Source organism: Pieris brassicae, chromosome 10 (genome assembly GCF_905147105.1).
Source record: "Pieris brassicae chromosome 10, ilPieBrab1.1, whole genome shotgun sequence".
In the NCBI taxonomy this organism is placed as follows: Eukaryota; Metazoa; Arthropoda; class Insecta; order Lepidoptera; family Pieridae; genus Pieris; species Pieris brassicae.
The window spans coordinates 6176365-6237312 of record NC_059674.1 but is presented as its reverse complement, the minus strand read 5'-3'; the positions used below and the strand labels follow the sequence as shown (position 1 = coordinate 6237312).

At 38.5% G+C, this 60948-nt stretch overlaps 3 protein-coding genes and 2 long non-coding RNA genes across 8 annotated transcripts; 4 read left to right on the top strand and 1 right to left on the bottom strand.

Annotated features, from left to right (window-relative positions):
- The first annotated feature begins 1567 nt into the window (after positions 1 to 1567).
- On the top strand, positions 1568 to 39329 carry LOC123715806 (cell wall protein IFF6-like). Of its 4 annotated transcripts, none has more exons than XM_045671122.1 (4): positions 1568 to 1711; positions 4458 to 4491; positions 5517 to 6035; positions 31775 to 32565. In XM_045671122.1, exons 1-4 carry the CDS (start codon positions 1679 to 1681, stop codon positions 32266 to 32268), a joined length of 1080 nt encoding a protein of 359 aa, XP_045527078.1. In that variant the 5' UTR covers positions 1568 to 1678; the 3' UTR covers positions 32269 to 32565. The 4 variants fall into 4 exon arrangements, with proteins under 4 accessions (XP_045527078.1, XP_045527080.1, XP_045527081.1 ...); XM_045671123.1 differs by lacking the exons at positions 1568 to 1711; positions 4458 to 4491; positions 5517 to 6035; positions 31775 to 32565 and adding exons at positions 14636 to 14750; positions 15697 to 15730; positions 16943 to 17885; positions 39069 to 39329; XM_045671124.1 differs by lacking the exons at positions 4458 to 4491; positions 5517 to 6035; positions 31775 to 32565 and adding exons at positions 15697 to 15730; positions 16943 to 18144 and having other exon boundaries at positions 1575 to 1711.
- On the bottom strand, positions 16533 to 28029 carry LOC123715810. The gene is made up of 3 exons (XR_006754481.1): positions 27846 to 28029; positions 27254 to 27370; positions 16533 to 16883 (listed from the first exon to the last, which is right to left on the bottom strand). It is a non-coding gene; the product is annotated as an uncharacterized LOC123715810 (long non-coding RNA).
- LOC123715809 lies at positions 28445 to 31768 on the top strand. The gene is made up of 3 exons (XR_006754480.1): positions 28445 to 28535; positions 30681 to 30714; positions 31622 to 31768. It is a non-coding gene; the product is annotated as an uncharacterized LOC123715809 (long non-coding RNA).
- On the top strand, positions 33091 to 39779 carry LOC123715075 (hyphally-regulated protein-like). Its single transcript, XM_045669893.1, is given in 4 exon segments — positions 33091 to 33163; positions 37092 to 37125; positions 38076 to 39082; positions 39768 to 39779. Coding segments are annotated over 4 exon segments (1086 nt in total). The 5' UTR covers positions 33091 to 33130.
- Positions 39780 to 52904: 13125 nt separating this feature from the next.
- Positions 52905 to 56582, top strand: LOC123715182 (cell wall protein IFF6-like). Its single transcript, XM_045670079.1, has 3 exons — positions 52905 to 52962; positions 54146 to 54179; positions 55162 to 56582. Exons 1-3 carry the CDS (start codon positions 52930 to 52932, stop codon positions 56238 to 56240), a joined length of 1146 nt encoding a protein of 381 aa, XP_045526035.1. The 5' UTR covers positions 52905 to 52929; the 3' UTR covers positions 56241 to 56582.
- Positions 56583 to 60948: the final 4366 nt, after the last annotated feature.

The following is a 60948-nucleotide window of genomic DNA, read 5'->3' as shown; positions in this document are numbered from 1 at the left end:
TTTAGCAACCCTTGTTACGTGCTGAATATCATCTTGAGTGAGGGTACAGTCCACCGTCTTGGCTATACGAAGGACAGTTTCAAATAAATTTTCTGACCTATTCTCAGGGATCCCATTAATCAATATGTTAAAGCCTCAGATAACATTGGAATATTGGGCGTTGACATATCGAATGACGTTCAGTTTCGCGGTCATTTGGAAGGGAAGGCTAAATTAGCCTCCAAAAACCTTGGTGTGCTCAGCAAGGCGAGACGGTACTTCACTCCGGGCCACCGCTTGCAACTCTATAAAGCGCAAATTTGACTCCACATGGAATACTGTTCTCACGTCTGGGCGGGAGCTCATGTGAGTGTCTATGGGCGGCGGTATAGCTTAACATCGGGTGAGCCTCTTGCCCGTTTGCCTCCTATTATATAAAAAAAATGTTATTCTCCCGGACGTGAAGTGCAACAGAAGTTAGCCGGTTCGTTAGGTCAGTCACATTAGACTTTAACCTCTCGTTATCTTTTTTTAAATTTACTATTGCGATATCGTTCTCCTCAAGAGAAGACTTTATATCCTCAAATTGTCGATTCAGGAAGCAGATTGTGTCCTGGAACCTTTTCAGTGAGATTATTAAGTTCCGATGTCACCAATCGCTTAATTGTCACAGTGAGGATTGAAGATAACTCCTTTTGCAAAATATCTCGCAATTTATCTTCAGTGACATTTGGTTCTAGTTCTGGTAGTTGCGAAGGGAATTTGCTAAATTTCTATAGAAATGTAATGGATAAAAGAATAATACCTGAATTAAAAATGTTTTATTTAACGATGTAACCCTTACATCTAATTATATTATAGATATTGGTGTTAATGTAGGTTAGGTATATTTATTGTTGTTTGTTTTTTTTGTAGATTAGGTTGGAAGTTAGGTATAGTTTATTTTTTATTTTTCACTTAGAGCCATACATTAGGCTAGTGAAAGTAGATAACTATTACGATGCATTCGTACTGAGTCAGTAATTAGATAAGGAGTGGAAATTTGGTGAAGTTCATAAGTAGCAGATAAGGTGGTGATGAGTAATAAGCTAGGGTTTTATGAAGGCTATCTCTGCTAAACTGTTAGAGATGTCGCTTCGGTAGTGAGTTCTATCGACTGCGCACGGCATGTTTAGTCGGGAAAGAGTCCAAACTTTTTTTTCAGGTTCGGCCAGCCATGTGTCGCCCACACATCGGGAACTTTGAAGTGAGCCAGAACCCGGAAATCCCTACTACTGTCGACTAAGCTTTTTACCTTTTTTTAAATTATTAGTTTATCTATATACTTTTTATTTTATGTCAAAATGGTTCTTTTGGAGCCTCAATACTGGACGTATTGAGGCTCCAAAAGGCTTTTTATCCAATTTTTCTTAACAAGTCTCTTACAAAATATGCAGACCATTTTTTTGTTGTTTAACTAGATGACCCGGTGAACTTCGTATCAGCTACATATATTTGTGTGGATACTTAATTCAACATTTTTAAATAAGAAAAAAGTGATCGGACCTGATACTTCAGCTATCAAGCAATTGATAGCTTATCGCATATTAAAATTTTATTTGTTTGTTCTGTCTCAAAATCCGTATAAAAGCTCGACATAATTGCGATCAAATCAGTTTCGGTTACGGTCTCTAACGAATACTAAGGTCCTAAGACCAAAATGATTCCTACTTTCGTGCTCTTCGTTTTAAGCGTAAGTTATTTTATATTTATTAATTCATCTCGTAATATTTAAATTACGACACGTGAAACGATATTTTTATAATATACTAGCTGACCCAGCAAACGTTGTTTTGCCATGTAAATAATTTCTAGAGAATTTTAGTGTAGAAAAAAATAGCTAACTTATTGGAAGTGTGCAAGGATGTGGTATTGAATTGATTGAAAGGTGTGGAGGGCCGTGAACGATGAGGAAATATAAAAAAAAACAAAACACCATTTCTTTTTTATTTATCATAAGGAATAATTATTCATATTATTAATTCATTATCTAATGGTAATAAACTTGATGATTTACCCACTCGAGAGCACGCAACGTCCGTGTGAAAAACATGGTGTTTTCAACAATTTTCAAAGGAGAACTAACCCACAAACAGACATTGTTTGGCCTTGGGATTTATTAATAGTCAATGGCAAATGCTAATCTAATCAGAAATTGAATTCGCACATCTGTGGGTATAATATGTCTGTTAATATATTTTCACCTTAAAACTTTCCATTTAAAATGGTGGCATCTTTTTCTTTATAATATACGTATAAAAATAATTTATACTTACAACTCAATAGCCGTTGTTTGCGGGAACTCGTAACGCGTGTTGAGTATTTTAGAGGTTATGTAAATCACTTAATTAACTGATCGTGGGAATTACACTCACAATGAATAATTTTATTAGCTATCAATAATTAATTATATTAGTTATTAAAAAAAATAAAGTTACTTGAGAATATATTTGATATGAGAGTTATACTGAGATAACGCTCGTGCTGCTCATGTTTTGTTTTGTTTTGTATCTTATTTTTTATCAGTGAAACTTTTTGTGGATATATCTAATGTGTTAATTTCATGTTTTATTTTTTATTTTTTTATCTGTTTTGTTTCCCAAATTAATAAATAGAAAGTACAACTTTTCCACTACTACGCTTGACGCATAAACACTTAAAATAGCCGAAAACTGTCGAGAGAGTGAAAGAAGGCTTATTGTTTGAGAGAAATAGGAGACCATCTCCGTTGTCCCTACTCCGTGCTATCTACTGGGTGAGAAGTGACACCGGTGACCAGTGATAACTTACCAAGTGATAATAATAATTTTATTATCGAGCGGGATACAAAAATTTAAAATTATTAAAATGACTATTAAAAAGCAGGAGTTGGTGATAGAAGAGTGAACATTGGATTGTTTATATTTTTGTATGATGTATCATTAAAATAAAATTTGGGGTGGACACCCCTTATCACTTAGGGGTTTAAAATATACTCAGACTTACTGAATATGCATAAGAATCAGTCAAGGCGTTTCGTAGGAGTATGGGAACCAACATTGCGACACGAGAATTTTATATATTACCGGTCATGTCCATTACGAACTGTCAATTCCAAGAAGGTCAAGGTTTCAACGTGCGACTCTCATTCCTGAGGTTATAGGTTCGATACCGGATGTGCACCAAGGGACTTTATATCTATGTGTGTATTTAACACACACTCGTACGGTGAAAGAAAAACTTGTGAGGAAACCGACATGCCTTAGAACTAAAAAGCGACGGTGTGTGTCAAGCACAGAAGCTTGATCATCTAAATGCCTATTAGAAATGATCACGGAACATATGCAGTAATCTAAGACCCATTGCCATTATATTATAAGTTTCGTTAAATAAAAATAGAATTCTAGCGAATTTATGCGTAAAATTACACTTATTGAGTTAAAACAATTGTATATTATCGTATATTTATGACCTCATTTCTCATTTTAGTCAATAAGTATGTTCGATGTCATATATTTTTATTTATTATTTATTTATATATAAACTAAAAGTAAAGGAAAAACCAAAAACTACACCTTCCTGCCTGCAGGTCTACGCCACAGTACAAACAAGCAGAGACAAAAAAAGTGCGTGCGTAGAAAGTACACATGTCAGAAGTGAAACTTCTTTGTAAATTAATGATAACTAAGGTAAAAGCCCCAATGGATGATCATGTACAGTATATGATCACTTGTATGTATATCTATATTCACAATGTTTACACTCTGTATACGTGCTTATCATAATATAAATAAATAAAAATCTGCGTATACTGCACAAGACGTTATGCGACAGAATTGCCCAAGTTCTAATACTTCTATCTTAAATGTATGGCAATCATGTCCCAAGTTGGCAAAAAAATACCTTTAAAGGATTTGTTTTGCAATTTTCGGGTGTTATTTTAGAATTATATAAAATAGATACGTTTAATTCTAGCGATGTATGTAGCTACAAAAGAAATAAAAAGGCTTACTTTCAATTAATTTAATTTGATTCAAAGTATACGGGATGATGCATTTATCTGTTTCCCTGTTTTATCTAGTCTGTGCTTTCCAAATCAATACTTATTGTTTTCCTGGTAATCGAATAAGATGTTTTGTGGATAATCAAAACGCATGCTTTACCTCTAAGCAATACCGGTACCATAAAATGTTCTTTCACCGGCCCCATGGGGATAATGATGATATTTGGTTACTGGATATTGACCATTGCATAATCGCGTTGGCAATATTTTTGTTCAAAGTCTTCTAGAAGATAATTGAAATATAGGAATTCTTTGTTAATATGACAAGCTGATTAACCTTTTTGTCTTTACTGTGAAAAAGATATAGTTTTTCTAGGAATCAAACCTAGCAATGTTGTTCTTCGATGCATAGTATTATGGTGAAATTTTTTACGATTCTTATTGTTATTTATTTCAGATAGCAGAGATGCATGCTCATGCTGCTCCTCAAGGTAATTAAAATTTAATATTGTTTTTAAATAATTTTTACCAGTTAGGAAACAAATTGACAATTTAATTATTTAAATTAAATAATTCAATGATTTCAATGTACCAGGTATGTCAATTGTCAATTATCCACCTCAACGATCACCGATTGGTGTCTAACACCAGTGATATTTTAAATATTTTAATTTATTTGAAGTACTTACTTCTTACTTGAAGTACTTATATACTTGAAGTATCAGACATTAACCCATAAGTAATGTCATAGGCAACTTAAATAATTTTTACAATGACAATTTGTTAATATTCAAGTAAAAATCACATTCACAAATATATAGAGCTTTTGGACAATCAATAGTTTTAAAATTATAAATAATTCTAAATATGTAATATAAAATGCTTGGACAACAATCGTCTATCGTTGAGTGCTTTCTACAATATTCATTAGGCCTTAGTAAAAGTCGAGACTTAGCGTGAACTTCGAATCCCGTATGTAAGAGAATACGCAATAGTTTAACTAATCCAGGGAATCATCCTCAAACAAATATACACTACCGTTTAGCAGACCCTTGATGAGGGAGATGCGCATCAGATATTAATTTCATCATCACGATGAGACGTGTCAGAGGTGTAGTCCGTACGAATATAATAATAATAATTAAGCCTGCTTTATTCTTTGAAACATGCTTCCATATTTACAAAAGATACACTAAATTTTAGAGTATAGGCGTCCTCCAACTGGCTCCATCTTTCTCTATCTTGAGCATTTTTCTCCCAATCTCAACCAACTTCTTTAAGCTCGTCAGCCCAAGAAGGCGTCCTCTCTTTCTTTTCCGTTTCTTATTATCCTGTTTGGGCCAGCCTTTCCACTTAATTTTTTAATGTAATAATAATAAATAGCTATTTGCCAGAACATTGATAGTCCTCGTGTTAGTATACATTCTCCGATTTTAAACGTTAACAGGAGTTTTAAACCTGTAAAAAAATATTGTTTATCGTATTAGCGAATTCAGTTACGTGTTTCTTTTTGCAGATGAACTAATTCCTCAGAATTATTATAATCCACCACCGGACGTACCTCCAACTTCACACCCTCCTTCAGCAGCAACAGCTGACGCACCATTTGCGTACCAAGGGTATCCACCCAACTTCTACCCCGGGAATACACCTCGAAGTCCCCCGTTCTACTCTAGCTTCAAAAATCTCAACTACCCCGTTCATCCGATTCCTAACAATCCCGCCCCAAAAGCCCCATTATCTCAACCAGTACAACCTGTTCCAGTTCAAGTACCTATAACACAAAGTGTTCCAATAGCAACCCCACTTCCACTCTTACCTCAGCCCACTGTACCAAATGTTCTAATACCAATAAATACAGCTCAGGCAACAACCTACAGTAGCAATGCGTCCAGACGAATTTTTAGACGCAGAGCGCCTAAAAGTGGGTCTAACAGTTATAGTTACATTTACATATCTGGCTATGGCTCCGCTTCAGCTAGTGGAAACAAGTTAGCAACTAGCTCTGGTGGAAACACAGCTGGATGGACTTCAGGATCTGGCCCAGGATTAGGATCTGGCACAAACACTGGAGGAAACACAGGAGGAACTAGCTCTGGCTCTGGTTCAGGATCACGCTCAGGCTCAGGAGCATGCTTAGGCGCAGGATCATGTTCGGGCAAAGACTCAGGCAAAGGGCCAGGTTCATGCTCAGGCCCAGGATCATGCTCAGGCTTAAGATCAGGCTCCGGCTCAAACTCATGCTCAGGTGCGGGATCATGCTCAGGCTCAGAATCAGGCTCAGGCGCAGAATCATGCTCAGGCGCAGCATCATGCTCAGGCTCAAGATCAGGCTCAGGTAAAGGATCATGCTCAGTCGCAGGATCATGCTCAGGACCAGGTTCACTAGCTCTGGTGGAAAAATATTAGGAACTAGCTCTGGCTCTGGCTCAGGCTCAGGCTAAGGCTCATCTCAGAGGAAGCAGTACAAGGGGAACTAGCTCTGGATTAGAAAAAACTAAATTTTGTACGATTTCAATCTATAGATCCGTATAAGGCTTTCAATTCAGTTATCGAACCATACCCGCAATAAAAAGGCAAACTGTGCATTTGCTTCAGTAACTACTTACAGATTCCAGCCAGCAGTCATTCGCAATCAATTTAGATTTTACTAACCCGACATTTATAAGTAAGCAAGCATTTTAAAAATCAATCTATGTATTGAATCAAAAATATTAATAAATCAATAGAGCAATTGTGTTGTTTTTAATTTACTACACTTGGTTTAACCCAATTCACTTATTTGTTGGCATTGCTTTCACACAGATGCACTACGTTTTCCCGTAAATTAAGAGTTACGTTGACAAACTAATTATAGACAATTAAAGTAAATAGACAAATAATTGCTAAGAAAAAGCCGTAACTATCGTGATAATTACAAATTTTGACGATGGATGTCAGAAGCTGTAACAGGTGCATTAACTGAAGAAGCTGCGGAACATCGGAACAAAATTTTAGACGGCGTAGCGAAAATCATTCCAGAAAATTTAACAGACAAGCCTTGAACCAAGATATTTTGAATAATTTATTATTAAGTTCTGATCCCTATCTAACCTCGAATCTACATATAAAGATTTATTGATTTTTTGAAGTATTCAAATGTAAAAAAGACCCAACAATAACCTAGTATATTGCAACCACTAGAATGTCAGCCTTTGAGGAACTAGTGTCCGAGGTAAAATTTATAAGAGAGGAATTCTCAGGCCTTAAATCCACGGTAATTGAAGCCAGCAATACTATTAAGGAGTTTGGATCCCGACTATTAAACATAGAAAATAGGTTACTTGACATAGACAAAGAGGCAATAAAAAACCTAGAGAACAGAGTTGAGTTAATTGAAAAAGACAGTGATCTCGCAGAACAATGGCATCGAAGGAACAATATAGAAGTAAAAGGAATACCACAGACAGCAAATGAGAACCTGCTTGACCTGCTTATAAACATTGGTTCGAAAGTAAATTATCATATGACAAAGCAACAGTTAAACTTTGTAGCCCGAACTCCATCTCGAGACACGAACTTATACTGTACATTACATTGTACTTAACTCGTACAATGATCTTCAAAAAATTACCAAAGGAAATTGACTGCTTAACTTATAAAGATAAATACTTACTATTTGTGTATGCTAATCTAACCATATTTATTTTAATAATCATAAAACCGAATCAGTTAAGGTTGAGAACCATTGTGCGTGTTGGAGCTCTCGTCTGTTCATACTACGACTGGTTTGCAGCATGTAAATACTTTCATACAATTAATAATCACTACTTCACTGCGTTGACCATAAGGTTGCTCTTTCGCTGTACGTGTTCATTAGTTGAATTTGTATTAAATAGCATATTGAGGGTACTTAACATCTATGACCTACTTATATTCTATTCGCATATTCTTACTTTTTTAATGTATACTTCTACAAAATTATTATAGGAATGGAAAGGCATAAACTACAAAAAAAATACCAAAATCATCTTAATAACAAATTACCTATCTTTAAGTGTCCGCTTAACTCAATACTACCTATGCATAATTTCGTCTTGCTATATTTTGTCCACATTGCTCATAAAGAATATATCTTGCTTTGTGGGTATTATATATTTTAGTGAACGTAGTTAATTTGCAATGTATTCACCAAATACTGAAAATTCATTCACAATTGCTAGGATTCCAAGCGCTGCATTTACTTGAAGTAATCCGGCTAATTTCAAGGTTTTCTCGCGAGACCATTCCATTTCAAAAAATTCAAAAAAACATCGGGTTCATCCTGCGATTGATCAAGCAATTTATATTTGATATAAAATAATTTTTGTACATACTGCACAACACAGTTTGACAAATTGATTGTGTGTCTTGCGATTACGGATCCAATTTATTGATTAGTTGCAAGTTTTGTTGTTTGTGAAGTTTGCCTACCACCGATTGTCATTGCACTGCGTACATGATAAAATCTTAAAATCGTTACAACCATCATTTCCAAACGATGTATTAAATAGCGCATACTGTAGTCAGGCACCGGTATACATTTTTTAACGAAGGTAATGGAATATCTAGAGAGCAATATTCAAATGGATAGTGTTTACTAGCTTTTGATTTAACACCGGATTTATCGGATAACTCTAATGTTCTCTAGGAATCTCGTTCGCCATGGTAGTGTAACAACGGAAGTTAGATTCGAGAGCGCATTGACTGAAACAACTAACTATGTAGTTTGCGGAGAGTTTTCAAATATTGTAGAAATAGATAAGAACACAAATGTATGTTTAATTCTGTTGAAATGAATTCATTGGTACAAATATGAATAGATAGTAGGAAATGTAGTCAGTAAAAGAAAAAGGGAGTAAACGCGTAGTATTAAAGTACGAACATACTAGAAGTGCAAATCAGTATCCGTAGAATACATCCAGAGCAACGTATATCCTTCAAATCGATTGCCGATGTATGCTCTGGTGCCAGTACTTATCATATGGCTGGCTATTCATATAAACGTCGGAAGAGTTGGGGAATACTGTGATTCATTTGGACGTAAACCTATTGAAGCAATAGAAGAATTTTTAAGGAGGAATTGTTGCATGTGGAGGTACAATAGCGTTATGGTTCAGGATTATCTATCGGCGGTGTGTGGTGAGTACTACTTGGTATATGTATACTACAAGTTTAAAGGGATAAGATTAGAAGACTTCCTTAGAAATTTTACATGTGACTCAGTGAATAATGATACGCTGCTAGTAAATTTGTATATTTATATTTATGTTTTATATTTATTTATTAAAGCTTACCACATCATACATTGTACTCAATCTACTGCATATTTTACAAAATCTTTCATCTTAAATGTATGACAATTGAAGTAAACATGAGTGTTGTAAAAAAGACTTTAAAAATTAAAAAATACAATTAAAACAAATACATAAAAACTTATATTAAAAAAAATCATCAGCAAAATAGCGAAGTAGGCTCGAGATAAGCACCTAACAATGCTTTCTCTAAAACCGATCAGCCCACTACCGAATATATCCAGCTCCGGATAAGCACTATTCAATCCGTTAAAATCGCGAAGAATTCGAAAGAGAGCTGCTTGGACTCCTAGGTTCGTTTTTGTAGGAGGAATTTGGAAGATATTTTAGACCTAGGGAATGAGTAAGGGACGATAATTTTATTATCATGTAAGAGGTCACTGCTCTGATATGATTATATAGCAGTTTATATAAGAAGGTAACACCGGCTAAAGTTCTCCGATCATACAGTGATATCATATTACATTTTTTAGTCGCTGACGGTACGGGTGTCTATGTGAAAATCCTCTGCTCTAAAAAAGCTAGGTGTCGCGTAAAAGAGCTTTGAATGCTGTCAACGCGTTGCAAATTGATAGCATATAGTGGATTCCATATAATACTGCCATATTCAAGATGATTGCGCACCAGAGCGTTGTACAGAACAGTGTTAAGCCGGTTGCAGACCGAAAACTGAGCTATGCCAAGGCTAAACTAAGCTATGCCAAGCAAGGTAGGCTAAGCTAAGCTAGAAATAAATAGCGTGCACACCAACAGCTAAGCCAAAGCTCAGTCAGTGTTGCGTAGTTCAATTAGACGGACGTTGCTATCTTAGCTTAGCTCGTGCAGCTGCGCATCGGCATACACAACTAACTTAGCTTCGCATATTTTAGTTAGCTCACGTAGCTCAGTTCACATAGGATATGAGGTTCGTTTGAATTGACCGTCCTCTCCTAAAACCATGTTGCTCGTCAATGATACAGCCGTCAACACTTTTAAAGATTATGGGATACAGGACAGACTCAAAGAGCTTGGAAAAAACAAGATAGAATACAAATAGGACGGTAATATCTCCCTTTTTATACACAGGTACAACACGAGACCTTTTCCATTCTGAAGGAAAAACACCATCTTTAACAGATCTATTATAAATAATAGTTAGGGGCAAAGACACGGGACAAGTCTACATAGTTTTACAAAAATAGGGGGAATCGAGTCTGGCCCAGCTCCTTTATTAGTATCAAGTCCTTTTATTTTCATAGATATTTCATTATCACTAATGCTCAAGGACATTAGGACATCAGCATTGCCAATATCATCTGGAGTGGAACTGTCAACAAGTGATTCATCACAAGTATATGCAGACGAAAATTGATATGAAAAAAGATTAGCAATATCAGGTGATGACTGGGCCGTCCATTTTCATGCAAGAGAGAAGCGGTGAGTGACCACCTTTCTTATTTTTTTTAAAAACTCCAAAAACATTTAACATTATTAGGAATGCTTGTCTCAATATTTCGCAATCATATCATAATCATCATAAAGTTCGTGATAACGTTGTCTGATAATGTGATACACTATTTCGTCTCGAGGAGTCGCATAGTCTAACATTCCAGTCGATGGTTTTCAGATCCCCTATACTAGACACATAGTCAGCTTTATAAAAATTTAATTTTGTGTTACCTCTAGTTCGCAAAAAAGATATTTCAGAATATTCAATACTTATCAATAAGCTTGGATGATTCGCGTATATTTTACTTAACGATTCGGAGGGGGCTGATACATTAACATATTACTTAATACTAAACCTAAAAAACGATCATCGCTATTACCTATACTGTTAAATTGCTTTAGGCTATTAATAGACATAAAATCAATCAAGGCAAAGCAAAGTGTATTGTTATAATTATAAGGTGTCATAAAAAATTTACTATTGTTAGCGGTAGTTGATCTAGTTCTTAGGGTAGGAAATTAAACACTTCAATGATGAATTCACTATAATTTACTTCACTGATTTTACGTGAACTGTATAACTTCAAACTTGTACAAAGGAATAGCCCGTGTGCATGTGTCCCAACCTCTTTTATAATCACAACTTCCCTACTCCGACTCGACCACCCCACTTCGGGGTCGAGTCAATTCGTAACAATTCGTAAACAACCGAACGAGTCAAATGAATAACTATTGCACATGCGCACGTGTAGCAAGATTCTTAAGAATATGTTTCATAAAAATGTTTAGAATTTAATTAAATAAATATTAGAAGCTAACACATTTAGCGATCTAAATTAATTAACCCTAGATTGAAATCACCAAGAATAATGACATCATCGCTTAAGTTCAAAGCTCTGTCAATGCTGTCAAAAAAATGTGTCAAAGTCCCAATCTTTACAGGAGGAGTCAGATATACTACACATATATTTATTATTTGAGTAATATTTATATGTAAGGTAACCCATAACTCCTCAACATCCGATTCCCATGCCTCAACTCTGAAAAAAGACATGTCTTTGGAGACTCCCAATATGACACCTCCACCATCCGATTTGATATTGGTGGAACTTGAACGATCTCTACGACAAACAGTGTATCTATTGTCAAAAAAATTCCATGTTTGAAATACCAGATATCAGCCAAGTTTCAGTAAGAGCGATCTTAAAATTAAAGTAAGTAGAACCATATCTCTGCGTTCCGTAAGCGGCTAGGCTGGTTACCGATTCGTCAGAGACGTGATGCTCATGTTCTCCATCTCCTATATTCCATCCTGTTCAACCCTAAAACTCCTTCCTATCTCAAAAATGATTTCAAATTTTTGGGAGCCCATAACTATAGCTTACGCTCTTCCGAAAACTATACCCTTGAAATCCCATCTCATAACTCCTCCTTTCTTGGCGATTCCTTTAAGGTCTCTGCAGTTAGGCTACGGAATTCACTCCCCGTCCCTATTGGCTTAGCTCCTTCTCTATCTTCCTTAAAATTTCTTCTGTACAAACATTACCTGTCCACATCGTATACCGAACTTTCTTACTAACTACTAACTGACGTGAGACTTATCTTAAATTATCGTGATTTATGTGTCTGTGTTTTACGTTCTATTTTTAATGTATCATCTTTTTAGTTTAGTTTGTTTTTTTTATTGCTCCTGTTTAGTTTTGTCTTAATAACTATGTATAACATGTATTTTTGCACTACTTGCCTATGTAATTTAATAAATTTTTATTTATTTTTTTCTTTACTTAGAGTGGTTGCCAGGAAGAGATCGCTTGAAAGGGATAAGGACGCCAGTTGCCCTTCCTTTTGATTTAAATATGTTCAATTTTTTGAATTGAGAAAGTTTAGTCGATTTAGTTTTAAACTCTTGAATGTTTTCATAATAAATATTAAGCATCGTAATATAGCTATATTTATAGTGTCGTTATTCTTTATAAGCAAGGCTTGGCAGTTTTCGTTTATTCTTGTAAGAACGCGTCCATTGCGAACCCATACAAATTTATATTGCTTCTCTTTTGCTTTCAAGCGTGTGGCCGCGTAAAGAGCATTGTTCACTGACGTTAAATGCTCGGATACAAAAATGGGTTCCTTTGTTCCTCCGATAACATGATAATAAGACTTTAGTTTATCTTGTGGATTCCTCTTATTAAATTTGCTCACAGCAGCCAGAACAGAGTCACGTGTACGCGGGCTTCGTAACTTAGCTACTACGAACCGAGGCCTGTTACTGTTATTAGTTATTTTAACAACCCTTGTTACGTGCTGAATAGCATCTTGAGTGAGGGTACAGTCCACAGTCTTGGCTATACGAAGGACAGTTTCAAATAAATTTTCTGACCTATTCTCAGGGATCCCATTAATCAATATGTTAAAGCCTCAGCTAACATTGGAATATTGGGCGTTGACATATCGAATGACGTTCAGTTTCGCGGTCATTTGGAAGGGAAGGCTAAATTAACCTCCAAAAAGCTTGGTGTGCTCAGCAAGGCGAGACGGTACTTCACTCCGGGGCACCGCTTGCAATTCTATAAAGCGCAAATTCGACCCCACATGGAATACTGTTCTCACGTCTGGGCGGGAGCTCATGTGAGTGTCTATGGGCGGCGGTATAGCTTAACATCGGGTGAGCCTCTTGCCCGTTTGCCTCCTATTACATAAAAAAATGTGTTTCTCCCGGACGTGAAGTGCAACAGAAGTTAGCCGGTTCTTTAGGTCAGTCACATTAGACTTTAACCTCTCGTTATCTTTTTTTAAATTTACTATTGCGATATCGTTCTCCTCAAGAGAAGACTTTATATCCTCAAATTGTCGATTCAGGAAGCAGATTGTGTCCTGGAACCTTTTCAGTGAGATTATTAAGTTCCGATGTCACCAATCGCTTAATTGTCACAGTGAGGATTGAAGATAACTCCTTCTGCAAAACATCTCGCAATTTATCTTCAGTGACATTTGGTTCTAGTTCTGATAGTTGCGAAGGGAATTTGCTAAATTTCTATATAAATGTAATGGATAAAAGAATAATACCTGAATTAAAAATGTTTTATTTAACGATGTAACCCTTACATCTAATTATATTATAGATATTGGTGTTAATGTAGGTTAGGTATATTTATTGTTGTTTGTTTTTTTGTAGATTAGGTTGGAAGTTAGGTATAGTTTATTTTTTATTTTTCACTTAGAGCCATACATTAGGCTAGTGAAAGTAGATAACTATTACGATGCATTCGTACTGAGTCAGTAATTAGATAAGGAGTGGAAATTTGGTGAAGTTCATAAGTAGCAGATAAGGTGGTGATGAGTAATAAGCTAGGGTTTTATGAAGGCTATCTCTGCTAAACTGTTAGAGATGTCGCTTCGGTAGTGAGTTCTATCGACTGCGCACGGCATGTTTAGTCGGGAAAGAGTCCAAACTTTTTTTTCAGGTTCGGCCAGCCATGTGTCGCCCACACATCGGGAACTTTGAAGTGAGCCAGAACCCGGAAATCCCTACTACTGTCGACTAAGCTTTTTACCTTTTTTTAAATTATTAGTTTATCTATATACTTTTTATTTTATGTCAAAATGGTTCTTTTGGAGCCTCAATACTGGACGTATTGAGGCTCCAAAAGGCTTTTTATCCAATTTTTCTTAACAACTCTCTTACAAAATATGCAGACCATTTTTTTGTTGTTTAACTAGATGACCCGGTGAACTTCGTATCAGCTACATATATTTGTGTGGATACTTAATTCAACATTTTTAAATAAGAAAAAAGTGATCGGACCTGATACTTCAGCTATCAAGCAATTGATAGCTTATCGCATATTAAAATTTTATTTGTTTGTTCTGTCTCAAAATCCGTATAAAAGCTCGACATAATTGCGATCAAATCAGTTTCGGTTACGGTCTCTAACGAATACTAAGGTCCTAAGGCCAAAATGATGACTAATTTCGTGCTCTTCGTTTTAAGCGTAAGTTATTTTATATTTATTATTTCATCTCGTAATATTTAAATTACGACACGTGAAATGATATTTTTTATAATGTACTAGCTGACAGTGAGCTGCTAGTGTTTTCAACAATTGTCAAAGGAGAACTAACCCACAAATAGACATTGTTTGGCCTTTCGATTTATTAATAGTCAATGGAAATGCCAATCTAATCGGAAATTGAAAACGCTTATATTAAATTCGTAAATCTGTGGGTATAATAAGTATTCGTGGTATTAATATATTTTCACCTCGAAACTTGCCATTTAAAATGGTGGCTTCTCCGGCGCTCTCTCCCTTTTCTTCGATAAAAACGCTGCATATGTTCGTGACGCTAATATTATTATTATTGCGTTTCATCTGTAAAAACTATTTTTAATATTTTATACATAATATTACTTCTATCATAAATGTAATGCAATCACGTCCCAAGTTGGCTAAAAAATACCTTTATTTTGCAATTTTCGAGTGTTATTTTAGAATTATATAAAATAGATAAGTTTAATTCTAGCGATTTATGTAGCTACAAAAGAATTAATAAGAATGAATTAATTTAATCTGTTTCAAAGTATTCGAGCTGATGGATTTATCTGTTTCCCTGTATTATTTGGTCTGTGCCTTCCAAATCAATACTTATGGTTTTCCTGGTAATCGAATAAGATTAGAAGAGAAGTTATATGGATAATCCAAACGCATGCTTTACCTCTAAGCAATACCGGTACCATAAAAATTGTCTATTGATTTTTTATTTTGATTGATTGATATTGATGATATTTGGTTACTGGATATTGACCATTGCATAATCAACCTTTTTGTCTTTACTGTGAAAAAGATATTGTTTTTCTAGGAATCAAACCTAGCAATGTTGTTCTTCGATGTTATAGTAAAGTATGAAATTTTTTACGATTGTTATTGTTATTTATTTCAGATAGCAGAGATGCACGCTCATGCTGCTCCTCAAGGTAATTAATATTTAATCTTGTTTTTAAATAGTTTTTACCAGATTTAGGAAACAAATTAACAATTTAATTATTGATATTAAATAATTTATTTATTTTAATGTAGCAGGCATGTCAATTGTCAATTATCCGCCTCAACGATCAACGGTTGGTGTCTAACACTAGTGATATTTTAAATATTTCAATTTATTTGATTTACATACCGGAGTATCAGACTTCAACCCATCAGTAATGTCATAGACAAATTAAATATTTTTACAATGACACTTAAAAAAATGGACTAAAATTTCAGTTAAAATTTTTTTATATGAGAGATAAATACTTTTTTGTCAATTTTTGTTTATCGTCAAGTAAACAATCATATTGAAATTAACAGAGACTATTAATACTAATAGTAATACTACTTGTAACAAGTTTTTACAGTATTTTTTACTAAATATGTAATATAAAATGCTTGGACAACAATCGTCTATCGCTGAGTGCTTTCTACAATATTCATTAGGCCTTAGTAAAAGTCGAGACTTAGCGCGAACTTCGAATCCCCTATGTAAGAGAATACACAATAGTTTAACTAATCCAGGGAATCATCCTCAAACAAATATACACTACCGTTTAACAGTACCTTGATGAGGGAGTAGCGCATCAGATATTACTTCATCATCACGATAGCTGCGATTTACAGCTTGGCACATGGTTAGAGACCGTACGAACAAAAAAAAAACAAGAATAAATGCCTCTAAGAAACATTAAAATTGTATTCAAAATTATACATGAAAACTGATATACCCCAAAATATATATTTACATTTCATTAGGTGTGGATGAGGAAGTATGTACGAATATAATAATAATAATTAAGGCTCCTTTATTCTTTGAAACATGAATCCATATTTACAAAAGATACGCTCAAATTGTATACCAAAACAATTATAGCTTTTAGAGTATCAAGGACCTCTTTTCGAGTATAGGCCTCCTCAAACTGGCTCCATCTCTCTCTATCTTGAGCATTTTTCTCCCAATCTTCCCCACCAACTTCTTCAAGCTCGTCAGCCCAAGAAGGCGACCGATAATAATAACAAATAGCTATTTGCCAGAACATTGATAGTCGTCGTGTTACTATAATTTTCCGATTTTAAACGTGTTCAGGAGTTTGCAACCTGTAAAAAAATATTGTTTACGTATTGATTCGAATTCAGTTACGTGTTTCTTTTTTCAGGTGCACCAATTCCTCCGAATTATTATAATCCACCACCGAACGTACCTCCAACTTCACACCCTGCTTCAGCAGCACCAGCTAACACACCATTTGCATACCAACGGTATCCACCCAACTTCTACCCCGGGAATACACCTCGAATTCCCCCGTTCTACTCTAGCTTCAAAAATCTCAACTACCCCGTTCATGCTATTCCTAACAATTCCGCCCCAATAGTCCCCTTGTCTCAACCAGTGCAACCTGTTCCAGTTCAAGTACCTATAACACAAAGTGTTCCAATAGCAAGCCCACTTCCACTCTTACCTCAGCCCATTGTACCAAATGTTCTAATACCAAAAAATACAGCTCAGACAACAACCTACACTAGCAATGCATCCAGACGCATTTTTAAACGCAGAGCGCCTATAAGTGGATCTAACAGTTATAGTTACATCTACATATCTGGCTATAGCTCCGCTTCAGCTAGTGGAAACAAGTTAGGAACTATCTCTAGTGAAAACACAGCTGGATGGACTTCAGGATCTGGCCCAGGATTAGGATCTGGCATGAACACTGGAGGAAACACAGGAGAAACTAGCTCTGGCTCTGGTTCAGGATCACGCTCAGGCTCAGGATCTTGCTCAGGCTCAGGATCATGCACAGGCTCAGGAGCATGCTTAGGCGCAGGATCATGCTCAGGAAAAGACTCAGGTAAAGGCCCAGGATCATGCTCAGGCCCAGGATCATGCTCAGGTGCAGGATCAGGCCCCGGCTCAAAATCATGCTCAGGCACAGGATCATGCTCAGGCTCAGAATCAGGCTCAGGTGCAGAATCATGCTCAGGCACAGGATCATGCTCAGGCTCAAGATCAGGCTCAGGTAAAGGATCATGCTCGGTCGCAGGATCATGCTCAGGACCCGGGTCACTATCTCTGGATAGCGGAAGGAACTAGCTCTGGATTAGATAGACTAAATTTTGTACGATTTCTATCTATAGATCCGTATAAGGCTTTCAAATTCCAGTTATTGAACCAGTCATCCCCGGAATCGTACCTTACCAATCAAAGGGCAAACTGTGCATTTGCTTCAGTAACTACTTACAGATGCCAGCAGTCATTCGCAATCAATTTAGATTTTACTAACCCGACGTTTATAAGAAAGCAAGCGTTTTAAAAATCAATCTATGTATTGAACCAAAAATATTAATAAATCAATAGAGCAATTTTGTTGTTTTTATTTTACTGCACTTGGTTGCAACCCAAGTGTTTAAATCACTTATTTGTGACCATTGTTTTCACACAGAAAATCTACGTTTACCCGTAAATTAAGAGTTACTTTGAAAAACTAATTAAAGACAATTTAAGTAAATAAACAAATAATTGCTAAGAAAAAGCCGTAACTATAGATAATTACACATTTTGACGATGGATGTCAGAAGCTGTATCAGAATAAGAAATATTTACAACAATTTGGCTTTATCCCCATAGGTTCATTAACAGAAGAGGCTGCGGAACATCGGAACAAAGATTTTAGACGGCATAGCGAAAATCATTCCGGAAAATTTAACAGACAAGCCTTGAACCAAGATATTTTGAATAATTTATTATTGAGTTCTGATCCTTATCTAACCACGAATCGACATAAATTCGTGCTTAAGCATGAACAGATCCCAGATGACGTAAAACGAATGCTGATTTTCAAGACAAATGAGTACAAAGAAAATTTTGAATTTGTTCATGTTGATTGCCCTGACTACAATGATGATGATTAGATAATTTAATGCCTCTGAAAATATTTACAGATTTAAAAAAAATGTGTGCGTGTACTAGTGTACACACGTATGAAGTGAATGTTCTTTATGACCTTATTTTTCGAAAAGTTATCTACTATATGCAACTTTACAGAAATTGGTTAAATAAAGTTAAATTAGATAGATTTTATCGGCGTCGGGACGTGACGGCCCCATCGCCCACTGGTGAAATAACCTGTGACAGAGGTTATTTCACCATTGCAGTCAGTCAACCCCCTTCCTAGTGGGAGTGCCATGCTGTTGCTTTCGGGCTTCAGCCAAACGGGCAGGCACGACCGGGGCAGTACTGTCACTGTCTCACAGAAAACTGGCGTGAAGTGATGCAATAGGTTCATCTTATTGTACTAGCGTTTCGTGCGGTGAGTGAGACTCCCGGAGCCTATCAATCCCCCCCAGAATATGAAGATGCAGTTTAAACAGAGATTACCCAAGGGGGGTACCACACGTTTCCGCTGTGGAGAATCCCCCTCTGAGCGTCCATCATCGGAACAATCAGTATTCGGTGGTGGATGCACAGGCTGCCCTTCGTATTCTGGGGTGGGCAAAAACTGCGCAAAAAACTTTAACTTTAGGTTTCGATCTCGGGGCAAACGGAAGAATTTACCGAAGGTATCCCCTTCCACGCTCTCAGTGGACTTTACCAATGTTAGGGGGCTCAATTCTAATCTTAACACGGTTCACTTTCACCTCGAAACTGCGAAGCCGGCCTTATTCTTCCTTACTTAGACTCGGATATCCTCCCCGGCTGATACTTCCTACCTCTCGTACCCGGGGTACAAATTGGAACATTCATTTGTGCCGCGGGCGGATATCTGTTCTCGTCGCCTCGGGTCGCTTGAAGGAAGGGACCTATCTAGCCTCTGGCTGCGCGTAGACTGCGATGACCATCCGCGATTCTACGACTTTGCTTTAGCTTACGACCTGTCACAAATGGTCCCTGCGATTACGCGAATACCAGATGTGGATGGTCATAATGGGAATGGGAATTTTTGTCAGCCATCCATTACACCGCTGACAGGGAGGATGACTTGCTCGCCCACACTGCGAAGGAGAAGGCCGACCTCTTGGGCTGTCTTTTCACGTCCAACTCGACTTTGGATGACCGAGGGGGATCACCACCGACGATTTCGCGGTGTGATTATTCAATGCCGGAAATCACATTCCGGCAACGTGTTGTTCGCAAGGCACTATCTTCCTTGGACATTCATAAGTCGAGCGGGCCGGATGGTATCCCTCCAATTGTGCTGCCTACTTGTGCTCCTGAGTTGGCTACGGTCCTGACGCGCCTATTCCGGTACCTGTACTCGCTCGGCACTGTCCCGAAGTGCTGGAAGACCGCTTCGATACATCCGATCCCTAAAAAAGCCGATCGCTCTGATCCGTCCAACTATCGTCCAATAGCTATAACCTCCTTGTTCCAAAATAAAGGAATCCATCATTAATGGCCAGCTCTTGAGGTATCTAGAGGGCCACCAGCTGATTAGCGATTATCAGTACGGCTTTCGTCGTGGTCGTTCGGCTGGTGACCTTCTAGTATACCTACATAGATGGGCAGAGGCAATTGAGTCCAAGGGGTTAGTTAGCTAGCGGTTAGCGGTTAGTTTGGACATAGCCAAAAGCCTTCGATCGGGTGTGGCACAAAGCACTGCTCTCGAAGCTTCCAGCCTACGGGCTTCCCGAGAAATTATGCGACTGGATCTCCAGCTTTCTGGCCGATCGGAGCATCAAGGTCGTCGTCGACGGAGCATGTTCCGACCTTAAACCCGGGAATGCTGGGGTCCCACAAGGCTGTGTTCTATCCCCGACCCTGTTTCTTCTGCATATCAATGACATGTTGCAACTTAGCAACATTGCTATGCGGACGACAGCACTGGGGATACTCTTTACACTGGCCGGGCAGGTATTTCTCGGGCAGTTGTCGATGAGTACCGGAACAAACTTGTGTCTAAAGTCGAAACTCTACTACGTGGAGTCTCGGACTGGGGTAGACTAAACCTAGTCCAATTTAACCCCAAGAAGACACAAGTTTCCGCGTTTTCCGCGAAAAAAATACCCTTTGTCGCTACTCCTCTTTTCGAAAACACTCACAAACACACAACAACAATCACACACAAATACGGCCCCACATGGAATACTGTTCTCACCTCTGGGCGGGGGCTCCCCAGTACCAGCTCCTTCCACTTGACCGTATCCAACGAAGAGCGGTTCGAATCGTCGATGACCAATAACTCTCCGAGCGGCTTGATCCTTTGGCGTTGCGTAGAGATGTGGGGTCACTCTGCATCTTCTACCGCATTAACCATGGAGAGTGTTCAGAGGAGTTGTTCGGATTAATACCTGCAGCTGATTTTCATCATCGGACGTCGAGGCAGAATACAATATTCCACCCGTATCACCTCGACGTCCGCCATTCCACGACTGAGCATTTTTCAAGGCAATTTTTGCCACGCACCACCGCTATGTGGAACCAGCTGCCCACTGAAGTATTTCCGAACCAATTCAACTTAGGGTCCTTCAAGAAAAGAGCGTACAAATTCTTAAAAGGCCGGCAACGCACTCGCGAGCCCTCTGGCATTGAGAGTGTCCATGGGCGGCGGTATCACTTAACATCAGGTGAGCCTCCTGCCCGTTTGCCCTCTATTTTATATAAAAAAATACAATTATTTCATTTTACCTTATTACTACTAACGTTATTAAAGAATTTCATTAATTGTAATAGAATTATTACTATCATTGTTATCGAACCGGAGAACCACTATAAAAGAACGCGCCTTGGGTTTACTTCGTGGGTGGTGTGGAAAGAAGTAACTTTCTCATATCTTTAAAAGAGCACAATAACGCACATTGAGATTTAGCTAAATTTATCAAATTTTCTTGCGAGCTTTATTGCTGAGAATAACGTTTATCGTGGTTTTTATGTGTTGTCTCCAAACATTTGAATTTTTAAAGACGTATAACTCCCTACAACTTTACCTTAATCAAAACTCATAGAACAAAAATTGTGTAAAATGGATGCCGTAAAATAGCTATGTACCTACAAATGAATAATTGAAATCGAAGTCACATTTTATAAATCCCTAAGTCCTTTACGACCTTATATCAGCCAACTGTGCGCCGCGAGGTATCACTTTAAAAATCTGACCTACGCCCTGATGCCTAGGCGAGGTTGCCAATATTTTAATAGCGACAACAACATATAAGTACGGCAACGCCGCAAACGTATAACATGCGACTCATAAAGATTTATTGAATTATTTAAAAACAAAAGAGACCCAACAATGACGTAGTATGTTGCAACAATACTTACGTCCATATACTGGTCAATACAATCTTCCTAAATTTTCTCTTATTTTGAATTGTTATATTCTTACATAATTATGAAGTACATTATATATTAGCGGACGCTTAACGGATCCATGAAGCTTCTTATGTTTTCACGTTATTTTCACACGTATATCATTTTTCTAACATATTTTCACTGTCATAATTTTAATTTAAAAATATGTGTGTTAGCTACGACGCACGATTGGAGTTTACTCCTTACGAACGATAATTATGATGTATATCGAATAGAAAAAAGGGTAAATGAACGCATCTGCTAAAATGATAAGAGAAACAAACATATATCTGTAATTATTCGGATTATTTATATTACTTCAATAAAGCGTATTACTTAAAGTATGTTACAAAACAATATAAATAATAATAATAATAACAATAACAATTGTGTTCAATTTATACAAATCCAATTTTAGAGAGAGAATGAGATGGAATCATTCTTTTACACGTTCAATCCTACAGATATATATGTGTGTCTCTTTCTACGTAACGCCTCAACTTTTCGTGTTACACTTGATTTTACTCCTCATAAAATTTTCGTACCGGGCCTTATAACTCAAATCGTTTCTTAAGGAGTAAACTCCAATAATATGATCACTTGAAAATGGCTACTGTCTCCATGAACGTACACCAAATACAATTATTTACACAATTGTATTGTCTTTGGTTCGATAAACCAACACTAGCCAATAGCTGTCAGAATTTAGAATATAACATGTTTCATCAAAGTTACTTCAAAATAGTTAAATCGTTTGTAAATATAACATTGAGGTTTTAATAAGTGTTATTCTAAATTATTTTGGTTTTTGTTATTATTACGTACATTCAATGTCTAGCTTTGAACGAACGTTTCACGTATATTATGAGAACGTTGATAATGGGGATCAAACGAAAAAACATTGAAATTCTGGAATGGGCTATTTAGCCAAATTTTAAAAAATTATATTATTTATTGGTGACTATTGATTTTATGCAATTTTTGATTATTTCTGTTAAGTATTGGCTTTAAAAAATTAACTCATCTTTCTTTCAAAAAATAAACTTTCGGTTAGGTTAGGTTCGGTATACTGCGACAGTTATATTGCAATCCAAATTATTATTCATTTAATTGTACAGTGTATTGTGTTATATTAGCATACTTGCATTATTGAATCAGGCAACGCTTATTCAAGCTCCATTTTTATGTAGGAACCTTAGGAGAAATAAGCGAAATAATCTTTTTAATGTAGCCACGACTAATTTATAAATATGGACTATAAATATTTGTCATAAAAGAGGTTTGTTTCATTTTACTGATCCTAAACTTTATTTACACGAATATGTTCTAAATAATAAATCTACAATGACACTAAAACACATCAGAGCCGTGGAAGCCATGACTGTTATATTAAGTTGACTGTTTAAAAATGAGATCTTAATCAGCTCTAGCTTTTGCCATAAAGCGACCCATATCATTTATAAAATAGACAAAAAGAAATTAGTAGACCCAGATAATAGATAGGTTTGCTTTTAAGTGATAAGGGGTGTCCACCTTAAAAAATATTTTTGTTTTTGGATAAAAAAAACTGTTTATTATGTGGTATTAAAAAATACATACAACCTTTTATTTTCTCTACGATGAACCCCTATTTTTTATTAGTTAATTAGCAGCTTATGACTTGAACTCCGAGGTTTATATAGAGAAAAATTCACAGAAAAACCTAAAAAGTTTTCATTCCGGAAAACTGAACATTCTCTGGGGTAGCATAGCAAAATGTACGATGTTGGTATGTACTAAAAAGTAAAATCACATTAAGGAGAAACAAAGTTTGCAGGGGCAGCTAGTATTAACGAATACCAAGGTAACACTGAAAATGTTAAGAAAATGAAATGTTTAATTGTTATAATATATATATATATATATATATATTAGATAGATATAAGTATTTTTTAACTATAAATATAACAAAACATAAATAAATATCGCAATACCAATAAATCAATTTGTTTACTTATAATATTGTTATATCAACCAGAGATATAAAAGTATACAAAGTAATGTAATAATAATGATAACACAATTCCCATTTTATGAAAGTTAATATTGACCAGAGTAGGTACGTACCTAAGTACCAATTGCAATATCTTTCGCCATTGTCATTATTTATCATTATCATTAGTCGAGGGTATCGAAACATTATTTAATTTTACCTGGACCGGGAGAGGCCTACGCATCCTGTAAAACAACACAACCCTACACATACAGATAAGTCTTAACCATTCGAATTTAGCCATGACTTTAAAAATGAAACGGAAGATGTTAGAGCTTGGCAATTATTGTCAATCGATTTATATATAAAGAGATCGTGTGCAAACTGTAGTACGTTTGCTGATTACTGCAATGATGTTTCTAAATCATACGTGTAGATTTTATAGAGCAAAAAAGCGAATAAAGAACCTTGTGTAATAAAGTTTGATAGAATCGGTGGCAAATTTAAGCAGAGATTTTTCCCCTAAGAACCGATATAAGAACATTGTCATAAGCTAAGTTGAGATCTAAGAAAGTAATTACTACTGACTCGTTACTTGAAAAACCTAATTTTATTCATTTCGTCCGTAGTGAATATTCCTAAGCTATCCACTGTGCTTATAATTTTCCTAAAACCCAATTGGGACGTTGCTATTGGATTTATACTAGGTTTTTTGCTGTTTTCATTAACACAGAAGAAAGTACATTAGGTATGTAAGAAGAAGGATCATCTGCTGATTTATTGTCTTTTAAAATGGGGATAATAGATTGAGTGATCCAAGCCTTGGGAATGCACCCAGATTTTCTTTTGAAATCTCCTCACACTAATTTTTTTCAGCCTGTTTTCTTGCTTTTATTGCAGCTATACATTCATGATCCCACAGGGAAAGGAATTTGCGAGCAGAACTTAGTTTTATTGCAAAAAGATTCATCGGCAGCTTCCATCCAAACCTGAGAAAGAATTTCGGCGGAGATCTGGCTACCTACTTGAGAATAAGTAGGTACTAGTTTTCTGCTCTACTCTTTGATTGAATAATTCCCAATCAGCGTTGTTCAGTCGCATGGATCACTAACACGAGTTGGCACCCCAGTGTTTAAAATACATATACAATAAGAATCTATAATATCAGATAATTGATCTCCATAATAGTTGGAAGAAGTGCTTCCCCAGGATTGGTGTTGGCAATTAAAATCACCTAGGACTAAGAATGGCCTTGGGAGGATGGAGAACGGTTGATTAAGATGATAAAAAATATTCACTTTGGGACGATTAATTGGGACGATTTGGGAAAATTAAATAGACACTATATAAATTTTATGTACAATAGCAACGTCAACAAACAAGTCATCGTTGAATGAGGGGAAATTATTTTTTACCGCCAACACCGCCATAGCCGCCAGGTCTGTCGGAAAATAACATAACCTGGAATTCGAAATGTCAATTTCGGGCGAAGCTGTTTCCGACAGAGTTGAGACAAATGGTTCAAATTTATTATGCAAATGGATTAAATCATTTTTATTGCAGATAACGCCTCTGCAATTCCACTGGATTATTTGTTCGCGTTCGCAACGCATAAGATTGCTTTTAATTAAGTTAAGGAAGCAAAAGTTGGGCGGCGTTGTTCGGTTACATTGTTGTCAGAGTTAGAAATGGCTTTTATTTCAGTCAAAAGTTAGATTACATCAGAGATAGAGAACATGGTGTCATTATTGTTAAGGTTACTGTTTATTAAAGGGACACGTTAGAAGGAACTGGAGCATCGTAGTCCTTTATCAAATTGAAGTGCTCTGTTTTATTATATCCCAGTCGTTTTAGTTTGGGGGATGTTGGTTTAGCAAATATTGTTTTCTTATAAGATCTACTACACGACGGAATCGAGGGAGAGGAAGGCGAGACAGTTGGCACAGGAGAATTAGGAGTATTCTATATGTCTAGAAACCGGATTATGCACTTTATTTGCTTATGCGTAAGATACACATCTCTGAGCCATATATAATTTAATTTTAGTCTGCCGTTCATATTCTGGACACTTTCTGTTTGTAGCAAAGTGTAGACCAGAACACAGACAGCAAGATGCGGCATCATCTTCTATGTTGTGTGTCTCAGTATGGCCTTGGCCACACTTGTAACAGCGGAGCCGAGAGTTACAATTAGACTTAGTATGACCAAGTCGGCAACAAGAATAGCACTGAATGGTATGGGTATGAGAAAAGTTCCACGGGCAGGGCATTGCAGCAGACAAATACATGTTTAGGTAGGGCTTGACCATCGAAAGTAATTACAAAAGTCTGTGATGGCTTCCACTCAAGAGGGCTGCTGTTACGCATTTTATAATTTAGTCGTCTAATTTTTATAATTCCTCCGCTGCCCACAGGCAGTGAGATACTGTCCAATATCTCTTCGGGAGACCATACCGCGGGTACTGCTCGTACCAGGCCCATTCGGGTCACATTAAATGAGGGAATAAAAACTTTGTAATGATTTTTTGTCAGGCAAGGGTTATTATTAAATTCATTTGTGGGAATGATAGGGAAATTCAGTTCCTGCCTTTCCTTTTGATGCTACCATTTATTATGTTTTTAAAAGAATATTTCTTGAGAAAATACCCAAATTGAACGGGTTGCAGGGAGGGGATGTCAGTATCTGAAGAAACTTTTTGCGCAAAAAAACAAATGGACCTATGTCATAGGCCTCATAAAACATTCGGCCTGTAGGATTTTTGTAGACTGATAACCGTGTGATGGAGGTGTTGGGTGTTGTTGGGTAGTAACAGTTGTAGTATCTTCACGGTTTACTTTGTTCTGAATACTATCTAGAGCGTTAGCGTTCTTAAGTTCAGTATATATTGAGGGAATTTCAATTTCCAGTATTTGGCACGAACAATCAGTGTCCTTTTGTTTGTTCCGACGCGTCGGATCGAATCTTCTTTTCCTTTTGTTGCAGAGTTTGCAAATTTTTCACAGTCGCATTCTTTTTCGGTCACTCCGTTGAGCCACAACTGTAACTACACTCTACTCGTCCAGTTTAGAAAATCTATTTTCTATTATAATGTTACAGGCCTTACAATTATACAATTATATACAAACTGACAATTATAAAAGTTAAATTTCACAAGAAAAAACACTTTTTCTTTAATTGTCTTTGATATTACTATACTATATGATATAAACAAACCTCTTTTATGTCAAAGATTTGCGTATTTATAAACTCGTCTTGGGTGCATTTATAATTCTTCCGAATAACCGTTGGCTGATTGCAATAATACCAGTATACTAATATATAACACTGTATCTGCAATTAAATAAATGAGAATATGAATTGAACAATATAGCTGTCGTGTTAAGTTAATTTTTTTTAAGCCAGCTTAACAGAATTTAAAAATATATAATTTTATAAGTTCCATCATTAAGCCAATGGTTTTAAAAAGCCATTGGAGAAATTCAAATGTATTTATTATTGAATGAATGTAAAAAAACCGAAACCATAATAACGTATAATACGACTAAACAAAGGGGGAACGCTGCCAGTATCAAGTAAATGGACTCCTTTAAATGATATATTTTAGTTATTTAAAATAATCGTACCCTATGACATTTTTACCACCTTTATCCACCACCTTTACCACTCCATACTATCTAAAGAATTATATAAAGATTATAAGTAAGTATGTAGAAATAATAAACATAATAACTTTTAGTTATTAAACTATATTTTTAAGGATTTTCCTTTCAGGCTAAGCATATGTCAGCCATCTATCACGACTTACTTGTGAAATAACTTTAAGAAAAATCGCTTTTCGATGTCGGAAAGATTGGAAAATTCTGAATTCTGGTACGTATATCGACCCAAAGACAATGTTGAAGTGTTTTTGATGTACGTTGACGGAGACTTGAACTATCTTGCAAGTGACCGTTTTACTTTATTTATGCTCTCTTCAACACTTATGAAAATATGCTGGAAAAAGGAGGAGCAGCGCCAACCAGATTCATGCATCTGCGTCAATCGAGTAGCCCGCGATATAAACGTGTACTGTATACACGCACACACGTGCATCCACACCCAAACATGTCACGCACACATATTTGATTCACTTTTATTTTGTCCTTTTATTTAAGTAAGGTATTACCGACCACTTTAGGGCAACTTTGACATGTGATTATGAAGGTGGATGTGTTATTTGTTTATTTTTATATGTACATTTTGAATATGTTGGATGTAAAAACTTTCTTTAAATTATTTCAAAATAATGTTAATTTAAAGGTGTGTGTATCTTAACTGACCCTTTTGGCAAGGTTCCGAAGATACCGGCAGTTACCGGTTATTTGTTTGTTCTGTCTCAAAATCCGTATAAAAGCTCGACATAATTGCGATCAAATCAGTTTGGGTTACGGTCTCTAACGAATACTAAGGTCCTAAGGCCAAAATGATTCCTACTTTAGTGCTCTTCGTTTTAAGCGTAAGTTATTTTATATTTATTAATTTATCTTGTAATATTTATAAACGTGAAATGATATATATTTTTTTAATCTGTATATAATACTTAAAAATATAGTCAAAGTGTATAACAAAACAAGAACTGCATTACCGGTTATGTCCGTTACGAAATGTCAATTCAAAGAAGATCGCCATTTTTGTTTTGTTTTGTGGCACAGTATTTGGTCTATGCTCTATTGGCAATGTTACTTATTTGTGGTCGTGCTCTTTGCGCTTTTAACGCTATTAATACATAAGCTGATCACGAATATTTAAATATTCGTTCGTAAGCAATTATGTAAATATTCGTGATCAGCCTTTTGTCCTTACCAACCCAAAAAAAATATTTGTGACATCCATCTGTTCCTTATACACTTCAATCCCAATTGATCCCACGAGACAAAGTAATACTCGTGTATTAGAAATACTTTAAAAGTATCATTAAGAGCAGTGTTGACCTAGTGGTTTCAACGTGCTACCTCATTCCTGTGGTTACAGGTTCGATACCGGATGTGCACCAATGGACTTTATAGCGATGTACGCATGTAACACGCACTCGTACGGTGAAAGAAAAAATTGTGAGGAAACCGACATGCCTTGAACTAAAAAGCGACGGTGTGTGTCACGCACAGAAGCTTGATCATCTAAATGCCAATTAGAAATGATCACGGAACAGATAGAGAAATCTGAGGCCCAGTGTCATTATATTATTAGTTTCGTTAAATAAAAACAGAATTCTAGCGAATTTGTACGTAAAATTACACTTATTGTGTTAAAATAATTATGTTATATTTATGATACATAATTATGATCTCATTTCTCATTTTAGTACATAAGTACGTTCGATGTCATAAATTATTATAATTTATTATTGCTTAATATATAAAAACTGAAAGTAAAGAAAACACCAAAAACGACACCTTGGTGCCTGGAGGTCTACGCCACAGTACAAATTTAAAATTCCTTATAAACTAGAATTAAAAAGAGTTAAAAATAAACGATAACATAACAACAAACAGAGACAAAAAAAGTGCGTGCGTACAAAGTACACATGTGAGAAGTGAAACTTCTTTGTAAATTAATTATTACTAAGGTAAAAGCCCCAATAGATGATCATGTACCGGTATATGATCACTCAGTTTATTTTATATCTATATTCACACTGTTTACACACTGTATACGTGCTAATGATAATATAAATAAATAAAAAAATCAGCGTTTACTGCACAAGACGTTATGCGACAGAATTGCCATCTAAAAATCTAATATGTAACTACGAAATGAATACTTATATATACTATTTTTCTCGATTACTCTTACTCTCTCTCTCTCTCTCTCAATCTATCTCACTATAGCTTTCTCCCACCTCTCGCTCGATGGCACTGTGCGTGGTGCGACGTTTACTCTCTCTCTCTCGATCTCTCTCATTTGCTTGCTCCCAACTCTCGCTCCATGGCTATTTGCTTCATGCTACGATCGCCCTTTCTCACTCCCTCTAAATCGGTCTCAATCGCTCTCTCCCTTTTCTTCCACAAAAAATCTTAGTGATGCTAATATTATTATTATTTCGTTACATCCGTAAAAACTATTTTTAATATGTTATACATAATATTACTTCTAGTTGCCTAAAAATTCCTTTGAAGGATATTGGTTTTCGGGTGTTAGAATTATATAAAATAGATAAGTTTAATTGTATATGTATATTGCTTGTTTTGACGAATTAATTTAATTTGTTTTAAAGTATTCGGGCTGATGCATTTATCTGTTTCCCTGTTTTATCTGGTCTGTGCCTTCCAAATCAATACTAATTGTTTTCCATTTCATGGATAATCCAAACGCATGCATTACCTCTAAGCAACACCCGTACCATAAAATGGTTTTTCACTGGCCCCATGGCCCCACACATTTTGGGACATTGTTGATATTTTGTTACTGGAAATTGACCGTTGCATAATCATAATCCATATGAAATATAGGAATTCTTTGTTAATATGACAAGCTGATTAACCTTTTTGTCTTTACTGTGAAAAATATATAGTTTTTCTAGGAATCAAACCTAGCAATGTTGTACTTCGATGCATAGTATTATGCTGAATAATTTTACGATTGTTATTGTTATTTATTTCAGATAGCAGAGATGCACGCTCATACTGCTCCTAGAGGTAAATAAATTTTAATCTTGTTTTTAATTAGTTTTTACCAGAGTTAGGAAACAAATTGACAATATAATTATTTAAATTAAATAATCATTTATTTCAATATACCAGTCATGTCAATTATCCGCCTCAGTGATCAACGATCAGTGATATTTTAAATATTTTAATTTATTTGATATACTTGAAGTATCAGACATTAACCCATAAGTAATGTCATAGGCAACTTAAATAATTTTTACAATGACAATTTGTTAATATTCAAGTAAAAATCACATTCACAAATATATAGAGCTTTTGGACAATTAAATGTTTTAAAAGTATATATAATTCTAAATATGTAATATAAAATGCTTGGACAACAATCGTCTATCGCTGAGTGCTTTCTACAATATTCATTAGGCCTTAGTAAAAGTCGAGCGCCTTAGCGCGAACTTCGAATGTAAGAGAATAGTTTAACTTATTCAGGGAATCATCCTCAAACAAATATACACTACCGTTTAGCAGACCCTTGATGAGGGAGATGCGCATCAGATATTACTTCATCATCACGATGAGACGTGTCAGACGTGTAGTCTGTATGAATATAATACTAATAATTAAGCCTCCTTTACTCTTTGAAACATGAATCCATATTCAGAAAAGATACACTAAAATGTTATGCAAAATAGTTATAGTTTTTTCAAGGACTGTCTCTACCTTAAGCATTTTTCTCCCAATCTTCCCCACCAACTTCTTCAAGCTCGTCAGCCCAAGAAGGCGACCGATAGTAATAACAAATAGCTATTTGCCAGAACATTGATAGTCGTCGTGTTAACATAAATTTTCCGATTTTAAATGTTATCAGGAGTTTTAAGCCTGTAAAAAAATATTGTGTATCGTATTAGCGAATTCAGTTACGTGTTTCTTTTTTCAGGTGCACCAATTCTTCAGAATTATTATAATCCACCACCGGACGTACCTCCAACTTCACACCCTCCTTCAGCAGCACCAGCTGACGCACCATTTGCATACCAAGGGTATCCACCCAACACACAACACAGTGGAAACATAGCTGGATGGACTTCAGGATCTGGCCCAGGATTAGGATCTGGCACAAACACTGGGGGAAATACAGGAGGAACTAGCTCTGGCTCTAGTTCAAGGTCACGCTCAGGCTCACGCTCATGCTCAGGCTCAGGATCATGTACAGGCACAGGAGCATGCTTAGGCGCAGGATCTTGCTCAGGGGTAGACTCAGGCAAAGGCCCACGATCATGCTCAGGCCCAGGATCATGCTCAGGCTCAGGATCAGGCTCAGGGTCAGGATCATGCTTAGGCACAGGATCATGCTCAGGCAAAGATTCAGGCAAAGGCCCAGGATCATGCTCAAGCCCAGGATCATGCTCAGGATCAGGATCAGGCTCAGGCTCAGCATCATGCTCAGGCTCAGCATCATGCTCAGGCGCAGGATCAGGCTCAGGCGCAGAATCATGCTCAGGATCAGAATCATGCTCAGGCGCAGGATCAGGCTCAGTTAAAGGATCATGCTCAGTCGCAGGATCTTGCTCAGGATCAGGCTAAGGCTCATTCTCAGGAACCAGCACAAGAGGAACTAACTTTGGATTAGATAGACTACATTTTATAAGATTTCTATCTATAGATAGAAATAGATATAAGGCTTTCAAATTCCAGATATCGAACCAGTCATCCTCGGAATCGTACCTTACCCGCAATCAAAGGGCAAACTGAGAGGATTTGCTTCAGTAACTACTTACAGATGCCAGCAGTCATTCGCAATCAATTTAGATTTTACTAAACCGACATTTATAAGTAAGCAAGCATTTTAAAAATCAATCTATGTATTGAATCAAAAATATTAATAAATCAAATTGTGTTGTTTTTAATTTACTACACTTGGTTTAACCCAATTCACTTATTTGTTGGCATTGCTTTCACACAGATGCACTACGTTTTCCCGTAAATTAAGAGTTACCACGAATCGACACATAAAGATTTATTGATTTTTTGAATTATTCAAATGCAAAATAGACCCAACAATAACCTAGTATATTGCAACAATACTTACGTACATATACTGGTCAATATACTCTTCCTAAATTTTCTATTTTATTTTGAGTTAATATATTATACATGATTATGAAATATTTATATTAGTGGACGCTTAGCGGACCCATGAAACTCCATGAAAATTTTACAAAATATATTGACCAATTATTTACTGTTTAACTAGATGACCCGGTGAACTTCGTATCACCTACATATATTTGTGTCGATACTTAATTTAATTACAATTGATAACTTATCGCATATTGAACTTTTATTTGTTTTTACTGTCTCAAAATCCGTATAAAAGCTCGACATAATTGCGATCAGTTCAGTTTGGGTTACGGTCTCGAACGAATACTAAGGTCCTAAGGCCAAAATGATTCCTAATTTCGTGCTCTTCGTTTTAAGCGTAAGTTATTTTATATTTATTATTTCATCTCGTAATATTTAAATTACGACACGTGAAACGATATTTTTATAATATACTAGCTGACCCGGCAAACGTTGTTTTGCCATGTAAATAATTTCTAAAGAATTTCTAGTGTAGAAAAAACAACTTAATTATTGGAAGTGTGTAAGGATGTGGTATATGATTGACAGGCATGAAGGGCTGTGAACTATGAGAGAAAATATAAATAACAAAAAACCAAAATGTATTTTTTAATTTATTTTAAGTAATAATTATTCATATTATTAATTCATTATATAATGGTAATAAACTTGTTGGTTTATCCACTCGAGAGCACGCAACGTCCGTGTGAAAAACATGGTGTTTTCAACAATTTTCAAAGGAGAACTAACACACAAATAGACATTGTTTGGCCTTGGGATTAATAGTCATTGCAAATTCCAATCTAATCGGAAATTAAATATGCTTATATTGAATTCGCACATCTGTAGGTATAATAGGTATTAATAGATTTTCACATCGAAAGTTGCCATTTAAAATTGTGGCTTCAATTGTGTTTTTCACTATTTTTTTAATGACTAATCGCGTACTGGACAACGGCAGACTTTTCAATCACCGATATCTAAGAGTTGTTTTGAGAATGTTTCTGCGGGTGGATTTTGAAGCATTTGAACGCGCATATTTACTTTCAGCTGTACTTTTTCAACATAACGCCACAATGGCGATGATTTTAAGCATACGTTGATTTCATCAGCATATCTTGAACGTGGAATGACGGAAAGTGTTTGTCTGAAGTCACAGGAAAGGACTAACAGAGTGCCATAAAATAGTTGTTTTTAATATCTTTCAATGTCCTCAAGCAAGACTCAAACGAATGTTTGTGTGCCAATAAAGTTGCCGCATGACCGATGATGCAACGGCCAATGCGATGCAATTAGCGAAAAAAGGCATGTCTTGCCAGTTCCCCCTGGTGCATCTAAAAAGAAGAACCCATCAGGTGCTGCTGAAACTGCGAGCATAATCTGGTCGTAAATGGTTCTTTGTTCCTCATTCATTAGTGGGACATTGCGAGTAACAATCGCCGCCATTTCATTTCTACAGTGTTGTACTGCAGTTCACGATTCATTTCATTGTTAATTAAATCTAGGTATTTGGCGAATTCATCCCGTAATGACTGAGTGGTAAATTGGCAATGATAATGCAAAGATCCTCAATAGCAATCAATGCTTCATTGTACATATCGTCGCTGAATGTTAACGCAAGATCGTTACACCATGTACGATGTTCATGCAAAATATAATCAGTCATTAAATCCTTGTGCTTATCTCACAATATCTCTGCTCGGGCTGGCAAACGTGTAGTCAACACTATACCGAATAGTAGACGAATTTGTATTGCTGTACAGTTCAATGCTGCTTCAGCAATTGTCATTTTCATCTTCAAGCAATCCGAGTGCAAGGCATGCATCTTTACGTTGGATACTGATGCCCATTCACTTTACGTATGTCTTGAAATGACAATGGGCCAGTAACATTAACCAACAATAGACGAAGATAAAAGCACTCAGTCTATCTTGGATTCCCTGTAAATACTCGCCCCATGGCGTTTGATCTGAATAAATTCGGACATGCATCAACTGGTGAGCCTTGCTTGCGGGGTATCCATTGTGGTACTTGTGAATAGATTAATGTACGTGCAAAGGCACCAAATCATCCACACGATTACACAATTCAAAAAATTCTGAGAGGTTTGGTTGATTCATAGGATGATCAATCGCTGTCTCGTTCGTGAAAAATACACGCTGACCTTTTTCAAGATGGACGGCTAACTGAACAACTGCTGGATCCCGTTCATGAATCGTAAAACCAAAGATACGCCAAGTAGCTTTGTTGGAGCTTATGTACCGACTAATTTGGTTCTGTGACCAATTTGGTACTGTGGACTTTATATCTGTGTGCGCATTTAACATGCACTCGTACGGTGAAAGAAAAAATTGCGAGGAAATCGACATGCCTTAGACCCAAAAAGCGATGGTTTGTGTCACGCACAGAAGCTTGATCATCTAAATGCCTATTAGAAATGATCACGGAACTGACAGAGAGATCTGAGGCCCATTGTCATTATATTATAAGTTTCCGTAAATAAAAATAGAATTCCAGCTAATTTGTGCGTAATTGCGAAATTACACTTATTGTGTTAAAACATTTATGTTCTATCATTATCTTATTAGTTATAATTATTTATTATTGCTTTATATATAAAAACTAAAAGTAAAGGAAATCAACTATTTAGAAATTGTAAGACGAATTCAACATACTTACTTGGAACAAGTTCTGGAGTCTAAAGGAAGTTTTAAAAGCAATATGCCAGTAACTCTTAAAACCCAAGCCATGTTAAGCTATCTCTCGCCATGTCTAACATACGCTTGCCAGACTTGGAAATATACAGAGAAGATCAAAAGAAAAATCGAAACTTGTCAAAGGGGCCTGGAATAGAGCATGCTTAACATTAGAAAAATTAATAAAATAAGACACTCAAAAATAAGAAGCGTTACTAAAGCTACTGATGCGCTAAACTACGCCCTAAAGCTTAAGTGGAGATGGGCAGGGTATGTAGCAAGACTCTCTGACGACCGATGGACCATAAGGGTGACCCGGTGGGGTGGCCCTATTGGGAAACGAAAAAGAGGAAGACCGCTCACGAGATGGGCGGACGACATTGCAAAAACGGCTGGCTAGAGCTGGATGCAACTCACCCAAAATCGAGATACCTGGAGTTCCTTGGAGGAGGCCTTCACCTGTGGAAGGGTTCTTGCAAAATAATTGGGAAATTAAAAAATAATAGGAAAAATAATTAGTATAATTTACTTTTCTTAAAAAATATATATGTAATAGTATGTGTGTACTTTGTGCGTGCGTACAAAGTACACATGTGAGAAGTGAAACTTCTTTGTAAATTAATTATTACTAAGGTATAAGCCCCAATAGATGATCATGTACCAGCTTATGATCACTCCATGTATTTGTATATCTATATTCACACTGTATTCGTGCTAATGATTTTATAAATAATTAAAAAGTCTGCGTTTACTGCACAAGATGTTATGCGACAGAATTGCCATCAAAAGTTCCAATATCTAACTTCTAAACGAATACATCAACCAATAGCGTGAATAGCTCTCTCAATCTTTCTCACTATAGCTCCCACCGCTCACTCCATTGCACTGTTCGTGATGAGACGTTCGCCCCTTCTCACTCTCTCTCTCAATCTTTCTCACTATAGCTCCCACCGCTCACTCCATTGCACTGTTCGTGATGAGACGTTCGCCCCTTCTCACTCTCTCTCTCAATCGGTCTCAATCGCTCTCTCCCTTTTCTTCGACAAAAACGCTGCACATCTTCGTGACGCTAATATTATTATTATTGCGTTTCATCCGTAAATGTATGGCAATCACGTCCCAAGTTGGCTAAAAAATACCTTTTAAGTATTTTGGTTTTCGGGTGTTAGAATTATATGAAATAGATAAGTTTAATTCTATATGTATATTGCTTGTTTTGACGAATTAATTTAATTTGTTTCAAAGTATTCGGGATGATTCCTTTATCTGTTTCCCTTTTTTATCTTTCAAATCAATACTTATTGTTTTCCTGGTAATAAAACAACACCCGTACCATAAAAATATTCTTTCACTGGCCCCATGGCCCCACACATTTTGGGACATTGTTGATATTTTGTTACTGGAAATTGACCGTTGCATAATCATAATCCATATGAAATATAGGAATTCTTTGTTAATATGACAAGCTGATTAACCTTTTTGTCTTTACTGTGAAAAATATATAGTTTTTCTAGGAATCAAACCTAGCAATGTTGTACTTCGATGCAATAGTATTATGCTGAAATTTTTTACGATTGTTATTTATTTCAGATAGCAGAGATGCATGCTTATGCTGCTCCTCAAGGTAATTAATATTTAATCTTGTTTTTAAATAGTTTTTACCAGAGTTAGGAAACAAATTGACAATATAATTATTTAAATTAAATAATTTATTTATTTCAATGTACCAGGCATGTCAATTGTCAATTATCCGCCTCAGTGATCAACGATCAGTGATATTTTAAATATTTTAATTTATTTGAAGTACTTACTTCTTACTTGAAGTACTTATATACTTGAAGTATCAGACATTAACCCATAAGTAATGTCATAGGCAACTTAAATAATTTTTACAATGACAATTTCTTAATATTCAAGTAAAAATCACATTTACAAATATATAGAGCTTTTGGACAATTAACTGTTTTAAAAGTATATATAATTCTAAATATGTAATATAAAATGCTTGGGCAACAATCGTCTATCGCTGAGTGCTTTGTACAATATTCATTAGGCCTTAGTAAAAGTCGAGACTTAGTGCGAACTTCGAATCCCGTATGTAAGAGAATACGCAATAGTTTAACTGTTCCAGGGAATCATCCTCAAACAAATATACACTACCGTTTAGCAGACCCTTGATGAGGGAGATGCGCATCAGATATTACTTCATCATCACGATGAGACGTGTCAGACGTGTAGTCTGTACGAATATAATAATAATAATTAAGCCTCCTTTATTTTTTGAAACATGAATCCATATTCAGAAAAGATACACTAAAAATGTATACAAAATAGTTATAGTTTTTTCAAGGTCTGTCTCTACCTTGAGCATTTTTCTCCCAATCTTACCCACTTCTTTAAGCTCATCAGCCCAAGAAGGCGACCGATAGTAATAACAAATAGCTATTTGCCAGAACATTGATAGTCGTCGTGTTAACATAAATTTTCCGATTTTAAACGTTATCAGGAGTTTGAAACCTACAAAAAATATTGTTTATCGTATAAGCTAGTTCAGTTACCTGTTGCTTTTTTCAGGTGCACCAATTCCTCAGAATTATTATAATCCACCACCAGACGTACCTCCAACTTCATACCCCCCTTCAGCAGCACCAGCTGACGCACCATTGGCATACCAAGGGTATCCACCCAACTTCTACCCCGGGAATACACCTCGAACTCCCCCGTTCTACTCTGGCTTCAAAAATCTCAACTACCCCGTTCATCCGATTCCTAACAATCCCGCCCCAATAGTCCCCTTATCTCAACCAGTACAACCTGTTCCAGTTCAAGTACCTATAACACAAAGTGTTCCAATAGCAAGCCCACTTCCACTCTTACCTCAGCCCACTGTACCAAATGTTCTAATACCAAAAAATACAGCTCAGACAACAACCTACACTAGCAATGCGTCCAGACGCATTCTTAAACGCAGAGCGCCTATAAATGGATCTAACAGTTATAGTTACATCTACATATCTGGCTATGGCTCCGCTTCAGCTAGTGGAAACAAGTTAGGAACAAACACTGGGGGAAATACAGGAGGAACTAGCTCTGGCTCTGGTTCAGGATCACGCCCTGAGCGCTCATGCTCAGGCTCAGGATCATGCACAGGCTCAGGATCATGCTTAGGCGCAGGATCTTGCTCAGGCGTAGACTCAGGCAAAGGGCCACGATCATGCTCAGGCCCAGGATCATGCTCAGGCTCAGGATCAGGTTTAGGCTCAGGATCATGCTTAGGCACAGCATCATGCTCAGGCATAGATGCAGGCAAAGGCCCAGGATCATGCTCAGGCCCAGGATCATGCTCAGGCGCAGGATCAAGCTCAGGCTCAGCATCATGCTCAGGCTCAGCATCATGCTCAGGCGCAGGATCAGGCTCAGGCGCAGAATCATGCTCAGGATCAGAATCATGCTCAGGCGCAGGATCAGGCTCAGTTAAAGGATCATGCTCAGTCGCAGGATCTTGCTCAGGATCAGGCTAAGGCTCATTCTCAGGAACCAGCACAAGAGGAACTAGCTTTGCATTAGATAGACTAAATTTTGTACGATTTCTATCTATAGATCCGTATAAGGCTTTCAAATTCCAGTTATTGAACCAGTCATCCCCGGAATCGTTCATTACCTGCCATCAAAGGGCAAACTGTGCATTTGCTTCAGTAACTACTTACAGATGCCAGCAGTCATTCGCAATCAATTTAGATTTTACTAAACCGACATTTATAAGTAAGCAAGCATTTTAAAAATCAATCTATGCATTGAACCAAAAATATTAATAAATCAATAGAGCAACTGTGTTGTTTTTATTTTAGGTACTACACTTGGTCATGTCACTTATTTGTTAGCATTGCTTTTACACAGATGCACTACGTTTTCCCGTAAATTATGAGTTACGTTAAAAACTAATTACAGTCAATTAAAGTAAATAGACAAATCATTGCTAAGAAAAAGCTGTAATTATCGTGATAATTACAAATTTTAACGATGAGTGTCAGAAGCTGTATCAAAATAAGAAATATTTACAACAATTTGGCTTTATCCCCATAGGTTTATTAACAGAAGAGGCTGCGGAACATCGGAACAATGATTTTAGACGGGTAAGCGAAAATCATTCAAAAAAATTTAACAAACAAGCCTTGAACCAAGATATTTTGAATAATTTATTATTGAGTTCTGATCCCTATCTAACCACGAATCAACATATTAATGAATTATTCAAATGTAAAACAGACCCAACAATAACCTAGTATACTGCAACCGCTAGAATGTCAGCCTTTGAGGACCTAGTGAGCGAGGTAAAATTTATGAGAGAGGAATTCTCAGGCCAGAAAATTTACGTGAATGACCATCTGACTTCTAAAAACAAAACTCTTTTAAATAAAGTAATAAAAAAAACGCAAAAAAGATGGACTGGAAGTTTGTTTGGGTCAACCAAGAAGCCAGAAGAAATCCTACATCTGCAATACTCGCGGTTAACTCGTACAATAATCTTCAAAAAATTACCAAAGGAAATTGACTGCTTAACTTATAAAGATAAATACTTACTATTTGTGTATGCTAATCTAACCATATTTATTTTAATAATCATAAAACCGAATCAGTTAAGCTTGAGAACCATTGTGCGTGTTGGAACTCCCGTCTGTTTGCAGCAGGTAAATACTTTCATACAATTAATAATCACTACTTCACTGCGTTGACCATAAGGTTGCTCTTTCGCTGTACGTGTTCATTAGTTGAATTTGTATTAAATAGCATATTGAGGGTACTTAACATCTATGACCTACTTATATTCTATTCGCATATTCTTACTTTTTTAATGTATACTTCTACAAAATTATTATAGGAATGGAAAGGCATAAACTACAAAAAAAATACCAAAATCATCTTAATAACAAATTACCTATCTTTAAGTGTCCGCTGAACTTAATACTACCTATGCAGAATTTCGTCTTGCTATATTTTGTCCACATTGCTCATAAAGCATATATATCTTGCTTTGTGGGTATTATATATTTTAGTGAACGTAGTTAATTTGCAATGTATTCACCAAATACTGAACATTTATTCACAATTGCTAGGATTCCAAGCGCTGCATTTACTTGAAGTAATTCGACTAATTTCAAGGTTTTCTCGCGAGAACATTCCATTTCAAAAAATTCAAAAAACATCGGGTTCATCCTGCGATTGATCAAGCAATTTGTAGTTGATATTAAATTATTTTTGTACATACTGCACAACTCAATTTGACAACTTGATTCTGTGTCCTGCGATTTTGGCTCCAGTTTATTGATTAGTTGCAAGTTTTGTTGTTTGTGAAGTTTGCCTACCACCGATTGTCATTGCACTGCGTACATGATAAAATCTTAAAATCGTTACAACCATCATTTCCAAACGATGTATGCTATTTAATACATACTGTAGTATGTACTGAGCCTGTACTCAGGCACCGGTATACATTTTTTAACGAAGGTAATGGAATATCTAGGGAGCAATATTCAAATGGATAGTGTTTACTAGCTTTTGATTTAACACCGGATTTATCGGATAACTCTAATGTTCTCTAGGAATCTCGTTCGCCATGGTAGTGTAACAACGGAAGTTCGAGAGCGCATTGACTGAAACAACTAACTATGTAGTTTGCGGAGAGTTTTCAAATATTGTAGAAATAGATAAGAACACAAATGTATGTTTAATTCTGTTGAAATGAATTAATTGGTACAAATATGAATAGATAGTAGGAAATGTAGTCAGTAAAAGAAAAAGGGAGTAAACGCGTAGTATTAAAGTACTAACACACTAGAAGTGCAAATCAGTATTCGTAGAATACATCCAGAGCAACGTATATCCTTCAAATCGATTGCCGATGTATGCTCTGGTGCCAGTACTTATCATATGGCTGGCTATTCATATAAACGTCGGAAGAGTTGGGGAATACTGGATTCATTTGGACGTAAACCTATTGAAGCAATAGAAGAATTTTTAAGGAGGAATTGTTGCATGTGGAGGTACAATAGCGTTATGGTTCAGGATTATCTATCGGCGGTGTGTGGTGAGTACTACTTGGTATATGTATACTAAAAGTTTAAAGGGATAAGATTAGAAGACTTCCTTAGAAATTTTACATGTGACTCAGTGAATAATGATACGCTGCTAGTAAATTTGTATATCTATATTTATGTTTTATATTTATTTATTAAAGCTTACCACATCATACATTGTACTCAATCTACTGCATATTTTACAAAATCTTTCATCTTAAATGTATGACGTAAACATGAGTGTTTCAAAAAAGACTTTAAAAATTAAAAAAATACAATTAAATCAAATACATAAAAACTTATATTAAAAAAAATCATCAGCAAAATAGCGAAGTAGGCTCGAGATAGGCTCCTAACAATGCTTTCTCTAAAACCAATCAGCCCACTACCAAATATATCCAGCTCCGGATAAGCACTATTCAATCCGTTAAAATCGCGAAGAATTCGAAAAAGAGCTGCTTGGACTCCTAGGTTCGTTTTTGTAGGAGGAATTTGGAAAATATTTTAGACCTAGGGAATGAGTAAGGGACGATAATTTTATTATCATGTAAGAGGTCACTGCTCTGATATGATTATATAGCAGTTTATATAAGAAGGTAACACCGGCTAAAGTTCTCCGATCATACAGTGATATCATATTACATTTTTTAGTCGCTAACTGTACGGGTGTCTATGTGAAAATCCTCTGCTCTAAAAAAGCCAAAGCTCAGTCAGTGTTGCGTAGTTCAATTAGACGGACTGCGCATCGGCATACACAACTAACTTAGCCTCGCATATTTTAGTTAGCTCACGTAGCTCATTTCGCATAGTTTCAGTCACAAAGGATATGAGGTTCGTTTGAATTGACCGTCCTCTCCTAAAACCATGTTGCTTGTCAATGAAACAGCCGTCAACACTTTTAGAGATTATGGGATACAGGACAGACTCAAAGAGCTTGGAAAAAACAAGATAGAATACAAATAGGACGGTAATATCTCCCTTTTTATACACAGGTACAACACGAGACCTTTTCCATTCTGAAGGAAAAACACCATCTTTAACAGATCTATTATAAATAATAGTTAGGGCCAAAGACACAGGACAAGTCTACATAGTTTTACAAAAATAGGGGGAATCGAGTCTGGCCCAGCTCCTTTATTAGTATCAAGTCCTTTTATTTTCATAGATATTTCATCATCACTAAAGCTCAAGGACATTAGGACATCAGCATTTCATGCAAGAGAGAAGCGATGAGTGACCACCTTTCTTATTTTTTTAAAAACTCCAAAAACATTTAAGGTTATTAGGAATGCTTGTCTCAATATTTCGCAATCATATCATAATCATCATAAAGTTCGTGACAACGTTGTCTGATAATGTGATACACTATTTCGTCTCGAGGAGTCGCATAGGCTAACATTCCAGTCGATGGTTTTCAGATCCCCTACACTAGACACATAGTCAGCTTTATAAAAATTTAATTTTGTGTTACCTCTCGTTCGCAAAAAAGATATTTCAGAATATTCAAGCTTATCAATAAGCTTGGATGATTCGCGTATATTTTACTTAACGATTTGGAGGGGGCTGATACATTAATACTAGACATATTACTTAATACTAAACCTAAAAAACGATCATCGCTATTACCTATACTGTTAAATTGCTTTAATAGACATAAAATCAATCAAGGCAAAGCAAAGTGTATTGTTATAATTACAAGGCGTCATAAAAACTTTACTATTGTTAGCGGTAGTTGATCTAGTTCTTAGGGTAGGAAATTAAACACTTCAATGATGAATTCACTATAATTTACTTCACTGATTTTACGTGAACTGTATAACTTCAAACTTGTACAAAGGAATAGCCCGTGCGCTTTTTTTTTTTTTTAATGGAATCTCGCTGTTGGCTGACTGAAGCACCTGTAGCCGGTGAATATAGGAGGGGGCACAATGTGCAAAGACTACGCTAGCGTATGTCATGCACGGTCGGATGCAGGCCTTGTACAGGGTGACCTTGTGTCTGAGAGACATGTGACTCCTTTTATTTAGGAGGAAATGAAGGCGAGAGAGGACAAAATAGGCCTTCTTGCGAACGGCGGCTATGTGCTTACGGAAAGACATGCCGCTATCGAGCGTGACTCCTAGATATTTAACGGACTTTTGCCATGGGATGGCTTGCCCGTATAGGGTTACCTCTGTCTTGAGGTGAAATTTATCCCTAGCGTTAGCACCGGGGTTGCCCCTGGCAAAGAGAACTGCTACGCTTTTCTCGGGATTTATTTGGAAGCCCCATTTCCGAAACCATTCGCCTAACGACGTGGTAGCGGTCTGGAGTCTGTCCACGATGACACCTCTATCTTTGTGGGTGGTATAGAGAGCGGTGTCATCGGCATAGAGGGCTAGCTCCACATTGGGAGCCCTAGGGATGTCGCCGGTATACAGCGTGAACAGAAGGGGCGAGAGGACCGAGCCCTGAGGGACTCCGGCCATGATGGGGCGAGGAGACGATAACGTTCCTTCTACGCGATAGCGCATTGAGCGGTCGGACAAGAAGTCGTGTACGATACGAACGAGTCTTAGTGGCACATTAAGGTGGTAGAGCTTGTAAACCAAGCCGTTGTGCCAGACCTTGTCGAAAGCTTTCGCTATGTCGAAGAAGAGCGCACCCGTGGCTCTCGGTTTCAGGGAGCTAATCAACCCGGAGAGGATGTGCTCCGTGATTCGATGGACTTGATGAACGCACGAGTGGGCCGGCCTGAAGCCAAACTGCTCATCGGGAATGAGCCCCTTATCTAGGGCAAAGTCTAGGAGGCGCTTTTTAAGTACCTTCTCGTGAAGCTTTCTAAGCGTATTGAGAAGGCTGATAGGGCGGTAACTGGTGGGGTTGTTACGGGGTTTGCCTGGTTTGTGAATACCAATGACAATGGCCTCTTTCCACTGCGCCGGGAAGGTGCAAATGGTGGTGAAAATGGACACTAGTAGGCATATCAGATGGGGCGGGAGGCACCGGAGGACCTTGTTCGAGATGGCGTCGAGACCTGGAGATTTACGAGGCAGTGAACTCTTTATTAGAGTTTTGACTTCAGCGCGATCGCTGAGTGAGCTACGTCGATACGTAGGAGGGAGCGGCTCGGGACGGGGAGGGGCAGTGCTACGATGCGTTCGACCTCGCGGTTCACGTGTTCGACGTGCGCCGGGTCGCTATGGTCGAGATACGCGGTGCACTGCTCCACTAGGTTGACGGCTAAGCACTCGGCTTTTTCATCGTCGTCGAATGCGTCAGGCAGATTTGGACGCTTGAGAGGGGCATGGACGCCACCATGTCGGTTTTTAGGGAACGCGCGAGAGACCAATAGGCCGTGTGCGAAGGTGACAATTCGCTGGTGAGACGGTCCCAGCGTTCGTTTCTAATTTCCCGCATGCGCTCTTTGACTCGGCGCTGCGAGGCGCGGAGTGCTCTGCGGTTTTCGTCGATCGGTGCTCTGGCGAAGGCGCGAGTCGCCGCGTTCTTCTAGGTCAATAGACGCCTCGCGTCCGGGGGAAGCTCCCAGCGTTGAACGAACTCATCTGGGACCTTCCGGGACGACTCGGCGACCTTGGTCTGAATGTGATTAGTGACCGAGGAGATCGCATCTAACGCGTGAGCGGACGAGACTAAATTGTCGGGGACATTTGGGAGGGCAGAGGTGTCGGCGGGCTTGAGGGCCTCGTCTAACTTCTGCCAGTCGACAATGGACTTGAACCTCTTCTCTCGAGTATTAGGAGGGCCGAATTCAAAGTGAACCGGGAAGTGATCCGAGTCTAACTCGTGTAAAGTCTCTACGCTTCGCGGCTGTAGCGCTACGTTACGTAGCACCACTACGTCTATGACGTCCGTTGAGAGAAGGCCGTTGCCTGTTATGCCACGGCGAGTCGGTTGTATGGGGGCAATGACGTTGAAATTGAGCACGTCTATAAGCCTATTGAGGGCTAACCCATTAGGGTTTTGTTTTGAACTATTCCAGTCCCCGCGTTTGCTATTGAGATCCCCGACTAATAAGACTAGATCGCTCTCTAGTATGTCCTTGGCGGGAGGGAGGTACACCGACGCGATAATAATCGGCTGATGACCGGTCATGGCTACGCGCAACACAGAGCACTCTATGTTGGTAAGGGAGGGCGGGTCTAACGGCGAGCAGTGAAGCGCTCGTCTATAATAAATGAGCGTACCGCCTTTCGCCGTAGGTCGGTCGTTTCGCACTACGTTGTAATTCGCGAATCTGGGAGCGCGAACGCTGGGCTTGAGGAAAGATTCCTGTACTAGGAAAATATCTATTTGGTGGCGAACGAGGAAATCTCGAACTAAATCTGCCTGCGGCTTGAAACCGTTTGCATTGAAAGTCACTACGGACAGTGATCGATCCTTGATCCTAGACGTGGTCGTAGCTATTGCGGTGTGTTGGAGTCTTCAAATAGCCGCACGGACTTAAGGAGCAGGGCGTGATCGATTACTAGTTGCTTCTTGTCTTCCGCGTTATTAGCGGATTTGAAAGCCTCGGAGAAGGCGACAAGAGCGTCTATATCTAACGCGTCTACAATGCTAAACGCAAGATTTAAGGCGTCGCGGACCTTTTCTGATTCCGCGGCGGCCTCCGCAGTGTGGCTGAGGACTTTAGCTGGAGGGCTCACCTTAAGTGTGGGCCTCTCCGTTGTGACGGGGGTCGGCGCCGGCGCCTGGGAAGGCGTCACGGGTGCCGCTTTAGTTGGCAGAGGCGGGAAGGCCTCTGACGTGAGCTGGGGAGGGCCCTCCGTAACGGGGGGCTTGGTCCAGGCACTATTCTTAGGAGGTGGGGTCGGCGCGTACGTGGGCTTTGCTCCCGCGCCCCGCCGTGCGCCCAGACGCCGGCTTTTGCGCCTTGGGGGCACGAGGGCACCCGCGATAATTCACTGGGTGGCCCTGTTGCCCGCAAAGCACGCACGCCGGCGGCTCAGCGCACGGAAGCGTTCTTTTGCAGTCCGCCGTGCCGTGGTCGCCTAGGCACTTTACGCACCGTGCCCTAGCGAAACAGTTACGGGCCGCGTGCCCGTAGAGTTGACAGCGGTGACACTGTCGTGTGAAGGAATGTTTGAGGGGGGTTTCAACCCTCAGCCCCGAGAGCTTGCAACACTCTCTCAGGCTAAATATCTTTTGCCACTCGGAGTGGGATCGAGGACAACGAGTACCATGTCGTACTCTTCTTTTGTTGTTCTCTTGAGCATGCGGAATACATCCCTTACGGGGTATCCCTCGACAAGGTCCATATAGCCCTTGCTGAGGGCTGCAGGCGCGCGGGGAGACTGAGTCTCTACCCGCTGCGCGCAGCCGATGGGGTCGTGTCCGGAGTGTCAAGTCCGGTGGTGATGATGATGAGGAGGGGGCCAAGGAGTAGTCTCGACTTGGCCCTGGTGTCGTGATGATGAGTGATGGTATCGGGCAGCTTGCGCGGCTCGCGGTCAAGCACCGCCGGGTGAGACCCCCGGTTGACCCGGGGGAGGCCCAGCGAGGCGACCAGCGGTCGAAGCCGCGTTTGCTGCCCTGGTGTCGTCGGGACCCGCGGAGAAGAGCTCACGCGGGTACTTGTATTGGTCGGGTGGCCTGGAGTGCCACGGCGCGATGTTATGGAGGTGAGGATGTTGAGAGGCGTCCGCTCGATCAAACATCCTCATCGCGAGCCGTGCGACGAACTCGTCGATCGACTCCATCCGCAAGTCTCGCGCTATGGTGGCGTTCCTCACGTAGCGTGGTGCATGTACAGCGCACCGTAAGACGGTGTTTTGTACGGTGCGCAGTCTTCGGCGGTTGGTCTCCTTGGCATAGGAGAACCACGCCGGTGCCGCGTACGTGAGGTGAGGGCGCACGTACAATTTGTGTAGCGCGAGCTTGGTGCGGAGAGGTAGGTTGCCTGTGATCAGTGGGCGAAGCGTATGTGCCGCCCACTTGGCTCTCCCTACAGCCCTGGAGATGTGGGGCGTCATGGTCAGACCCCGGTCTATAGTGAACCCTAGATAGGTGACCGGCGTCTTCCACGGCACGTCTCGATCCAGGAAGCGTAGGGGTGGTGGCAACCAACCCCGGCCGAAGACAATGGCCTGTGTCTTGTCCGGGTTGGCGGCGAGTCTCCACTTGTCCAGCCACTCTGGCAGGAGGTCCAGAGCGCGTTGGAGTTTTTGGGCAGCGTGCGAGGCCCTCAGCGATGACGCCACGTACGCCATATCGTCGGCGTAGAGGGCGAGTGTGCACCCCTCGGGGCACGGAACGTCGTCGGTGTACGTGGTGTAGAGCAAGGGCGATAACACGCTGCCTTGCGGGACGCCCGCCGTGATGAGTCGCGGTCTCGACGCAGCCTCTCCCGTCGCAACGAAGAACGTGCGCTCGGTGAGAAAGGCGCGGAGCACGGCGACCATTCGGCGGGGCAGTGGAGACTCGATGAGCTTCAGCACGAGGCCGTCGTGCCAGACACGGTCAAAGGCCTTCGCCATGTCCAGCATAACGGCGGCGGCCCCCTCCTTTTTGTTGAGGGCCGAGGCTGCAGTGAAGAGCACCCTCGTCAGCTGCAGCGTCGTGCTGTGCTCGCCGCGGAAGCCGAACTGTTCGGGCCTCGGCTGCAGGTATTGTTCGATCCTCTGCAGCAACAGCCACTCGAACAGTTTCGACTGCGTCGAGATCAAGGTGATGGGTCGATAGCTCTCGGGTCGGGTAGAGTCCTTCCCGGGCTTCGATATTAAGATCACCTTGCCCTCTTTCCATGATCTAGGGAAGTGCGTGTACCGGAGGATACCCGTGAAGAGGCGCGACAGCGCGACTATCCACCTCATGGGCAGATGGCGCAGCGCCTCGTGGGTGATGCCGTCCGGTCCCGGCGCCTTCCTGGGTCGCAGTCGTGAGATCCTCTTCCGCACTTGTGACGGCGAGAAGAAGATCTGGTCTTCATCGGTAGGGATCGGGCACGTCAGCCACGCCTCGACAGCGTTCACCACCTCTGCCACGCGCGTAGGGGACGTCGCGGGGTTCGGTGAAAACTGACGCTGGAGGTGTTCGGCGAATATTTCGGCCCGATCTGTGTCGTTGTAGGTGATGGCGCCGTTGCTGTCAGGCAGGGGACGCTTCGGCTCTGGAGTCCTGTAGAGACGGCGGCAAAGTTGGTAGAGGCGAGTAGGCTCTGTGGTGGCCTCTCCCAGTGTGCGCTCCCATGTGCGCCGTTCGTGTGACACCAGCTCGGCCTTGACACGTTCGGCGAGGCGATTCAGCTGCGTTTTGAGCGCGGGGCCGCGGTTGCGCTGCGATTGCCTCCTGAGCGCGCGCTTGCGCTGAATCAGCCTTTGCACATGGGGTGCAAGGTCCTGGCAGATGATCTCCGGCGTGCGCGTTGTGGTCGCTGCCGTCAGAGCTGCCTGGAGTTGCCGCGTCATGGACTCCGCCATGTCGTCAACGGCGCCTGTCGAATCCGGTGGGCCGGGCGCAGGGGTGTCTTCCATGATGGACTCGAAGGTGTTCCAGTCGGTGACCTTACGGGTGCGTGCGGGCGGGGATGGAGCCCCCGCAATGAGGCACAGCACCGGCTGGTGATCCGACTGGTACTCGTCCATCAGGACCTCCTGCGCTAGGTGGAGGTCGGGCCGGTTGTGCACCACCAGATCGATGGTGTCCGGCCTGTGGGCGGCTGCTCTAGGAAAGTGGGTGGCGGAGTCAGGTCCGCTCACCACGTAGCCGCGCTCTTCGGCGTGGTGCAGAAGGCGACGACCTCGCGTGTTCGTGACTTGGGAATGCCAGTTGATGTGTTTGGCATTCCAGTCACCCGCGATGATCGTCGGCCTCGCGCTGAGAGCTGCCTCCAGCTCGGCTTCAATGAAGTTTGCGCCGGGGGGAGCGTAGGCGGCCAACACGTCTGTAGCCCGTGCGCATGTGTCCCAACCTCTTTTATAATCACAACTTCCCTACTCCGACTCGACCACCCCACTTCGGGGTCGAGTCAATTCGTAACAATTCGTTAATAACCGAACGAGTCAAATGAATAACTATTGCACATGCGCAGTTGTAGCAAGATTCTTAAGAATATGTTTCATAAAAATGTTTAGAATTTAATTAAATAAATATTAGAAGCTAACACATTTAGCGAACTCCAATTAATTAACCCTAGATTGAAATCACCAAGAATAATGACATCATCGCTTAAGTTCAAAGCTCTGTCAATGCTGTCAAAAAAATGTGTTAAAGTCCCAATCTTTACAGGAGGAGTCAGATATACTACACATATTGAAAGTATCTTTATTATTTGATTAATATTTATATGTAAGGTGACCCATAAGTCCTCAACATCCGATTCCCATGCCTCAACTCTGAAAGAAGACATGTCTTTGGAGACTCCCAATATGACACCTCCACCATCCGATTTGATATTGGTGGAACTTGAACGATCTCTACGACAAACAGTGTATCTATTGTCAAAAAAATTCCATGTTTGAAATACCAGATATCAGCCAAGTTTCAGTAAGAGCGATCTTAAAATTAAAGTAAGTAGAACCATATCTCTGCGTTCCGTAAACGGCTAGGCTGGTTACCGATTCGTCAGCGACGTGATGCTCATGTTCTCCATCTCCTATATTCCTATATCTCCTATATTCCTGTTCAACCCTAAAACTCCTTATCCCTAAAACTATCTCAAAAATGATTTCAAATTTTTGGGTGCCCATAACTATAGCTTACGCTCTTCCGAAAACTATACCCTTGAAATCCCATCTCATAACTCCTCCTTTCTTGGCGATTCCTTTAAGGTCTAATTTTTTAAGATTCCTTTAAGCCTAAGGCAGTTAGGCTATGGAATTCACTCCTCGTCCCTATTCGCTTAGCTCCTTCTTTATCTTCCTTAAATTTCTTCTGTACAAACATTACCTGTCCACATCGTATACCGAACTTTCTTACTAACTACTAACTGACGTGAGACTTATCTTAAATTATCGAGATTTATGTGTCTGTGTTTTACTTTCTATTTTTAATGTATCATCTTTTTAGTTTAGTTTGTTTTTTTTTTATTGCTCCTGTTTAGTTTTGTCTTAATAACTGTGTATAACATGCATTTTTGCACTACTTGCCTATGTAATTTAATAAATTTTTTTTTTTTTTCTTTACTCACAGTGGTTGCCAGGAAGAGATCGCTTGAAAGGGATAAGGACGCCAGTTGTCCTTCCTTTTGATTTAATTGTGTTCAATTTTTTTTATATTGTAGTGTAAGGAAGTATTAATAAATAAATAAATAATTAGAAGGTGACAAACATTTGAGAAAGTTTGCCGATTTAGTTTTAAACTCTTGAATGTTTTCATAATAAATATTAAGCATCGTAAAAAAAAACAGTAATATACTATACTATGTTAAAAGATTTATAGTGTCGTTATTCTTTATAAGCAAGGCTTGGCAGTTTTCGTTTATTCTTGTAAAAACGCGTCCATTGCGAACCCATACAAATTTATATTGCTTTCAAACGTGTGGCCGCGTAAAGAGCATTGTTCACTGACGTTAAATGCTCGGATACAAAAACGGGTTAATTTGTTACTCCGATATCAAGATAATAAGAATTCAGTTTATCTTGTGGATTCCTCTTATTAAATTTGCTCACAGCAGCCAGAACAGAGTCACGTGTACGTGGGCTACGTAACTTAGCTACTACGAACCGAGGCCTATTACTGTTATTAGTTATTCTAGCAACCCTTGTTACGTGCTGAATATCATCTTGAGTGAGCGTACAGTCCACCGTCTTGGCTATACGAAGGACAGTTTCAAATAAATTTTCTGATCTATTCTCAGGGATCCCATTAATCAATATGTTAAAGCCTCAGCTAACATTGGAATATTGGGCGTGGACATATCGAATGACGTTCAGTTTCGCGGTCATTTGGAAGGGAAGGCTAAATTAGCATCCAAAAACCTTGGTGTGCTCAGCAAGGCGAGACGGTACTTCACTCCGGGCCACCGCTTGCAACTCTATAAAGCGCAAATTTGACTCCACATGGAATACTGTTCTCACGTCTGGGCGGGAGCTCATGTGAGTGTCTATGGGCGGCGGTATAGCTTAACATCGGGTGAGCCTCTTGCCCGTTTGCCTCCTATTATATAAAAAAAATGTTATTCTCCCGGACGTGAAGTGCAACAGAAGTTAGCCGGTTCGTTAGGTCAGTCACATTAGACTTTAACCTCTCGTTATCTTTTTTTAAATTCACTATTGCGATATCCTTCTCCTCAAGAGAAGACTTTATATCCTCAAATTGTCGATTCAGGAAGCAGATTGTGTCCTGGAACCTTTTCAGTGAGATTATTAAGTTCCGATGTCACCAATCGCTTAATTGTCACAGTGAGGATTGAAGATAACTCCTTCTGCAAAACATCTCGCAATTTATCTTCAGTGACATTTGGTTCTAGTTCTGATAGTTGCGAAGGGAATTTGCTAAATTTCTATAGAAATGTAATGGATAAAAGAATAATTCCTCAATTAAAAATGTTTTATTTAACGATGTAACCCTTACATCTAATTATATTATAGATATTGGTGTTAATGTAGGTTAGGTATATTTATTGTTGTTTGTTTTTTTTTGTAGATTATGTTGGAAGTTAGGTATAGTTTATTTTTTATTTTTCACTTAGAGCCATACATTAGGCTAGTGAAAGTAGATAACTATTACGATGCATTCGTACTGAGTCAGTAATTAGATAAGGAGTGGAAATTTGGTGAAGTTCATAAGTAGCAGATAAGGTGGTGATGAGTAATAAGCTAGGGTTTTATGAAGGCTATCTCTGCTAAACTGTTAGAGATGTCGCTTCGGTAGTGAGTTCTATCGACTCCGCACGGCATGTTTATCGGGATAGAGTCCAAACTTTTTTTTCAGGTTCGGCCAGCCATGTGTCGCCCACGCATCGGGAACTTTGAAGTGAGCCAGAACCTGGAAATCCCTACTACTGTCGACTAAGCTTTTTACCTTTTTTTAAATTATTAGTTTATCTATATATTTTTTATTTTATGTCAAAATGTCCAGTATTGAGGCTCCAAAAGAACCAGAAGAGTTTTTATCCAATTTTTCTTAACAACTCTCTCACAAAATATGCAGACCATTTTTTTGTTGTTTAACTAGATGACCCGGTGAACTCTGTATCAGCTACATATATTTGTGTCGATACTTAATTCAACATTTTTAAATAAGAAAAAAGTGATCGGACCTGATACTTCAGCTATCAAACAATTGATAGCTTATCGCATATTAAAATTTTATTTGTTTGTTCTGTCTCAAAATCCGTATAAAAGCTCGACATAATTGCGATCAAATCAGTTTGCGTTACGGTCTCTAACGAATACTAAGGTCCTTTGGCCAAAATGAATCCTACTTTAGTGCTCATCGTTTTAAGCGTAATTTATTTTATATTTATTAATTCATCTCGTAATATTTAAATTACGACACGTGAAACGATATTTTTTATAATGTACTAGCTGACCCGGCAAACGTTGTTTTGCCATGTAAATAATTTCTAGAGAATTTTAGTGTAGAAAAAAATAGCTAACTTATTGGAAGTGTGCAAGGATGTGGTATTGAATTGATTGAAAGGCGTGGAGGGCTGTGAACGATGAGGGAATATAAAAATAACAAAACACCATTTTTTAATTCATTATAAGGAATAATTATTCATATTATTAATTCATTATATAATGGTAATAAACTTGATGGTTAACCCACTCGAGAGCACGCAACGTCCGTGTGAAAAACGTGGTGTTTTCAACAATTTTCAAAGGAGAACTAACCCACAAATAAACATTGTTTGGCCTTGGGATTTATTAATTGTCATTGCAAATGCCAATCTAATCGGAAATTTAATACGCTTATATTAAATTCGCAAATCTGTGGGTATAATAAGTATTCGTGGTATTAATATATTTTCACCTCGAAACTTGCCATTTAAAATGGTGGCTTCTCCGGCGCTCTCTCCCTTTTCTTCGATAAAAACGCTGCATATGTTCGTGACGCTAATATTATTATTATTGCGTTTCATCTGTAAAAACTATTTTTAATATTTTATACATAATATTACTTCTATCTTAAATGTATGGCAATCACGTCCCAAGTTGGCTAAAAAATACCTTTATTTTGCAATTTTCGAGTGTTATTTTAGAATTATATAAAATAGATACGTTTAATTGTATATGTATATTGCTTGCTTTGACGAATTAATTTAATTTGTTTCAAAGTATTCGGGATGATTCCTTTATATGTTTCCCTGTTTTATCTGGTCTGTGCCTTCCAAATCAATATTTATGGTTTTCCTGGTAATCGAATAAGATGTTATATGGATAATCCAAACGCATGCTTTACCTCTAAGCAATACCGGTACCATAAAAATTGTCTATTGATTTTTTATTTTGATTGATTGATATTGATCATATTTGGTTACTGGATATTGACCATTGCATAATCAACCCTTTTGTCTTTACTGTGAAAAAGATATAGTTTTTCTAGGAATCAAACCTAGCAATGTTGTACTTCGATGCATAGTATTATGCTGAAAAATTTTACGATTGTTATTGTTATTTATTTCAGATAGCAGAGATGCATGCTTATGCTGCTCCTCAAGGTAATTAATATTTAATCTTGTTTTTAAATAGTTTTTACCAGAGTTAGGAAACAAATTGACAATATAATTATTTAAATTAAATAATTAATTTATTTCAATGTACCAGGCATGTCAATTATCCGCCTCAGTGATCAACGATCAGTGATATTTTAAGTATTTTAATTTATTTTATATACTTGAAGTATCAGACATTAACCCATAAGTAATGTCATAGGCAACTTAAATAATTTTTACATTGTCGATTTGTTAATGTTTCAGTAGAAATCACATTCACAAATATATATATATAGAGCTTTTGGACAATTTAATGTTTTAAAAGTATATATAATTCTAAATATGTAATATAAAATGCTTGGACAACAATCGTCTATCGCTGAGTACTTACTATAATATTCATTAGGCCTTAGTAAAAGCCGAGACTTAGCGCGAACTTCAAATCCCGTATGTAAGAGAATACACAATAGTTTAACTAATCCAGAGACAGAAGCATCCTCAGACAAATATACACTACCGTTTACCAGTACCTTGATGAGGGAGAAGCGCATCAGATATTACTTCATCATCACGATGAGACGTGTCAGACTTGTAATCTGTACGAATATAATCATTTATTCTTTGAAACATGCTTCCATATTTACAAAAGATACACTCAAACTTTATACAAAATAGTTATAGTACTTTCAAGGACCTCCATCTCTCTCTATCTTGAGCATTTTTCTCCCAATCTTCCCCACCAACTTCTTTAAGCTCGTCAGCCCAAGAAGGCGACCTCTCTATCTTTTCCGTTTCTTATTATCCTGTTTGGGCCAGCCTTTCCACTTAATTTTTTAATGTAATAATAATAAATAGCTATTTGCCAGAACATTGATAGTCGTCGTGTTTATATAAATTTTCCGATTTTACATGTTATCAGGAGTTTGAAACCTGTAAAAAAATATTGTGTATCGTATTAGCGAATTCAGTTACGTGTTTCTTTTTTTAGGTGCACCAATTCCTCAGAATTATTATAATCCACCACCGGACATACCTCCAACTTCACACCCTGCTTCAGCAGCACCAGCTAACACACCATTTGCATACCAACGGTATCCACCCAACTTCTACCCCGGGAATACACCTCGAACTCCCCCGTTCTACTCTGGCTTCAAAAATCTCAACTACCCCGTTCATCCGATTCCTAACAATCCCGCCCCAAGAGTCCCCTTATCTCAACCAGTACAACCTGTTCCAGTTCAAGTACCTATAACACAAAGTGTTCCAATAGCAAGCCCACTTCCACTCTTACCTCAGCCCATTGTACCAAATGTTCTAATACCAAAAAATACAGCTCAGACAACAACCTACACTAGCAATGCGTCCAGACGCATTTTTAAACGCAGAGCGCCTATAAGTGGATCTAACAGTTATAGTTACATCTACATATCTGGCTATAGCTCCGCTTCAGCTAGTGGAAACAAGTTAAGAACTAGCTCTAGTGAAAACACAGCTGGATGGACTTCAGGATTTGGCCCAGGATTAGGATCTGACACAAACACTGGAGGAAACACAGGAGGAACTAGCTCTGGCTCTGGTTCAGGATCACGCTCAGGCTCAGGATCTTGCTCAGGCTCAGGATCATGCACAGGCTCAGGATCATGCACAGGCTCAGGATCATGCTTAGGCGCAGGATCATGCTCAGGCAAAGGCCCAGGATCATGCTTAGGCCCAGGATCAGGCACAGGCCCAGGATCATGCTTAGGCCCAGGATCATGCACAGGCTCAGGATCAGGCTCAGGCTCAGGATCATGCTTAGGCGCAGGATCATGCTCAGGAAAAGACTCAGGTAAAGGCCCAGGATCATGCCCAGGCCCAGGATCATGCTCAGGCTCAGGATCAGGCCCCGGCTCAAAATCATGCTCAGGCACAGGATCATGCTCAGGCTCAGAATCAGGCTCAGGTGCAGAATCATGCTCAGGCACAGGATCATGCTCAGGCTCAAGATCAGGCTCAGGTAAAGGATCATGCTCAGTCGCAGGATCATGCTCAGGACCAGGGTCACTATCTCTGGTGGAAACATATTAGGAACTAGCTCTGGCTCTGGCTCAGGCTCAGGCTAAGGCCCATGCTCAGGAACCAGCACAAGAGGAACTAGCTCTGGATTAGATAGACTAAATTTTGTACGATTTCTATATATAGATCCGTATAAGGCTTTCAAATTCCAGTTATTGAACCAGTCATCCCCGGAATCGTACCTTACCCGCAATCAAAGGGCAAACTGTGCATTTGCTTCAGTAACTACTTACAGATGCCAGCAGTCATTCTCAATCAATTTAGATTTTACTAACCCGACATTTATAAGTAAGCAAGCATTTTAAAAATCAATCTATGTATTGAACCAAAAATATTAATAAATCAATAGAGCAATTTTGTTGTTTTTATTTTACTGCACTTGCAACCAAGTGTTTAAATAACTTATTGGTGACCATTGTTTTCACACAGAAAATATACGTTTACCCGTAAATTAAGAGTTACGTTGATAAACTAATTACAGACAATTAAAGTAAATATACAAATCTTTGCTAAGAAAAAGCCGTAACTATCGTGATAATTACACATTTTGACGATAGATGTCAGAAGCTGTATCAGAATAAGAAATTTTTACAACTATTTGGCTTTATCCCCATAGGTTCATTAACAGAAGAGGCTGCGGACAATCGGAACAAAGATTTTAGACTTTATTAAGTTCTGATCCCTATCTAACCACGAATCGACATAAATGTGCCCTGACTACAATGATGATGATTAGATAATTTAACTCCTCTGTAAATATTTACAGATTTAAAAAAAAATGTGTGCTTGTACTAGTGTACACACGTATGAAGTGAATGTTGTTTATGACCTTATTTTTCGAAAAGTTATCTACTATATGCAACTTTACAGAAATTGGTTAAATAAAGTTAATTAGATAAAGTTTAATAAAAAGTTTTTATTATCATAAGCATGATTACAAATTATTTCATTTTACCTTATTACTACTAATATTATTACAGAATTTCATTAATTGTAATAGATTTATTACTATCATTGTTATCGAACCGGAGAACCACTATAAAAGAACGCGCCTTGGGTTTACTTCTTGGGTGGTGTGGAAAGAAGTAACTTTCTGTTATCTTTAAAAGAGCACAATAACGCATATTGAGATTTAGCTAAATTTATCAAATTTTCTTGAGAGCTTTGTTGCTGAGAATAACGTTTATCGTGGTTTTTATGTGTTGAAATGTATGGAACATTTGAATTTTTAAAAACGTATAACTCCCTAGAGCTTTACCTTAATTAAAATTCATAGAACAAAAGTTGTGTAAAATGGATGCCGTAAAATAGCTATGTACCTACAAATAAATAATTGAAATCGAAGTCACATTTTATAAATCCCTAAGTCCTTTACGACCTTATATCAGCCAACTGTGCGCCGCGAGGTATCACTTTAAAAATCTGACCTACGCCCTGATGCCTAGGCGAGGTTGCCAATCTTTTAATAGCGACAACAACATATAAGTACGGCAACGCCGCAAACGTATAACATGCGACTCATAAAGATTTATTGAATTATTTAAAAACAAAAGAGACCCAACAATGACGTAGTATGTTGCAACAATACTTACGTCCATATACTGGTCAATACAATCTTCCAAAATTTTCTCTTATTTTGAATTGTTATATTCTTACATAATTATGAAGTAAATTATATATTAGCGGACGCTTAGCGGATCCATGAAGCTTCTTCGATACAAAATGTCCCCTCGGGAGTTATGTGATGCGATATTGCGGGCTACAGTACGATAAAATTGCATTGATCTGGTTACCGCTGAGCCTTCTTAAGTTTTCACATCATTTTCACACGTATATCATGTTTCTTACATATTTTCATAAGTGTTTGATTGTTATAATTTTAATAAAATAAAACGATCACTTGAAAATGCCTCCTGTCTCCATGAACTTACTCCAAAGACAATTATTTACACAATTGTATTGTCTGTCGACATACCAACACTAGCCAATAGCTGTCAGAATTTAAAATATTGCATGTTTCTTCAAAGTTACTTAAAATACAAAATAGTTAAATCACTTGTAAATATAACATTGAGGTTTTAATTAGTCTTATTGTAAATTATTATGTTTTTTGTTATTATTACGTACATTCATTGTCTAGCTTTGAACGAACGTTTCACGTATATTATGAGAACGTTGATAATGGGGTTCCAACGAAAAAACATTGAAATTCTGGAATGGGCTATTTAACCAAATTTTAAAAAATTATATTATTTATTAGTGACTATTGATTTTATGCATTTTTTTATTATGTCTGTTAAGTATTGGCTTTAAAAAATTAACTCAACTTTCTTTCAAAAAATAAACTTTCGGTTAGGTTAGGTTCGGTATACTGCGACAGTTATATTACAATCCATATTATTATTCATTTAATTGTACAGTGTATTGTGTTATATTAGCATACTTGCATTATTGAATCAGGCAACGCTTAGGTAGGTAGGTATGGTGGACTCAATTTCCGCACTTAGACGAGTAGTTGGTCCGTTGTGCGTAAAAGCCCTGGCTAATTTAGCCAGCCTAACTCCTTCCAAAAGCACAGAAGGCTCCCGGGCACTTCACAGGCTTCGCGGAGCGACCTCACTGTTCCGAGGATTTTTGTGCGTTGATTAGCCACAGCCTCGCATTCCAGGACTACGTGGGTGACTGATTCCTCTGCGCTGAATCAGCCTCTGCACAAGGGGCTGTCTGTCGCACCTAGGACAAAAAGATGTTTAATAAGGAGACAATGGCCCGTGATTGTCACTATAATTGTTTTGAGATTGGTTCTGTTGAGGTTTAGAAGTCGCTTAGTAAGTTGCGGGTTCACAGCCGGCAGAGCCATTTTGGACTGTTTGCAATCTACACTTCGCGACCATCGTTGATGCTGGAGTTCAGCAGATCTCTGGCGAATCCAGGTTCGCACTAGCGAGAAAGGCAAGGGGAGGAGCGGATGCAGGCCAGCAGGCATCATACCAGAGCCTCTTCTCGCAAGCTCGTCGGCAGCATCATTGCCGAGAGAACCACTGTGTCCCTTTATCCACTGTAAGGTAACTCTGTTGGTTAGAGCTATTGCCTCTAGTGCTTCGTGACACTCCAGTATTAATTTACTGTTTGTGTTTTCGTTTCAGAGCGCCATCAGCACGGATGCACTGTCGGATATGAACTTAATGCAAAAGTCATTAATTCCCATCCGCTGTACGGCTCTGGCTGCTTCGGTTAGAGCGACGGTGTATGTTGATGTTGAGATCAAGGGAGAACTGCCAGCGCCTAAGCCACACCATGTTTTTGAACCGTCAGTGTATATAGCATATGTATATGCTCATTCAGGAGCGACTGATCCTGATCCTCTTCTCTCAGTTGTATATGATATTTCTTGCTAAATATTAGTTGGTTAGTGATTCTATCACATGGCGCAGCTATAAGAGGTTGGTACTCATAAGCCCGATGGCACCTAGGGCTGCCTCCTGCTGTATGTGTAGGTCCAGAGGTAAGATTTGCAGAGCTATCTCCATTGCTGCGGTTGGAGTTGTTCTCATACAACCGGTAGCAGTGGACAAGGCAATCCTTTGGAAGCGTCCAAATTTCGTGATCGCCGTTTGAAGTTCAGATCTTGGCCACCAAACCCATGAGATCACATAAGGTGCTTTCAAAGCTCCCCGATATTAAGATAGCTATGTCGTCCGCATATCCCACTGTGTAGAGATTGCCAGCGTTGAGTTCTGTAATAAGCTCGTTAACTACGAGGTTCCACAGTAGCGGTGATAGGACACCTCCTTGTGGACAGCCTCTGCTGACAATGCCCCGTGTTGTGTTATTAACCGTGAACTGTACAGCTCGTTGTTTTAGTATGTTGTTTATCCACCCTATCGGGGTTGATGATACTCCACATGCAATGAGTGCTCTGGTTATGCTCGTGAAGTTTGTTTTGTCAAAAGCGCCTTCGATGTAATAATGTACCAAGGGTTGACTGTTTTAATTTCAGAGAGTCGCCAATGCGAGACACAACGTTGTGGAGTGATGAATCCGTTGATTGGAGAAATAAGCGAAATAATCTTTTAAATGTAGCCACGACTAATTTATAAATATGGACTATAAATATTTGTCATAAAAGAGGTTTGTTTCATTTTACTGATCCTAAACTTTATTTACACGAATATGTTCTAAATAATAAATCTACAATGACACTAAAACACATCAGAGCCGTGGAAGCCATGACTGTTATATTAAGTTGACTGTTTAAAAATGAGATCTTAATCAGCTCTAGCTTTTGCCATAAAGCGACCCATATCATTTATAAAATAGACAAAAAGAAATTAGTAGACCCAGATAATAGATAGGTTTGCTTTTAAGTGATAAGGGGTGTCCACCTTAAAAAATATTTTTGTTTTTGGATAAAAAAAACTGTTTATTATGTGGTATTAAAAAATACATACAACCTTTTATTTTCTCTACGATGAACCCCTATTTTTTATTAGTTAATTAGCCGCTTATGACTTGAACTCCAAGGTTTATATAGAGAAAAATTCACAGAAAAACCTAAAAAGTTTTCATTCCGGAAAACTGAACATTCTCTGGGGTAGCATAGCAAAATGTACGATGTTGGTATGTACTAAAAAGTAAAATCACATTAAGGAGAAACAAAGTTTGCAGGGGCAGCTAGTATTAACGAATACCAAGGTAACACTGAAAATGTTAATAAAAT

Excerpts from the sequence above, each read along its gene's own strand:
- LOC123715806 (XM_045671122.1), top strand. The coding sequence starts at position 1,679 with ATGATTCCTACTTTCGTGCTCTTCGTTTTAAGC. Across the intron at positions 1,712-4,457 it reads TCGTGCTCTTCGTTTTAAGC|ATAGCAGAGATGCATGCTCA; the intron begins GTAAGTTATTTT and ends TATTTATTTCAG. Across the intron at positions 4,492-5,516 it reads TGCTCATGCTGCTCCTCAAG|ATGAACTAATTCCTCAGAAT; the intron begins GTAATTAAAATT and ends TTCTTTTTGCAG.
- LOC123715182 (XM_045670079.1), top strand. The coding sequence starts at position 52,930 with ATGAATCCTACTTTAGTGCTCATCGTTTTAAGC. Across the intron at positions 52,963-54,145 it reads TAGTGCTCATCGTTTTAAGC|ATAGCAGAGATGCATGCTTA; the intron begins GTAATTTATTTT and ends TATTTATTTCAG. Across the intron at positions 54,180-55,161 it reads TGCTTATGCTGCTCCTCAAG|GTGCACCAATTCCTCAGAAT; the intron begins GTAATTAATATT and ends TTCTTTTTTTAG.